Here is a 72,089-nt window from a genome sequence, read left to right on the forward strand (position 1 = left end):
GGTGTCAGATTCATAAACTAAATTTGGGCAGGGTGATTGAGCAAATGAAAGGGGATTTCCGTAGGTGGGACGTGCTCCCACTGTCATTGGCGGGGAGGGTACAGACTGTGAAGGTGACAGGCCTCCCGAGATTGCTGTTTGTGTTTCAGTGTCTCCCAATCTTCATCCCCAAGGCATTTGTTAGGAAGATGAACGCGGCGATCTCGGGTTTTATATAGGCCGGAAAAGCCCGAGGGTGAAGAAGGTTCTTCTTGAGCGGGGGCGCGGTGAGGAGGGCTTGGCTTCCGAACTTTATTAACTATTCCTGGACGACCAATATTTTGATGATTAGGAAATGGGTAGTGGGGGAGGGGTTGGTATCTGAGCAAGTGGAGGCGGCATCTTGCAAGGGCTTGAGTCTGAAGGCTCTGTTAACAGCATCTCTGCCGTTCTCGCCGGCTCGTTACTCCACAAGTCCAGTGGTAGTGGCAGCCCTGAGAGTTTGGGGGCAATGGAGGCAACACATGAGACTAGGAGGAGGCGTCGGTATGGTCACCGATCTGTGATAATCACAGGTTTGCTCCGGGGGGGGCTGGACGGGGGCATTTAGGAGGTGGCAGTGGGCAGGGATTGAGAGGTTTGGGGATCTCTTCATTAAGGAGGGTTTCCCAAGCCTGGAGGAGCTTGACGAGGTGTTTGAGTTACCAGGTGGGAACGGATTCCGGTACCTGCAGGTACTGGATTTTGGCCGGAGGCAATTTCCAAGCTTCCCTTGACTTCTTTTAAGGGGACTACAGGATAAGGTGATGTCTAAAACAGGGGTTGGGGAGGGGAGGGTGTCGGAAAAATAAAAGGAACTGATGGAGTGGGAAGGGGTCCCAATTGGGGAGGTGAAGAGGAAGAGTTGGGAGGGGAATTGGAAGTTGGGCTATGGGAGAAGGCCCTTGGGAGAGTCAATGCATCCTCGTTGTGTGACAGGCTCAGCCTGATCCAGCTCCAGGTGGTCCACAGGACTGTGGCCCGGATGAATAGGCTTTTTGAGGAGGTGGAGGACAGATGTGGGAGGTACGGGGTAAGTCCGGCGAATTATGTACATATGTTTTGGGCTCGTCCAAAGCTGAGGGGATTTTGGGCAGGGATTCTCAGAAGTCATGTCAGAGGTCCTGGAAGGGAGGGTGACTCCGAGTCCAGAGGTGGCAATATTTTGAGTGTCAGAAGATCCGGGAGCCCAGGGGGGAAGAGAGGCCGACGTTTTGGCCTTTGCCTCCCTGGTGGCCCGGAGATGGATTTTGCTGGGATGGAGGGACCCGGAACCGCCAAAGTCAGGGGTGTTGGTCAGTGACATGGCAAGGTTTCTTAGGCTAGGAAGATTAGGTTCGCCTTAAGGGGTTCATTACAGGGGTTCGATCGGAGGTGGCAGCCATTCATCGACTTCTTTAAAGAAAACTGACCGTCAACAGGAAGGGAGGGGGGGGGGAATGGCGGGGGGGTGGGGTGGAAAGGAGGCATGGAAGTGAAGAATAAGGGCAGGGAATCTAATATATGGGTAGCTAGGAGTTAGGGTGGGGGGAAGTTGGGTATGTTATTGTGAGGTTTTTGAGTGTGTTGGACCGCTCTGTTGTTTAGAATCTTAAAATTATAAATGCCTCAATAAAATATTTTTTTTAAAAAGAAAATGGGTTTCTGGTTTATGGGATCTTGTTATTAAATTGGAACAGTTAGGACTTCCGGTTGCGGTGATGCACTGCTAAGCCGCACATTTCGGCAGCTCCCGTTCTAACGGACTTTTGGGCTCTTATTGGGAGCCCCAACGGAATTTTTTTTCAACCTAACCCAGTGTGAGGTGACGAAGGAAGGAGTCCCCCCCGGGTGTGTATGGAAAGGAGCAGCGGTAGTGGCCAGATTGCGAAGGATCCTTTGGAGCAGCGGCAGAGAAGAGAAGGGAGAAGCAAGATGGCGGCGGATGGAGCCCAGATGGTATGGGACCCGGACCAGCAGGAGTTTCTCCGACGATGCGTGGAGGAGCTTAAGAAAGAGGTGCTGACGCCGATGCTACTGGCAATCGAGGGACTGAAGGAAATACAAAAGGTCCAGGCGATGGAGCTCCGTGGAGTGAAGGCAAAGGCAGCCGAGAATGAAGATGTTATACAGGGCCTGGTGGTAAAAACGGAGACACACGAGGCACTACACAAGAGGTGCATAGAAAGGCTGGAAGCCCTGGAGAACAGCTCGAGGAGGAAAAACCTATGGATTCTAGGTCTCCCCGAAGGAGCAGAGGGAGCTGATGTTGGGGCTTATGTGAGCACGATGCTCCACACGCTAATGGGAGCTGAGGCCCCAATGGGCCCCCTGGAAGTGGAGGGAGCGTACTAGGTCCTCGTGAGAAGACCAAAGGCAGGTGAAACACCAGAGCAATAGTGGTGAAGTTCCATCGCTACATGGACAGAGAGATGGTCCTGAGCTGGGCCAAGAAGGCACGGAGAAGCAAATGGGAGAATGCAGTGATACGGGTGTATCAGGACTGGAGTGCGGAGGTGGCGAGAAGGAGGGCGAGCTTTAACCGGGCCAAGGCGGTGCTCCATAGGAAGAAAATAAAAATTGGGATGCTGCAGCCGGCGCGATTGTGGGTCACGCATCAGGGCAAGCACCACTACTTCGAGACAGCAGATGAGGCATGGACATTCATCCAAGAAGAGAAACTGGACTAGATTTGAGAGTTTGATGTTTGGAGAGAAGCAGCAAGGTGGTGATACAGGAATGTAAAGTGGGGAAAGGGGAGGGCTATTGTACAGCAATGTTGGACGGGGAATTTCTCTCCCCCGATGGGGGACACACGAAGAAATGTGGGTGCCGGTGGAAAAAGGGACAGGGAAGGGGAATGAGGGAGCTGCGCCATGGGGGGCTGGGCCGAGAGGAAAGCGCGGGTATTTTCCCGCGCTATGGAAATTATAGCGGGAAAACGGGCGCAGGAAGGAAGGGAGCCCCACACGCAGGGAAGTCAAAGAGTGAACGGGGGAAGCCGAGGTCAGCCAGAGTTAGCTGACTTCCGGAAGCAATATGGGGGGAGTAACCAAGCTACAGGGGGATCTAGCGGAGGGGGGGGGGGGTGGGAGGAGGGGGGAGGAGAGGGGGGAGGATTAACTGGGTTGCTGCTGCTGAGGGCAAGGGGGACCTGGTAAGAGATGAGGTGACCGGGGCGGGAAGGCGCTGCCTGGGGGACGGACGGGTACGTGGGACCTGGATGGGGAGATGGCCTAAAAAAGGGGATGACGAGAGGGGGGGGGGGGGGGGGGGGGGGGTGAATGGCCCCCCAATCCGGCTGATAACGTGAGAGGCTTAAATGGGCCGATTAAGAGGGCACGGGTGTTTGCGCACTTAAAGAGACTGAAGGCGGACGTAGTCATGCTCCAGGAGACGCACCTGAAGGTGGCGGATCAGGTTAGATTAAGAAAAGGATGGGTGGGACAGGTATTCCACTCAGGGTTGGACGCGAAAAACAGAGGGGTGGCAATATTGGTGGGGAAACGTGTATCATTCGAGGCTAAGAATATAGTGGTGGACAGTGGGGGCAGATATGTGATGGCGAGTGGCAGACTGCAGGGAGAGGCGGTTGTGCTGGTGGATGTATATGCCCCGAACTGGGATGATGCGGGATTCATGAAGCGAATGCTGGGACGTATCCCGGACCTGGAGGTGGGAAGCTTGGTAATGGGGGGGGATTTTAACACAGTGCTGGAACCAGGGCTAGACCGGTCCAGATCCAGGACCGGGAGAAGGCCGGCAGTGGCCAAGGTGCTTAAGGGATTTATGGAACAAATGGGGGGAGTGGATCCGTGGAGATTCGCCAGGCCGATGGCTAAAGAGTTCTCAATTCTTCTCCCACGTCCATAAATGTATACTCCCGGATAGACTTTTTCGTTTTGGGAAGGGCACTGATCCCGAAAGTGGCAGGAACGGAGTACTCGGCCATAGCCGTTTCAGACCATGCCCCGCATTGGGTGGATTTGGAACTAGGAGTGGAAAGGGAGCAGCGCCCACTCTGGCGACTAGATATGGGACTACTGGCGGATGAGGGGGTCTGCGGAAGGGTGAGGGGGTGTATTGAGCGATACCTGGAGGTCAACGACGATGGGGAGGTTCAGGTGGTGGTAGTATGGGAAGCGCTGAAGGCGGTGGTTAGAGGAGAGTTGATCTCCATCAGAGCCCACAAGAGGGCAAAGAAAGAGAGAGATTAGTGGGGGAAATTTTGAGGGTGGATAAAAAATATGCGGAGGCCCCAGACGAAGGGCTATACAGAGAAAGACGAAGACTACAGACGGTGTTTGACCTGCTGACCACGGGAAAGGCAGAGGCACAGTGGAGAAAGGCACAGGGGATACAATATGAGTATGGGGAAAAGGCGAGCCGGCAGTTGGCCCACCAACTTCGGAAGAGGATGGCGGCGAGAGAGATCGGGGGAGTTAGGGACGAAACAGGAAATATGGAGCAGAGAGCAGGGAAAGTGAACGAGGTGTTCAAGACCTTTTATGAGAGGCTATATAAGTCCCAACCCCCGGGGGGAAAAGAAGGAATGTTACACTTTCTGGACCAGCTAAGGTTCCTGAAGGTGAAGGGGCAGGAGGTGGCAGGTCTGGGGGCGCCAATTGAGGTGGATGAGGTGATTAAAGGACTGGGGAACATGCAGGCAGGGAAGGCCCCAGGATCAGACTGGTTTCCGGTGGAATTCCACAGGAAGTATATAGATCTGTTGGCCCCGCTCTTGGCGAGAACCTTTAATGAGGCTAAGGAAAGGGGGATGCTACCCCCGAGAATGTCGGAGGCAACGATATCGCTAATCCTGAAACGAGATAAAGACCCGCTGCAATGCAGGTCATACAGGCCTATCTCACTCCTAAATGTAGATGCCAAACTGCTGGCAAAAGTGATGGCGACAAGGATAGAGGATTGCGTCCCAGGGGTGGTGCATGACAACCAGACAGGGTTTGTAAAGGGGAGACAACTGAATGTTAATGTACGATGGTTGCTGGGGGTGATGATGACGCCCCCACCGGAGGGGGAGGCAGAGATAGTGGTGGCGATGGATGCAGAGAAGGCATTCGATAGGGTGGAGTGGGACTATCTGTGGGAGGTGCTGAAGAGGTTTGGGTTCGGTGAGGGGTTTATTAGATCGTCAGACTCTTATATGGGGCCCCGGTGGCAAGCGTAGTCACAAACCGGCAAAGATCGGGATATTTTCGGCTACATAGGAGTACAAGACAAGGGTGTCCTCTGTCCCCGTTACTGTTCGTGTTGGCAATTGAACCACTGGCCATAGCGCTGAGGGATTCTAAGAAGTGGAGGGGGGTGCTTAGAGGGGGAGAGGAGCACCGAGTGTCGCTCTATGCAGATGATCTACTGCTATACGTTGCGGACCCGGTCAAGGGGATGCCAGAAGTAATGCAGATACTCCGGGAATTTGGAGAGTTCTCGGGATACAAACTAAATATGGGGAAGAGCGAGCTTTTTGTAATGCACCCCGGGGAACAGGGAAGGGGGATAGATGCTCTGTCGCTGAGGAGAGTGGAAAGGAACTTCCGATATCTGGGGATCCAGGTGGCCAGGAACTGGGGAACCCTGCATAGACTTAACCTGACGCGACTGGTGGAGCAGATGGAGGAGGACTTTAAGAGGTGGGATATTGTGCCGCTATCCCTGGCGGGCAGAGTGCAGGCAGTTAAAATGGTGGTCCTCCCGAGGTTCTTTTCGTGTTTCAGTGCCTCCCCATTCTGATCACAAAGGCTTTTTTAAAAAATAGACAGGAGCATTACGAGCTTTGTGTGGGCAGGAAAGACCCCGAGAGTAAAGAGGGGGTTCCTGCAGCGTAGTAGGGACAGAGGGGGACTGGCGCTGCCGAGTTTGAGCGACTACTACTGGGCCGCAAATGTGTCGATGGTCTGTAAGTGGATAACGGAGGAAGAGGGAGCAGCGTGGAAGAAGCTGGAGATGGCGTCCTGTAAGGGAACGAGTCTAAAAGCGCTGGTGACGGCGCCGCTGCCGTTCTCCCCGAAAAGGTACACCACAAACCCAGTGGTGGTGGCAACCTTGAGGACCTGGAGGCAGTGGAGGCGACACAGGGTTAAGGAGGGGCTATGGGCTGATGCCCTGAAGTAGGGTAAATTCCTCGTCCTCGTGTGCCAGGCTTAGCCTGATTCAATTTAAGGTTCTACCTTGAGCACATATGACGGGAGCAAGACTGAGCAGGTTTTTTGGGGTGGAGGACAGGTGTGGGAGGTGCTCGGGAAGCTCGGCGAACCACACACACATGTTCTGGTCGTGTCCGGCACTGCATGAGTTCTGGGGGGCCGTGGCAAGGGTAATTTCAAAGGTGGTGAAGGTCCGGGTCAAGCCAGGCTGGGGGTTAGCTATATTTGGGGTTGCGGAAGAGCCGGGAGAGCAGGAGGCGAAAGAGGCCGATATTTTGGCCTTTGCGTCCCTAGTAGCCCGGCGTAGGATTCTACTCATGTGGAAGAAAGCGAAACCCCCAGGCGTGGAGGCCTGGATAAACGACATGGCGGGGTTCATAAGATTGGAACGAATAAAATTTGCGTTGAGAGGATCGGCTCAGGGGTTCTCCAGGCGGTGGCACCCTTTCCTTGACTATCTCGCGGAACGACAATGAAAAGATAGAAATGACAGCAGCAGCAACCCAGGGGGGAGAGGGGTGGGGGGGGGGGGGGGGGAGAAGCACTATTTTTTGTTTTTGCTATTTGTTTTTTCCTTTTTTTTTAGTTGTTGTTGTTAGTTCACTATATTATTTAAATAATGTTATTTACCAGTTAATGTATAATCACTTGTTGAGTTGTAAAAACGGAAAAATGTTTGTTTGAAAAATTTTAATAAAATTTTAATTTTTTTTAAATTGGAACAGTTAAAGGGGGAAATTTATTAAACGTGATACATCGATTATTGCAGCTGTGTGGGGTATTTATGTTTGTAGTTGATAAAAATGCTTACTGTGTGTGTTTATAAAAACGTTAACTAAATTTGTAGAATAAAGCTTGTTTTTGATTAAAGGTGCTTAAGGCCTCTGTTGAATAACACTTGAAAGACAGGCCCTTGTGCTCATCTTAACCAAAATTGCTTACAGTTGTAGGTCAGGTGAACTCCATGATATACTTTAGAGTTTTCTGAAACCTCGTCCATAACACAGGGGTCTGTATGAGTATACATGGTTGCCCTTTGGAGTATCCTCTGCCTGCGCTATCTTTTAATGCATCATGGAGGGCACCTTGAGAGGTTTACCACGTGTCACTGTTTACTTAGATGATGTTTTGATTACGGGAACTTCGGAGCAGGAACATTTGGAAAATTTGGAGGTCACATGTGATGCATCCCCGTATGGTATCGGCTTCGTCCTGTCCCACAAGATGGAGAACAGAGCCGAGCGGACGATTGCTTTCGCCTCCCGTACATTGACTGCAGCGGAAAAGAAGTACACACAGAAGGAGGGCCTGGCGGTCGTCTTTGCGGTGAAACGCTTCCACCAGTATGTTTACGGTCGCCATGTTACCATCGTGACTAATCATAAGCCTCTGCTTGGACTTTTCTGAGGGGATAAGCCAATTCCACCCTTTGCTTCTGCATGGATCCAGCGCTTGGCACTGCTGATTGCTGCCTAAAAGTATTCTCTAGAGCATAAACCAGGGACCCAGGCAGCGAATGCCGATGCACTGAGCCGATTGCCTTTGTTGACCGGCCCCATGTCATCCCTGTAATGATATGAAGACAGACATGTAACCAAGGGGTTAATCACAACATCCAGCTGTGGCATAACCACTAGAGGGCATCACATGACCCACTATATAACCGCAGCTCACACAAGATCTTTCTCACTCCCAGCAGCAGTTACAGGAAGAACATCAGTGTAGCAGAGAGATCTCAGTTGAGCTTAGGTCAGTTTGTACAGCTAGTCATTCTCACTTTGTTGCCAGAGCAAGATCAGTAGAGTGTCGAACTCATTTATTAGTTTTGTCATTACTTAATAAATTCTTTCAGCTTACTTCGAAGACTTGAGTATTCTTCAACATCGTCTACAGGTAGTAACGACATATATTACTTAAACAACATAATATAATAATCCCCCCACGACAGGAGAGGTGGTTGCAAACCTATATTTTATGGACTCCTTGCCTGTCACGGCATCACAGATCCGTGAGTGGACCCAGACGGATCCAGTCCTGTCAAACGTTCGGCACATAGTCCTGTATGGTGGGCAGCATAGACAGCTCCCAGGCGAATTGGGCATTTTCCTCCAAGCTGTCAGAATTTAGCATGGAAGACAGTATCTTCTTGTGGAGGACGCGTGTGGTCGTCACAGAAAAAGGACAGGAGCTGATACTAAAGGACTTGCACAATGGGCATCCGGGTGTGACCAAAATGAAAATGTTGGCCCGGAGTTATGTCTGGTGGCCAGGCCTTGACACTGACATTGAGAATGTGGCCAAATCTGCTCCATTTGCCAGGAGCATCAGAGGTTTCCGCCATCCTCGCCCCTACATCACTGGGAACGGCCAGGACGGCCTTTGGCACGCTTGCATGCAGATTTCACCAGGCCTTTTCAAGGATCCATGTTCCTTTTATTAATTGATGCCCAATCTAAATGGCTAGAGGTGCAGAAGATGGTAGGCACAACGTCCTGCGCAATGATCGAGAAGATGCATTTGTCTTTCAGCACGCATGGCCTCCCCGAGGTGCTTGTTACGGACAATTGCACCCCTTTCACAGTGAGGAGTTTGCGAGATTCATGAAGATGAACGGCATACACCATATCCGCACCGCTCCTTACCACCCGGCTTCCAATGGGTTGGCGGAGTGCTCAGTAAAGACGTTCAAGCGCGGCTTAAAGAAACCGTCTTCCGCATCTGTGGACACTAGACTGGCTTGTTTTTTTGTTTTCGTATAGGACCACTCCACAGGACCGCGGAACTCCTGATGGGCCAAAGACTTTGCACCCGCCTTAGCATGGTTTTCCTGGACATTGGCGCAAAAGTACACCACACACCAGGGGCATGGCCTTTCTCGACATCGGCCGATTCAGCAGTTTGCACCTGATGACCCGGCATTCATTCGAAATTTTGCTGGTGGTGCCCAGTGGGTCCCTGGCGTTACCTTTCAATGAACGGGCTCGATTTCTTACCAGGTGCAGGCCCAGGGTCGTTTCCAGCGTAAACATTTAGACCACGTTCGGTCCAGATGGCTGCCTTTTCAACAGATTCTCCGTGCCCAGAGCTCACTTCTACAGCCGCAGAGCCCAGACACAGTGGAGATTCATCCTCACGATCTTCCTCTGGCACTGCACTCAAATCTGCATGCAAGCGCGCCAAAGGCCGTCCTGGCCATTCCCAGTGATGTAGGGTTGTTGCAGAACTGCGTGGAGATATGGATGCCAAGATGACGGAGGCTTTGGATTCCGACTGCGAGATGGAGGCACAGGATGTCTCCAAGGGAGAGTCCTCGATCCCACGGCCCGTGGAGGTACAAACGTTATGCCGTTCATCGCAGAAGCGCCGTTCGTCTTCCCGTTACACGCTGCCCGATCCAGCGCTTCGTGCAAATGATGTCCAGCCTGTGGCAAAACGAGTCCGAAGCCCTCCTTAGCCAAGGTCTTTGGTGGACTCCTCGGACTTTGGGGGTGGGGGAGGGATGTCATAACCTGCCAGATTATTATTGGCTGGGGACTAATGGCAATCACATAATCCTTAGTGAGTATGAGCTCCCCCAATGAGAAGGGCAGAGAAATCATTAGCAGAGACACCTGCATAAATAGAGCTGGCCAGTGTGCAACCAGCCAGAGGAGAGAGCAGTGGTGGAGCACTGCTGTTGTATATATGTAGTTGTAAATAAAGTTATTTATTTTTGATTCTACAAACTGATGCTGGATTATTCATGGCCCTCTTACAACCCCTCATTCTTCCAAACTCCAATGAACACAGGACTAATCAACCTCTCGTCATAAAATAAATCCCTCCATACCTAGGATCAACCCAGTGAATCTCCTGTGGACTGCCTTCAATGCCAGTATATCTTTCCTGAGATAAGGGGACTAAAGCTGTCCACAGCATTCCAGATATGGTTTAACACCTGGTATAATTTAATACCTTGTATAATTTTAGCAAGGTTTCCCTAATTTTATACTCCATTCCCTTTGAAATAAAGGCCAACATTCCATTTGCCTTTCCCATTACCTGCTGAACTTGCATGCCAACCTATTCTGATTATTGCACCAGAATACCCAAATCCTTCTGTGCTGCTTTCTCCATTTAAATAATATTCAGCTCCTCTATTCTTCTTACCAAAGTGCATAACTTCACATTTTCCTACATTATATTCCACCTGCTGAGTTTTTTTCCCACTTAGTTAACCTGTTCATATCCCTCTGTAGACTTTGCATCATCCTCACCACTTGCCTTCCCACACTTGCCTTCCCACCTATGTTTGTGTCATCTGCTAACTTGGCAATAGTACATTCCTTTCCTCGTCCAAGTCATGAATATATATTGTAAATAATTGTGACCCCAGCACTGATCCCTGTGACATTCCACTAGTTAGATGTTGCCATCCTGAAAATTCCCCTTTTATCCTTACTCTCTGTCCTCTATCTGTTTGCCAATCCTCTATCCATGTCAATACCTCCAAAACCATGGGCTCTTGTCTTATTAAGTAGAGGTAACTTATCGAACGCTTTTAAGAAATCGAAGTATATTACATCTAACACCTCAAAGAATTTAAAGACATTTATCAGGCCAGATTTCCCCTTCATGAAGCCATGCTGACTCTGCTTGATTCTATTATGTATTTCTTAAGGCTCTGCTATTGAATCTAGGAAGAACAAACAGAAAATAAGTAAAATGGGGGAGAAAAAAGGTGAAAAAGAAGTGATCAGCGTAGGTCTGGAATGGCGGACAAATGCATACGGACTCAAGTTACGTTATCATAGAATTTACAGTGCAGAAGGAGGCTCTTGGAAAGAGCACCCTACCCAAGGTCAACACCTCCACCCTATCCCCATAACCCAGTAACCCCACCCAACACTAAGGGCAATTTTGGACACTAAGGGCAATTTATCATGGCCAATCCACCTAACCTGCACATCTTTGGACTGTGGGAGGAAACCGGAGCACACGGAGGAAACCCACGCACACACGGGGAGGATGTGCAGACTCCGCACAGACAGTGACCCAAGCCGGAATCGAACCTGGGACCCTGGAGCTGTGAAGCAATTGTGCTGTCCACAATGCTACCGTGCTGCCCCTACATAGGTCTGGGTACATTGTAATTGTTAGAAAACATATACTAATAGTAAGAAGGGACTAGTGAATGGGGAAGTCTATTGTGCACAAATTGGCTGCTGCGTTTCCTGCATGACAATCGTGATCAAAACGTACATCTTTGATTGGACTTCCGGTGACAGGAATGACACAATAAAGGTGGCTCTTCTACCGGAAACTCAAATTTCGCACTTTCAGCCCAAAATACCTTACTAAAACCAGGAGAAAAAAACCCTCACCCTCCTCCAACACCATCAAGACATGCCAAGCGGCAGCGACTCCAGGGGCCATAAAGGCAACAAAAGCCTGGAGAGAAAGACTGGGTTCTCCAGTTTCCTCCCACAAGTCCCAAAAGACCTGCTTGTTAGGTGAATTGGACATTTTAAATTCTCCCTCAATATACCCGAACAGGTGCCGAAGTGTGGTGATGAGGGGATTTTCACAGTAACTTCATTGCATTGTTAATGTAAGCCTAATTGTGACACTAATAAAGATTAAAGTTCTTCTCGGAGTTAGAGGACAAATGCGAATGGTGCCTTGGAGGCCCGACGAATCATACCCACATGTTTTGGGACTGCCCCAGACTTGTCGGGTTCTGGACAACCTTCTTTGAGGCCCGGCGAACCATACCCACATGTTTTGGGACTGCCCCAGATGTGTCGGGTTCTGGACAACCTTCTTTGAGGCAATGTCCAAGGTTGTGGCGGTAAGAGTGGAGCTATGCCCAAAGGTGGTGGTCTTCAGGGTCTCAGAACCAGCTCTTTATGGGGAGGGGGTCCTTTGCCTCCCTAATTGCCCGCCGAAGAATCCTGTTCAGGTGGCGATTGGCAGCACCTCCCAAAGCGGCGATTGGCAGCACCTCCCAAAGCTGCAGACTGGCTGTCCAACTTGGCGGAATTCCTCTAACTGGAGAAGATAAAATTTGTATCCAGGTGTTGGAAGCGGGCTTCCACAGGACGTGGAAGTTGTTCACCAATTCGTTCCAAGACCTGTTTGTAGCCAGGAACCAGTAGAGAAAGAGGGGCGGGAGTCACAGACGAGTCACAGAACAGAAAGGAAAAAGGGGGGCGGGGGAAGGGGAGGTGCGGTAAGGCCCACAAAAAAGTACGCAAGAGACAAAGCCACAGGGGATGCGAAAAACATCGAGACCACACTGGTTAATGCATGTTGGGGCTACACTGGGGAGTACAGCCCAGGCAGATCGGCTAAAGGGGGACCAAGGCCCCAGAGGGAGGGTAGACAAGTGTATGTAAATATAGATAATGATATTTATTTGTTTTGCTGGTTTAGCACACTGGGCTAAATCGCTGGCTTTTCAAGCAGACCAAGCAGGCCAGCAGCATGGTTCAATTCCCGTACCAGCCTCCCTGAACAGGCACTGGAATGTGGCGACTAGGGGCTTTTCACAGTAACTTCATTGAAGCCTACTTGTGACAATAAGCGATTTTCATTTCATTTCATTTTTCTCTTTGGTTTTACTAGTGTAATTTAAATTTTTCCTTGGTTGTTTTTGCTATGTATTATGCATGGTTACGCAACTTGCAAATTAACTTACGAACTGAAATGTGAAACATAAAAACTGTGAAACTACTAAAAACATTTTTTTAAAAGAACATCTTTGACTGCAAAGCGCTTTGAGACGTCTGGTGGTCGTGAAAAGCACTATATAAATGCAAATCTTCCTTTGAATACATCGAAAAAAGGAGGGTGTCCAAAGTTAAACTCAGAGACCCACGGTGGGATAAAATGTTGTCCGGATTTGTCAATAGGTGTGGCAGACAAATGATAAGTCTTGGGTAGAATGCTCTTTCAGCAAGCCAGTGCACTGTGGTAAACCACTGTTGCACCCGTATTAGGTGATGTACGGTAGGACCTGTACTACAGGTTCGCTGGTAGTCCCTGTCTGTATAAATATGCGTGTCCTCCAGCCAGCAGCTGTGGGAGGCCACACATCTGATAGCAATAAAGCCTCAGTTGGATTCAACTATCATCTTTGTCCAATTAATCGTGCCTCAATTTATTGCTATCAGTTTCTAAGGATGGACCTCCGTATCAAACCAGATCGCCTGTAGCTGGATCCTCACTCAAGCGACGTCAGAAAGGACTTCCAGCACTGGCTAGCTTGCTTCGAAGCGTATATCAACGCGGCACCAACCCCTGTTCCGGAGGCTCAGAAGATTCAGATTTTATATTCCAGGTTGAGCTCCAAAGTCTTTCCGTTTATCCTGGACGCGCCAAACTACGCCGAAGCCATGACTCTACTCAAGGACAACTACGCACAGAAAACATACACGCTCTTCGCCAGGCACGCACTCGCCACTCGCTCTCAACTCCCTGGTGAGTCCACAGAAGACTTATGGCGGGACCTAATCCCACTAGTCCGGGTCTGTGACTGTCAGGCCGTTATGGCCACGGAACACGCAGACCTCCTTGTGCGGGACGCTTTTCTGACTGGAATCGGGTCAGATCTCATACGCCAGCAATTCCTAGAAGGGGCCACGCGCGACCTCGCAGAGACTAAAACGCTAGCGCTCTCCATGACGGTCGCCCTGCGCAATATCCAGTCCTACATCCCCAGCCGCGCGGCCCACCCCTCCTACGCTTCGTGGACCCCACAGACAGCCGCCGCAGCGGGGACTTTACCCACCCAATACGCCTGCGCTGCATGGTAGCCAGCGAACCCCGGGGGCCCCCGATGCTATTTTTGCGGCCAACAGAAGCACCCCCGCCAACGCTGCACAACCCGCGCTGCCCTTTGTAAAGTCTGAGGGAAGAAGGGCCACTTCGCCGCGGTGTGCCAGGTAGCTCAGTAGCCACTATCGCCCCCACCCCCATTCGTCACGGACAATGGGCGCCGCCATCCCCCCCTCAGACCACGTGCAGCCAGTGGGCGCCGCCATCTTCCCCTCCACGCAACACGTGCATTCCATGGGCGCCGCCATCTTGTTCCACCTCCGCAACGTGCGTTCCATGGTCGACGCCATTTTTTAACCCTCAAGATCCTCGGGCGCCACCATCTTGTCTACCCCTCAGCACATGGGGACCACCAGCATTCCAGGCCCGGGCTCACCAGCCGCCCCATTAGCCAATGACCAACCAAGACTCGCCTCTATGTCAATCGACCAGTCTCGTCCGCATAACCTGACCAACGCATCCACCAGCCTGAAAGTTGACGGACATGTAACCTCTTGCCTGCTGGACTCCGGGAGTACCGAAAGCTTCATACGGTAAGGCGCTGCTCCCTCACGATACACCCCGCCATCCAAAAAATCTCCCTGGCCTCCAGATCCCATTGCGTAGCGATCCGGGGGCACTGTACGGTCACGCTCATGGTCTAGGGCGTAGAATTCAGCGGCTTCCACCTCTACGTCCTCCCTAACCTCTGCGCTGCACTAATCCTCGGCCTGGACTTCCAGTGCAACCTCCAGAGCCTAACCCGGCGGGCCCTTACCACCCCTACTGTGTGCGGCCTCGCAACCCTAAAGGTCGACCCACCTTCCCTCTTTGCCAATCTAACTCCAGATTGCAAACCCGTCGCCACCAGGAGCAGACGGTACAGCACCCAGGCCAAGACCTTCATCAGGTCCGAAATCCAGCGGCTGCTTCGGGAAGGCATCATCGAGGCCAGAAACAGCCCCTGGAGAGCTCAAGTGGTAGTAGTTAAAACTGGGGAGAAACACCGAATGGTCGTGGACTACAGCAAGACCATCAACCGTTACACGCAGCTCGACGCGTACCCCCTCCCACGCATATCTGACATGGTTAACCAGATTGCGCAGTACCGGGTCTTCTGAAATCCGCCTACTACCAGCTCCCCATCCGTAAATCGGACGGTCCATACACCGCATTCGAGGCAGACGGCTGCCTTTACCACTTCCTTAGGGTCCCCTTCAGCGTCACAAACGGGGTCTCGGTCTTCCAAAGGGAGATGGACCGAATGGTCGACTGGTACGGGTTGCGGGCCACCTTTCCGTACCTAGATGTCACCATCTGCGACCATGATCAGCAAGACCACGACGCCAACCGTGCTAAATTTCCCCACACCGCTACTCTCCTAAACCTCACTTACAACGAGAATTGCGTGTTCAGCACGAACCGCTTAGCCATCCTCGGCTATGTGGTCCAGAACGGAGTTCTGGGTGCCGATCCCGACCGCATACGCCCCCTCAACGATCGTCATTGTCCAATTGATCGTGCCTCACACACTTTCATGGCCAAATGGCCTCCTGTGTATTCCAGTGCAGAAGCACACTCTGGGTGGCCAGAAAAGTTCAAGTTTGCTTCCCATTTCCCCTCCAATGTTTTTGAATATGTTGCTTTCCCTTCCGAATTTGAGTCCAGATTTTCTGGGCACTTGTTGTCGCGGGTGACAAGCCTCATAGCAACAAGGTGGTGATGAAAGAACGCAGTTGCCTCGAGGTTGGCTGCACTGGGGAGGATAAGGAGGAGGGAGAGGTGAAATAATAAGATGCAGCAGCCCCAATCACATGACCAGCGATGCCTCTTGGCTTGGGGCAGAGCGCGAGATACAGCAAGCGAGCGAGTGCGCACGCGCGGGTCCGCGGTGCCCGCTGGATAATTGCCGGCTCGCGCGGCCATGACTTAGCAAAGAAGCTGGAGTCCGCCCGATGACGCAGACGGGGAGGCGGGGCCACACTATGAACGTCTTTTGAGGGACAATCTTCTCCCCCAGTTATCACAAAGTATCCGACAAATACGTCTTCGGAAGCCGCGGTGTTTGGCCAATGGGCGGCGGGGAAGCGGAGTGGGCGGGAGCTTCTAACCTGGTTTGGTCGGTGCCGGTCGTGTTGTCTCCCCTCCCCCACTCTCTCTTTCTGTGTGGTTGGAAGCGCGTTTTTTATTTTTAAAATTGTGTTTTTTTAAAACCGAGGCCTGGAGTGGATCGGGAGCCGCTCCTGAAACATTATATTGGACGCCGTTCACTGACGATGAGGGTGAAAGTGGTGGCGGTCGATGGCGAGTTTCAGCCCGAATTGACCACCGCCGGCTGTCGGTTAACGGTGGTGAAGTTCACCATGAAAGGGTGAGTGACCGCGGCGGCGGCCCAGCCCAGCCCGGGGAGGGGAGGTTGTTACTTTCTGCGTCGGGCCCAGGCTTTGCGGCCTAAGATTGCTCGTGTTGTGTCTTGTAACTCGGGAGGGGGTGTCGGCTCCAACGGGCGGCGGTGCCTATTCTCCCCATCGACGTTTCCGGACCGCCGGCTGTTGCCTCTGATCTGGATCATGCTGCTGATCCTGTGCGGAGAGTGAGGGTGGGGAGGCTGGGCTGACAGTGTTAGTAAAGGAGACTGCCTCGGTGCTGAGGCTGTGCTAGGAAGGTGAACACCAGATCCATGCGAGTAACTAAGAAATTAAAAATAGTAGCCCAGCTGTTACTGGGCATCATTTATTGTTGCCAATCCATATGGGCAATTAAGATATTAGAATAGAAGTGACACTTTTTAGGAAGTATTACAGAATATCAAACCGTGGAGATAGGGAAGAGGGTAAGGCTTGTACTTCAGAGTAGTATGCCAGCGCTGGGCAATAATATTGAATTTCTTTAACAATCAATCTGAGAATGGACACTGGCAGCCTTCTGTCTTGAGCTGTGCTGGTCAAATATGTTAAGTATTGCCTGGTGTGGTTCAGGTGCCCAACTCTGGCATGGCAATGTTTGCTGCTTTTCTTGCAAAGAACTGATTTGCTGGCCTTCGTTTGGTCTGAGCCTTTATCTCGGCCAGCTGAGCTTTTCGTTTCTGTTCGCTCCTAGAATCATATCATTCCTACAGTGTAGAAGGAGGCCATTTGCCCCATCCAGTGTGCTCCGACCCTCTGAAAGAGCATTCTACTGAAGCGCACTTCCCTGCCCTATCTGCATCTTTGGACTGCGGGAAGAAACCGGAGCACCCGGAGGAAACCCACGCAGATATGGGGAGAGCATGCAAACTCCACACAGACAGTATCCTAAGACCGGAATCAAACCTGGGTCCTTGGCCATATAAAACCGCAGTTTTCATATAATCCCTACAATGCAGAAGGAGGCCATTTGGCCAATTGAGTCCACACCGACCCTCTGAAAGTGCACTCCACCTAGGCATTCTCCCCGCCCTATCCTTGTAACCCCAGCTAACCGTTGGACACTAAAGGACAATTTAGAATGGCCAATCCACCTTGCCTGCACATCTTTAGACCGTGGGAGAAAACCGGAGCACCCTGAGGAAACCCTGTAGGGCAGCATGGCAGTATTGTGATTAGCACAATTGCTTCACAGCTCCAGTGTCCCAGGTTCGATTCGGGCTTGGGTCACTGTCTGCGCGGAGTCTGCACATCCTCCCCGTGTGTGCGTGGGTTTCCTCCGGGTGCTCTGGTTTCCTCCCACAGTCCAAAGATGTGCAGGTTAGGTGGATTGGCCATGATAAATTGCCCTTAGTGTCCAAAATTGCCCTTAGTGTTGGGTGGGGTTATGGGGATAGGGTGGAGGTGTGGAACTTGGGTAGGGTGCTCTTTCCAAGAGCTGGTGCAGACTCGATGGGCCGAATGGCCTCCTTCTGCACTGCAAATTCTATGAAACCCCCGCAGACATGGGGAATGTGAGATCTCCATACAGCCAGTGACCCGAGGCTGGAATTGAACCAGGATCCCTGGGGCTGTGAGGCAACAGTGTTAACCACTGTGCTACCGAGTGGAAGTACCTCATAGAAGTACTGGTACAGTATAGGCTGGAGCAAGGGTTCACCATCTGGGTGAAACTACTGTACAGCTCCTTGCAGTCAGCCACCAGAGGAGGGGTATGAGGATCAGTTAGGTAAGGATCAATTAATCATGTGATTAATACTGGGAGTGCTTTTGTCTGGGACTGCTTCCTGCATTGGTTTTGAATCCAGCAAGAAGGAAAATTCATGATTCAGTTCTGGGAAATGAAGAGGAAAAAATAATGGGAGAGTAGAATAATTAGGAATAGTGACAAGAGGATAGTTAAGTGTGAGAATGGGAGAAGGTTCTATGATTCTCTGATAATGTTAAGAGATAAAAGTGCTGGACAGGAAAAAGAAACATAGTGAACATAGGATATTCAAAAACACTTTACAGTCAATTAGGTAATCTAGTCGTATGTAATGTAGGAAAAGGCAAAAAGCTTTGCATGATTAAAGGAGATCTGGCCAAAATTAACTGAACAGAAAAAATAGTAAAAGTTAACAAATAAGCAATGAGAAGTTAGAGGTTAGTGCACAGAGTAATTATGTCTATGTAGTGAAAAAGGTCTTTGTCAAAGTCTATGGACAAATAATTATTTTACGCTTAAGGGAGGCGTGTAACAATTTTAGGGCTAACAAATGAAGAAAGTTATGAATATAGGAAGTACTGTTGGGATTTGAAAAGAAACATCTTGTATTTACTACAAAGTACTCATTTGGCATTTCTGCTAGATAGTGTTTACAAAAGGCATGAATTCCTGAAATTTGTGCAAAATAACCTTTTTTGGTCATTGCATCTATTGTAACAAATGCTTCATTGTAACAAAGAAAGAAGTAGTGTTTCTCTAGTTCTAGAGAATGAAGTGGGCAAGTAGAGAATTTTGGAGAACAGTGATCATGGTGTCTTCAGGCTTAGAAAAGTGATTTAAAACAAAAAAGGACATGGAAAAAGGGTGTAAAATTACTTAATTGGAGGAAGGTGACCATCAGTGAGTTGAAAGGGACATGGTCCAGATGGATTGGAATCAAAAACCATAGAATTTACAGTGAAGGAGGCCATTTGGCCCATTAAGTCTGCACCGAACCTTGGAAAGAACACCCTCCATAAGCAAACCCCTCCACCCTATCCCTGTAACCCAGTAACTCCACCTAACTGTTTTTGGACACTAAGGCCAATTTAGCATAGCCAATCCACCTAACCTGCACATTTTTGGACAAAACAGTAATTGAACAATGAGAGACCTTCAAAAAGGAAATGGTCCAAGTCCAGAGTAGCCCTTGGAATGGAAAATCCTCAGGCTTGTGTGCACAAATCTTTAAAGATGACAGGGCAATTCAAGTACAGAGTTTTTATTGACAGAAGTAAAGTACAAAAGGAAAGAAGCTATGTTAAACCTTCTGCGCACCGTCCTTTTGCAAGGATGCCAAGGCCTGGGGAGTGTGCAGGATAAATGTACTAGGATAGTATCGGGGATGAGGGATGACCGTACAGTTACTCTGAGACATTGGAGAATCTGTGGTTGTACTTAAAGCGGAGATTTGAAGTGTTCACAATCATGAAGGGTTTGACTGATAATATTTAAGAATTAACTCTTTCCAGTGGCTGAAGGATCATTAACCAGGTGGCTCAGATTTAAGGTGATTGGCAAAAGAACCAGAGATGATATTTAGATTTATCGTCATGTGCACAGTGAAAAGTGACACGAGAAGCCTTTCTTTTGAGTTAGTGTGATTCTGAAGGGGTGGCAGAAGCAGATTCAGTCAAGGGCTATTGATGGAGCTTTCCACTCAATCGTGGAGAGAAAGTTCACTTGTACGGGAAATTAAAATTTAGCATGGCCAATCCACCTACACTGCACATCTTTGGGTAGTGGGGGTGAAACCCGCGCAAACATGGGGAGAATGTGCAAACTCCGCATGGACAGTGACCCAGAGCCGGGATCGAACCTGAGACCTCGGTGCCATGAGACAGCAGTGCTAACCAGTGCGCCGCCGTGCTGCCTGAAAATCAAAGTTAAAGGAGAAGATGAATCCAGGTTAATGATGAGGTCGAGTGTTACCAGAAAACAAAAGGAAGGAACAGAATGTGTGAAAGTAATATTGCACCAAGGAAGCAGACAAGAGGAGGGAGGCTTGATAATAGAAGACACTTAAAGGCTTTGTGTCTGAATGCACAATGCATTCAGAACAAAATTAATCCGTTACCAGTGCAAATATACAAATGGGTATGATTGGTGGTGGTTATTGAGACAATGGTTACAAGGAGATCAGGTCCAGGAATTGAACATCCAAGGGTATTCAGTATTTCGGAAGGATAGACAGAAAAGTAATGGTGGTGGTATTTCGGAAGGATAGACAGAAAAGTAAAGGTGGTGGTATAACTTTGCTGGTAAAGGAAGGGATCAGTGCTGTAGTGAGAAGTGATATAGGCACTGGCGATCAAGACGTGGAATCAGTCTGGGTGGAAATCTGAATAGCAAAGGAAAGAAGTCCCTGGTGGGAGTAATGTATCGATCTCCAAACAGTAGTGGCACAGTGTAAGGCAGAAAATATTTGAGGTTTCTAAGAAAAGTACGACAGTAATCATGTGTGATTTATTAATATGCATATAGACTGGATTAATTAAATTGGCAAGGGTAGCCTGTCGATAGTTTATTGAATGTATTAGAGATTGTTTCTTGGGAGAAATATGTTGTGGAACCAACCAGGGAGCAGGCTATTCTGGACTTGGTATTGTGCAATGAGGAGGGGTTAGTTAATGACATCTTTTGTTAAAGACCCTCTGGGGAAGAGTGATCATAGCAGGATAGAATTTCAAATTCAGTTTGAGCAGCTTCTGGGTTGGATTGGATTTAGACTTATTGTCTCGTGTACTGAGGTACAGTGAAGAGTATTGTTCTGCATACAGTCCAGACAAATCGTTCCGTACATTAAAAACATAGGACATACGATAGATACATAAGGTAAATACATAAACATTGGGTGAAGCATACAGAGTGTAGTACTTAGTACTCCTTTCTGCTCGGTATGACTCAACTCAACCAGTGGAGGGTTTTTCCTCTGATTCCCACTGACTCCAGTTTTGCTAGGTGTTCTTTATGCCACTCATGTTGAATTGCAACCCGAGTGTGAAGGGCAGTCACTCTCCCTCTGAAGTCCAGTTCTTTTGTCCATGTTTGTACCAAGGCTGACATGGTCAGGAGTTGAGTGGCACTGGCGGAACCCAAACTGAGCGTCAGTGAGCAGGTTACTGCTAAGCAAGTGCTGCTTGATAATACTGTTTATGACCCCTTCCATTGCTTCACTGACTATAGAGAGTAGACTGATGAGGCGGTAATTGGCTGGGTTGGATTTGTCTTGCTTTTTTTGTGTACAGGATGTACCTGGGCAAATTTCTACATTGCTGGGTCGATGCCAGTATTTCAGCTGTACTGGAACAACTTGACTGGTAGCACAGCACATTCTGGAGCATAAGTCTCCAGTACTGTTGGCGGAATATAGTCAGGGTCAATGGTCTATGCAGTATCCAGTGCCTTTCGCTGTTCCTTGGTATGTGGAGTGAATCAAATTGACTGTAGACTGGCATTTGTAATGCTGGGGATTTCGGGAGGAGGTCACCTGGTACTTCTGGCTGAAGATTGTAGCAAATTCTTTAGTCTTATATTTTGCAGAGGTGCTGGGCTTCTTCTTCTTTGAGGATGGGGATATTTATGCAGCCCTCTGCTCCAATGAGTTATTTTAATTGACCATCACTATTCATGACTGGATGTGGAAGATTGAAGAGCTTAGATCTGATCTGTAGGCTGTGGAATGTGTCTATCACTTGCTACTTATGCTGTTTTGTACACATGTAGTCTTGATTTGTTGCTTCACCAGATTGATATCTCATTTTTTGGTTTGCATGTTGCTGCTCCTGGTATGCCCTCCTGCACTCTTACTGACCTAGGGTTGATTCCTGGTTTCATGGGAATGGTAAAGTGGGATATATGCCTGGCCATGAAGTTACAGATTACTGTTGAGTACAGCTCTGCTGGTGCGGTTGGCCCACAGCGGCTCATGGTCTTGAGTTGTGAGATCTGTTCAAAATATATCCCATTTAGCATGGTGGTAGAGCCACACATGATGTGAAGACAATGACTGTGTGATGGTCACTCCTACTGACATTGTCATAGACAGATGCATCTGTGGTCGGCAGGTTGGTGAGGGTGAGGTCACCATTGTTTTGTTAGTTCCCTCACCACCTGCTGCAAATCCAGTCTATGTCCTGAAGGACTCGGCCAGATGGTACTGCTGAGCCACTGTTGGTGATGGATGTTGAAGTCCCTCATCCAGAGTATATTCTATACATCCTTAGTGCTTCCTCCAAGTGGTGTACTACATGGGGGAGTGCTGATTCATCTGTGAAGGGAGGTGGTCCATGGTAATTGGGAGGTTTCCTTGCCCATGTTTAACCTGATGCCACAGCATTTTCAGGTGTCAATGCCAAGGCCCAATGTATATCCTGGCTATTCCATTGTGCTGCCACCTCTGTTGCGTTGTAATTCTGGTGGACAGAACATACCCAGGGTTGGTGGTGGTTAGGACTTGCCTGTAAGGTATGATTCCATGAGTGTATCATGTCAGGCTGATTCTGAGCCAGTCTATGAGAACGCCCTCCCAATTTTGGCACAAGCCCTGGATTCACAGGGCTGAGTTGTCATTTCTGGGGCGTAAGTCTATATTGGGAGGGTCCATCTGGTTTCATTCTTTTGAGAGTAGTTAGAACTTTGATAAAACTGAGTGGCTTTCTAGGCCATTTCAGAGAGTATTTGAGTCATATGTAGACCAGGTAAGGACGGCAGATTTCCTTCCATAAAGGGCCTTAATGAGCCAGATGCAGTTTTATGACAATGTCACTTCATGACGATCATTCAACTTTTAATTCCTGATGTTTAAAAATTGCGTTCAAATTCCACCATCGTGGCAAAATTTGAACCCAAGTTCCAGTCCAGCGACAATACCACGATGCCACCATCTCCCTGCTTGCTGGACTGCTTGTCGAACATCCTATATTGGATTAATAGAAATTACTCCCATTGTCTTCTGTCTCTGCTGCAAAGTCTGGACATGACTATTTGCAACCCTAGTGTCATATTTAACTCTGATAAGCTTGCTATCACATGTCTGTGCCTTTTCTGTAACATCATCTGGCTTCATTCCTGCATCATCTCATCCGGTGCTGAAAATCTCATTAGTCATTTATTGCCACTCGACTTTCCAGTGCACATATGGTGGAGTTTTTGGAGGGATTGGAATGCCCTATGGTGGGGGAGGAGGATAGGGAGGGGTTGGAGGAGCCACTGGAGATTGAGGAGGTTCGGGCGGCCATAGGGAAAATGCAGATGGGCAAGGCACTGGGCCAGATGGATTCCTGTTAGAATTTTATAAAAAGTTTGCCGACCGACTGGTTCTGCTGTTGGTGGAGATGTTTGAGGATGCGGTGACAAGGGAAGTGCTCCCAGAGACTATAAAGCTGGCTTCTGTTGAAGAAAGATAAGGACCCGGTGGCGAGCAGGTCGTAGTGGCCGATATCTCTATCTCTACTAAATTTGGATGCCATGATTCTTGCTCAGGTGCTGGTGCTCAGTTTAGAGGAGTGTCTTCTGCAGGTGGTTGGGGAGGACCAGACAGGTTTTGTAAAGGGTTGTCCTCGAACATGCAGCATTTGTTGAACATGGTGCTCTCCCTGTTGGGAAGGGGGGAGCAGGAGGTTATTGTGGTGTTGGATGTAGGAAAGGCTTTTGATTGGTTGGAGTGGAGTTACCTGCTTGCGGTGTTGGAATGGGCCCAAGTTTGTGTCGTGGGGTAAGTTGCTTTATAGGGAGCACAAGGCGACTGTCCATACGAACGATCAGAATTCTGGATACTTCCAGTTGCATCGGAAAATGAGAGAGGTGCCCTGTGTCCCCTCTCCTATTTGCGTTGCTGATACAGCTTTTGGCAATCGCGTGGTGGGGTAGAAGGGTGGCAAGTGGAGCATAGGGTTTATCTAAATGCCGATGACAGCCTTTTGTACATCTGAGACCCACATTGGAGGATATAATGGGGCTGTTGACTCAATTTAGGACTTTCTCGGGATACGAACTGAACTTGGAGAAAAGCTTTTCTGCTTCTCTGCCGAGTTGGGGTGTGGATTTGGTGCTCTGCGTGGCGTCCTCCCATTTTGGGTATCTCTGGGTGCAGGTGGCTTGAGATTGGGCACAGCTCCGTAAATTGAACTTTATAAACCTGGTGGGCTTTGTCAAGGCAGATTTACAGAAGTGGGGTAGCCTCTCTCTGTTGTTGGCTGGCCGCGTTCAATTGATAGAGATGAATATTTTACCACGGTTTCTATTTTTATTTCAATGCCTGTTGGTGTTTTTGCTGAAGGCATGTTTTCAGGTGGTGGAGTGGTTGATTACGTCGTTTAGCTGGGCGGGCAAGGTAGCCACAATTCGGAGAACGGTGCTTCAGTGGTGTCGGCAGTCGAGTGGTTTGTCAGTGCCAAATTTAATTTTGTACTACTGGGCGGCAAATGCTGAGAAGGTGCTGAGTTGGTACGGGGACCAAGAGGAAATTTGGGTTGAGGTGAGTTCATGTAAGGGATTGCGGGCGCTGGTGACGGTGCCATTCCTGTTATCCCCAGCGAAATACTCGGGCAGTCTGGTGGTGATATCGACTTTGAAGATTTGGAGGCAATTTCAGCACAGTCGAAGCTGGCACCAATCTGTGCAAATCACTTGTTTGAACTGGCTGGATTAGATGCAAGGTTCTGGGGCTGGGAGGACAAGGGAGTGGTAGGAATGAGGGATTTGTTTCTGCAAGGGTGGTTTGCGAATTTGGAGGTGCTGATGGAGAAGTATGGGATCCCATGGACCGAGACTTTCCAGTATATACAGTTGCAGGATTTTGCCAGGAAGATCTTTCCAACGTTCCTGGTGATGCCACCCTCCTCACTGTTGAGAGTGCAGTCAGTAAGGGTAACATAGCGGTGCAGTAGTTAGCACTGCTGCCTCATGGTGCCAAGGTCCCACGTTCGATCCCGACTCTGGGTCACTGTTCGAGTGGAGTTTGCACATTCTGCCCGTTTTTGTGTGGGTTTCACCCTCACAACTTAAAGATGTGCAGGGTTAGGTGGATTGGCCATGCTAAATTGCCCCATAATTGGGAAAAATGAATTGGGTACTCTAAATTTATAAATAAATAAATTAAAAAGCATGCTGTCAGTGGTGGATTTGGAGAACCTTGGGGATTTACAGGAGGATTCTGGAGGAAGATATGGTGCCGTTGGAGGGGTTTCAGGCTTAGTGGGAGGAGGAGTTTGGGATGGCGCTGGAGGAGAAGGTGTGAAGTGTTGCGCAGGGTGACTTTGTGAGTGAGATTAGGGTTGATTCAATTAAAGGTGTTGCACAGGGCGCATTTAACAAGGTCGAGGATGAGCCGGCTATTTGAGGGAGTGGATGACCAGTGTAGGATGGGCTCGGCCAATCATATTCACATGTTCTGCTCTTGCCCTGTGCTGGGAAGGCTTTGGGGCTCGCTCTTTACCATGCCAGCAATCTTGCAAATTGATTCGGAGCCCAATCCCCCTCGGGCCATATTTGGGGTGTCGGAGCTGCAGATGGGCGGATGCTTTAGCCTTCGCCTTGCTGATTGATCGCAGGTGGGTCCTATTGGGTGGAGGTCCGCTTCTCCGCCTTGTGCCTCAGTATGGCTGGGGCATGTAATTGAATTCCTGCTTCTTGAAAAGGTTAATTTCACCTTGAGAGGGGCAATGGAAGGGTTCTGCCAAAGATGGCGCCCATTCATTCTATATTTCAAGGAATGGTCACCGACAGCTGCCGGGGGGGGGGGGGGGGAGTTGTTTTGTACTAGTTCTGTGTGGGGTGGGTTTTCTTTGTTATGTACTAAATGTTAAAAACTTAATAAAACTAGTGCAAAAAATATAAGTCTTTCCAATGCATGCCTAGCCAGCCACCCATATTCTACCTCTGTAAACATGAGATTATCCAAAATGCTGCTGTCGTGTCCATGCCTGCAAGTCACCGTCAACCTCCCCTCGCTGGTTTACATTGAGTTCCTGTTTGAACAAGGTCTCGATTTTAACATTCTGACCTTTATTTTCAAACCCTTCTACGGCCTCGCCATGAGTGCAGCTTAAACAACACTTAAGCTTGACACAACCCAGGGCAAAGCGACTAGCTTAATGGTCATCCCTTCCACAAACATTCACTCCCTCCACCACCTAAGCATAGTAGCACCAACGTGTACCACATGCAAGATGTTTTGATGGGGATGCTGTGGAGTAGTGGTATTGTCACTAATTAACCAGAGACCCAGAGTGATGCTCTAGTAACCCAGGTTCAAATCTTGAAATTTGAATTCAATAAAAATCTGGAATTTAAAGTCTAGTGATGACCATGAAGCCATTGTCGATCGTTATTAAATTCCCATTCGGTTCACTAATGCCCAAAAGAAATCTGCCATCCTACCTGGTCTAGCTGACATGTGACTCCAGACCCTCAGCAATGTGGTTGAATCTTAACTTCCCCCTCAAAGGCAATTAGGGATGGGCACTAAATGCTGGCACAGCCAGCGATACACATGTTCCATGAACGAATAAAAAAACACTCACCAAGGCACCTTCCAAACCCATGATCAGTACCATCTGGAAGGACCAAGGAAGCAGCTATATGTTCTATGTTCTATAACACTACCTGTAAGTTCTAATCCAATCTGCTCACCATCCTGACTTGCAAGCATGCTGTCAGTCCTTCACTGTTGCTGGATCAAAATATTTTTTCAAATTCGTTCATGAGATGTTGGCATCGCAGGTTGTGCCAGCATTTATTGCCCATCGCTAACTGCTTAAGAGTCTACCACAATGCAATGGGGCCTGGAGTCACATGTAGGCAGACTAGGTAAGGATGGTACAATGGTTTCATGGTCATCATTAGACTTTTAGTTCCAGATTTTTATTCCTGGAATCGGCTTAGGTGGCATTTCAGATTGTGGGACATGTCGGTATTGGCGCCAATCTGGGGAAATCACAGATTTGCACTGTCGGTGAGAGGCGCAAGTTATCGGAGCTGGAGGAGGGAGGGGGTCATGTGGGGGAGTTGTTTTGGAGGTAAAACGAGTTGGGTTATAAACATAAAAATGACAAACTGTCAATATTATTGTGAGTGTTTTATGATTGTGGAAACTTTTGTATTGTTTGGAATATAATTTATTTTATGAAAGGATGGGAAATGAATACGAGCAAAGTCGGTGAAGTCCACATCCCTTGTATGAATAAAAATTAACTTCTGCAGCTCCACGACACTCCCAAGCGACCTGCTGTTCTCTAATTCTGGCTTCTTGTCTGTCCCTGATTTTTATCACTCTACCTTAAAGGCTGTGCCTTCAGCTGGTAAGGCTTGATCAACTCCCTAAACCTCCACCTTTGTTTCCTCTGAAACACTGCTTGGGAAAAATATTCAAAAGCTTTGGCTGTCTGCTCTAATTTCTCTTTGCATGTCTTGATTACCAATTTTGATCTATGAAGCACCTTGATCATTTTATTATGTTAAAGATGAGAGATAAGTACAGTTGTTGGTTTCTCCTCTCATTTTAAATAATGGATTGACGTGCAATTTTCCCACCTGAGGGATAGGTTCAAGAATCAAGACTTCTAAAAAAGTATAGTCCAGGCATCTGAAAAGTTCTCGCCTCCTTTGTTTGAAGTGCTGGAATGGAGAACTATCTGATCCAAGGAATTTCTCACTGTCAGAATTTTCTTCATTATTAGTCTTTTGCTTTGAATAATTTTGGTGCAGCCCTGTCCTGATCAATATTAGTTTTCTTTGGATGTCTGGTTCTACTGTGACTAATGACAGAATGTAGTGCTTCAGCCATTTTCTTAATTTCATCGATAATGTCACCATTAACCATTTGCCCCAGACTGCGCTCTTTTTTACGACTATGATTGTAAAATATTTTATCTTGATTTGCTATCCAATGGAAGCTTCCCTTCCTACTTCCTAATTGTAGATCCCATAGAAAAATTCCTACAGTGCAAAAGGAGCCACTTAGCCCATCAAATCTGCACCAACTCTCTGAAAGAGCACCCTACTCACCCTATCCCTATAACCTACATACGTTTGGACACTTATGGGGCAATTTAGCAGGGTCAATCCACCAAAACTGCACATCTTTGGACTGCGGGAGGAAACCTGAGCACCTGGAGAAATCCCACATGAACATTGGGAGAATGTGCAAAGTTCACACAGACGGTTACCCAAGACCAGAATCGAACATGGGACCCTGGTACTGTGGGGCAACAGGGCTAATTATCTGTTGCTATCTGTTTTGTCCCTACTTGTTCTTTGTGTTTTTTCCATGTTTTATGAAGTGTACATTTATCTATGCTTTTTTTAGGTTTACGTTTTCTCCTACTACTTTAGTAGTCTGTGCATGCTTTGCTTTGGGAGGTAGTTTTGGCCTCGAGGTCAGCCTCACCTAAATTTAAAAATCTTAGCTTTTGAGCATTTCTCCTTTTCAGTTATGACATTCAACTCATGGTCTTGTTAATAAATATAATAATAATCGTTATTATTGTCACAAGTAGGCTTACATTAACACTGCAATGAAGTTACTGTGAAAATCGGCTAGTCGCCACACTCCGGTGCATATTCGAATACACAGACAGAGAATTCAGAATGTCCAATTCACCTAACAAGCACGTCTTTCTGGACAATTTAGCATGGCCAATCCACCTAACCTCTACATCTTTAGACTGTGGGATGCTTAACATTTGTGATTTTCCAATCCACTGGAACCTTTCCACAATCTAGGAATTTTGGAAGATTACTACAAATGCACCTACCATCTCTGCAGCAATTTATTTTAAGACCCGGAGATGCAGGCCATCCAGGGACTTTTCAGCCCTTCGTTCCATTACTTTACCTAGTACTTTTTCTCTAGTGATAGTAATTATTTGAAGTTCCTCCTTCACTCGTCCCTTCTGAGGGTTATTTGTGTTTGTTACTGTGAAGATGGATACTAAGTACTTGTTCGAAGTCTATCATTTGTGTTCAAGAATGTGACTCACCAGCTCCACCTCAAGGACAGTTTGTGATAGGCAGTAGATGCTAGCCTTGCCAGCAGTGCTCACATCCTGTGAAGGATTTATTTTTCAAAAGAAAGAGAATTTGTTGGTGTAGGGTAAAATGCATTGGCAGAAGCAGTTTTGAGCATGTTTATTTGCTACTTGTTACAAATATGCAAATGAAGTAAAGCTCTTGCCAGAATGGCCGATGTGATCTTGAACATACTGAATCATAAATTGAAGTGGGTCATCTCAATCCTATGTAATAGATTCACATTTAGAATAATGTATTTTGTGATTTTTTTTTTCGTCAATGGTATGATGCTTTGAAGAGAGAACAAGAGAGCAACGGTTCTAAAACTTGGCGTAATGAGGCAAATAAATAACACTTTCATTGGAGAAAAGCAGATCATGGATGTACATGATTCAGATCTTTTAAAGAATGAGACATATGTGATGCTATGAGTTAAGACACACAAAGCATTGCATCCTGTCCAGTACACCCTTAATTCATGGTTGTCAAGAAATGTGACATTAAAATAATAGTGCTTTCACTGGTTATTTTTCACTCGAGTGAACATTTTTGAATCACTGGTCAAAAAATGTTTCTCTCTAATAATGGTTGAGTAATGAACTTGTTGTGATTTGTTTTCAAAGATGTGGACCGTGTGTGAGAATCGCTTCAGCTTTCAGTGCATTGAGTTCCAAATACCCACATGCTGTCTTTCTGGAAGTTGATGTGCATCAGTGTCAGGTGAGTAGATTGAAAATTCCCATAATTAGTTCATAAATTAAAAATAAAGTTTATCATCTGGAGTAAACCAGGTATTTTTATGTCTTCTGTTGTTTCAACTAATGTGCGGCTCCCAAGCGGCTCTCCCTTGCTTTCTTTCCCATATCATCGCTGTGTTGAACTACGGATTGATCAGATTATAATTTTCCCCAAGACCTCTCGGTTACAGACCCAATATTGCTCTTTCTGCAGTAGATTAGTTAGCGCTATGTATTTGGCATGATTTTGTTTTTTTTAAACTTGCATAACATGTGATCTCACTAGATTGCTGCTGCACATTTAGGCCAATAAAGATTCACAATGTGCCTGGATGAGTGCAGCTCTGACAACAAAAGAAGCTCGACACCATCCAGGACAAAGCAGCCCGCTTGATTGCCCCCCCTTCCACAAAAATTCAAACCCTCCACCACCGACAAACAGTGGCAGCCCTGTGCACCATCTGCAAGATGCACTGCAGTAACTCACCAAGGTTCCTTAGACAACACCTTCCAAACCCATGACCACTAACATCTAGAAGGACAAGACAGCAGATACCTGGGAACCCCACCACCTGGAGGTTCCCCTCCAAGTCGGTACGGGAAAACAGTAGTTAGCACTGTTTCTTCACAGCTCCAGGGTCCCAGGTTCGATTCCCGGCTTGGGTCACTGTCTGTGCAGAGTCTGCAGGTTCTCCCCGTGTTTGCATGTGTTTCCTCGGGGTGCTCTAGTTTCCTCCCACATTTCAAAGATGTGCAGGTTAGGTGGATTGGCCATGCTAAATTGCCCTTGGTGTCCAAAAAAGGTGAGGAGGGGTTATTGGGATATGGGGGTAGGGTGGATGTGAGGGCTTAAGTAGGGTGCTCTTTCCAAGGGCCGGTGCAGACGCGATCACTTGGTTGCATGGTGTACCGAAAACAACCTCTCTAAATGTCGGAAAGACTAAGGAACTAATCATCGTCTTCGGGGAGTGCAGCACGCATGTAGTGTCATTGGAGGCAGTTCAGAAGCGGTTCATTAGATCTATTCCAGAGATGGGCTGGATTCTCCACCCTGCCGTGCCACGTTTCAGATTCACCCCCACGCCGGTGGGGTGCTCCGTTACGCCGGTCGGTCAATGGAGTTTCTCATTGTGGGGCAGACTCAGTCCGTCGGGAAACCTCCGGGCTGCTGGCAAAACGGAGCATCCTGCCGGCGGAGAATCCATCCCAAGGGGTTTGTCATATGAAGAGAGATTGAGCAGTGTAGGTTTAAACTCTAGAGTTTAGAAGAATGAGGGCAGATCAAATTGAGATGTGTAAGATGATGAAAGGTGTGGATAAAGTAGACGTGGAATGAATTCTTCCTCTTGTGGGGCATTCTAGAATGAGAAGTCATAGTCTCAGGATAAGGGGTTGCAAATTTGAAACCGAGGTGAGGAGGAACTACTTCTCCCAAAGGGTCATGAATCTGTGGAATTTGCTACCCTAGAGTGCGGTATATGCTGGGACAGAGTAAATTTAAGAAGGAGTCAGACTGATTTTAAATTAGTAATGGATTGAAAGGTGACTGTGAACGGGCAGGACAGTGGAGATGAGGCCAATATGAGATCAGCCATGATCGTATTGAACAGTGAAACAAGCTCGAGAGGCTAAATTGCCTATTCCTGCTCCTAGTTTTTATGTTCTCAAAGAACTATTCTGTCTAATTCCACTTTCCAGCTCTTGGTCTGTAGCCCTATAGGTAACAGCACCTCAAACACAAATCTGGTGTTCTTGATTACTATGGGGATTTCTTGATAAGGGGATCAGAGGTTATGAGGAGAACGGGGATGAGGAACCTATCAACCATGATTGAATGGTGGAGCAGAGACTGTGGGCTGAATGGCCTAATTCTGCTCCTATATCTTGTGGTCTTACGATTCACTTCCCTCCAAGTAAAACAAAGTCTCCTCATCTTGATCCTAAATGGATTCTCCCTTACTTTGGAAATTGTCTCCTGGGTTTGGACTCCAGCCAGGGAAACACTGGGGCTGGTTTAGCACACTGGGCTAAATCGCTGGCTTTTCAAGCAGGCCAGCAGCACGGTTCAATTCCCGTACCAGCCTCCCCGAACAGGCGCTGGAATGTGGCGATTAGGGGCTTTTCATAGTAACTTCGTTGATGCCTACTTGTGACAATAAGCGATTTTCATTTTCATTTCACATCTTGTCTACATATACCCTGTCTATTTCTTCTAAGCATTTTGTACGTTTCAGTGAGATCACCTCTCTTCTTCGAAACTCTGGTGAACCTTTTGTTGCACTCCGTCTATAGCAGTACTATCCTTCATAAGGTAGGGGGGGCCAAAACTGTATAGAACATAGAACAATACAGCGCAGTACAGGCCCTTCGGCCCACGATGTTGCACCGAAACAAAAGCCATCTAACCTACACCATACCATTATCATCCATATGTTTATCCAATAAACTTTTAAATGCCCTCAATGTTGGCGAGTTCACTACTGTAGCAGGTAGGGCATTCCACGGCCTCACTACTCTTTGCGTAAAGAACCTACCTCTGACCTCTGTCCTATAACTATTACCCCTCAGTTTAAGGCTATGTCCCCTCGTGCTAGCCATTTCCATCCGCGGGAGAAGGCTCTCACTGTCCACCCTATCTAACCCTCTGATCATTTTGTATGCCTCTATTAAGTCTCCTCTTAACCTCCTTCTCTCTAACGAAAACAACCTCAAGTCCATCAGCCTTTCCTCATAAGATTTTCCCTCCATACCAGGCAACATCCTGGTAAATCTCCTCTGCACCCGTTCCAAAGCCTCCACGTCCTTCCTATAATGCGGTGACCAGAACTGTACGCAATACTCCAAATGCGGCCGTACCAGAGTTCTGTACAGCTGCAACATGACCTCCTGACTCCGGAACTCAATCCCTCTACCAATAAAGGCCAACACTCCATAGGCCTTCTTCACCACCCTATCAACCTGGGTGGCAACTTTCAGGGATCTATGTACATGGACACCTAGATCCCTCTGCTCATCCACACTTTCAAGAACTTTTCCATTAGCCAAATATTCCACATTCCTGTTATTCCTTCCAAAGTGAATCACCTCACACTTCTCTACATTAAACTCCATTTGCCACCTCTCAGCCCAGCACTGCAGCTTATCTATATCCCTCTGTAACCTGCTACTTCCTTCCACACTATCGACAACACCACCGACTTTAGTATCGTCTGCAAATTTACTTACCCACCCTTCTGCGCCTTCCTCTAGGTCATTGATAAAAATGACAAACAGCAACGGCCCCAGAACAGATCCTTGTGGTACTCCACTTGTGACTGTACTCCATTCTGAACATTTCCCATCAACCACCACCCTCTGTCTTCTTTCAGCTAGTTGAACCTGTACTCGTTTCTTCAGGTACAGTTTAACCAAGGTTCTATACAATGAAACACAACCTCACTGCTCCTGTACCCCATTCCACTTGCAATAAAGGCAAACATACCATTAGCCTTTTTGATTGTGTGCCTCACCTGCATGTTAACTTTCAATGACTTATTGGTGAGGATTGTACATCTACACTTTCTAAACTCTTACCATTTAGGAAATACCCTGCACATTGGTTCCTCCTACTAAAGTGGATAACCTCACATTTTTCCACGTTGTTTCAATGAAACGTGGTTTACAACGGAATGGTGGGCACCAAACAGTACAGGGAAGTGGCCAGATTAATTATGTGACAGAAAGTGCAATCAATGTAGTTTTGGGGTGAGTTTTTTAATATGAATTTGAAGTAGCCAATCATTTTTTTCCCCCCAATTAAGGGACAATTTTACGGCCAATTCACCTACCCTGTATATCTTTGGGTTGTGGGGGTGAGACCCACGCAGACATGGGGAGAATGTGCAGACTCCACATGGACAGTGGGCCGGGATCGAACCTGGGTCCTCGCTGCTGTGAGGCAGCAGTGCACATGAGGTGACCTTTGAAGGTGCCAGAGAAAACAGTCGGGCAGCAATTAATAGAGTGCAGGGGGTTTGATTAGTTTAAAATAGTCTTAAATATTGGAGGGAAAGGGGCAGAGGGGGGGTCAAGTCACATGCAGCAGAGTGTGTGCTGAACATCAACCTGGAGAAGACAATGGAGGGACCGGTAAGTTGAGAATTTCTAATGTGATGCCCCTTGTGATCTGCAAGAGTGTGATTGCACTTGAATTTTTATGAAGTGGGATACAAGCTGTGAAGTTACAATTGAGATACAGTTAAAGTGAAACTTCAAACTGATAAGAAAATTCTTGGGGAAATCAACCTTTGGAGAATTTCAGCTATGATAACGGTGATTTGGAGATGCAGGGAACCATTTTTCAACAGGTGGGCAAGTCCGTTACAGGATTTGAAACTCAGTTGAGGATTGAGCACGATGTGCGTAATTAAAAGCTCTTTCGTTCATCACCACACCCCACCACTTTGCGCCTCTCCACTTCAGCATTGGCCAGTATCTATCCGAAAATTGGAGTTTTGCTTGCAGTCACAAGAAATTGAAGTTGGAATTAGTTTTATGTTATAAAAAAGTGTTCTTAATAAACTTGTTACTGTTTCAGCAAACAGCAACAGCAAATAACATCACAGCAACACCATCATTTTTGTTCTTCCGAAATAAAGTGAGAATTGATCACCTTCATGGAGCAGATGCCAATGGATTGGAAGAGAAAATTAAACAACATCTGGAAAATGATCCTGGAATTGAAGATCTGGACATTCCCAGAGGCTATGTATGTAAAAATTATTGTGGGACCTGTAAAAACATTTTTTGGTGAAATTGAGCTTCCATGTTATTCTATTTGACTTTTTTTGGGGGATGCTCCTCTTCTTCTGGCTTAAGTGGGTCGGTGCAGACTCGATGGGCCGAATGGCCTCCTTCTGCACTGTATGTTCTATGTTCCTGTCTTGTGAAAAGGGCTAGGATTAGTTCAGTTGCTCTTTCCGCATTCTTCCAACTTGGCCAAATCAGGGGATTTCCTTTTAACCAGCTATTAGAATCTGCAATGCACTACCTGAATGGATGAAAGCAGATTGAAATTGTAACTTTCAAAAAGTAATTCGAAAACTTTAGAAAATAAATCCATACTGCTATGTGTTATGGGCCAGGGTTTAGAGAACCCCAAAGTGTATCATGGAGTTCACCGGACCCACAACTTTTAATAGATTGTGGTATGGAGAGCACACGGCCCACTCTACAGGTGTGGTACAGCAGAAATGGAAAAGTATTTTTCAAAGCAGAACAATGGTTATTCTATGAACTCAAGTTAACCTGTTTAAAACATGTAGTGAACATATTAGCAACCATCAATTCAAATACAACCCCCAAAGAATACAACACTAAGTAATGCTTAATAACTTCCCAAACAACATCCAGAAAATAGAAGAAACACCTTTCAACAGAAGCACAAGGTTAAAGTCACTACTGTTTTTAGAATTAAATCACCAGGATCGATTTACAGTCTTTAGATTACAGAGAGAAACTCGTACACCTTCTGGTTGTGACTGCAGCTATCCAGATCTGAAAACAAAACTAAAACGCACCCTGCAGCCTGCTCAAAAACGAAAGTAAAAAGCTGATAGGACAGTCCAGCTCCACCCATCCTCTGACATCAGTGCAGTAATATGAGCAGCCAAACATTTCTTAAAGTGACATTCTCATGACGTATGGAACAAGAGCACAAGACGGGGTAATTAACTCTTTCTGGCGATATGGCTGGAGCGGCTTCCTTTTGTGCTGTATGATTCTAAAATTCTATTCTATTCTACCCTCCTGCCAGGGAGCCTGATTTGAAGATTTACGAGCAGGCAAGAGCATGGTAGTTCTCATCTATTTGAAACTAAAATAGACTGTCTTACCAGCTGCTTCATTCTCACTTAATTGATCAGACTTAACAGAATTGAATTAAGGAAATTAAGAAAATTCATGAAAGTATACAGTGGTACCTCCCCCAAGGATATTGGTATTGGGGTTGCGAGCACTGGAGTACCAGTTTAGATTATGTCTGACACAAACGTGATGGCCCAAATGCCAAATTTCTATGCTGCATCATGCTATAATTTTACATGCTCGGTCTTCAAAGTGAGACTTGAACCCATATCCTTTCGACTCAGATGTGGGAGTACTATCACTGAGTCAAGACCGAGACCTCAAGGTGAATTTCCATCACTTGGTCAGTGTGTTAAGGGGTGGCAAACCTAATGAAATTCTTGGAACTTCCATTTCCATTCTTGGCACACAGCGCAAAGCTAGTGAGCATATTGATATTCTGCTTTAATTTATACTACGCTGCACAGTAACTTGATTGGGGACAAAAATTTATTGCTGAGCAGCATAAAGCCAGAATTAGCTTTTAGGAACTGTCCTGATTACCTAATAAGTAAAGAATTGATGGCTGGCCAGAAGGGTCCAGAAGAAAATCATTAAGTGTTACTGCCTCTGGGTAGGGAAGCAAAATGGTAATGGGTCACATTCCAAGTTCTACCCAGTGGTTGATTACACATGGCTGTGATGTCTTTTACAGTTCACTAGTCTGCTGATATTCACTTAAACTTGTGAGAGACAGCCACGGGGTGAAAGTAATTGACAGGTTAGTGGGAAGATGGGGCAGCTTGTACTCTTGGAAAGATGGGATAATTCCTCATACAGAAAAGGATGAAAATTTGGTGGGAGGTGGGGGGAAAGTAAAAATAGTGCAAGAGTGCCTTTAATTGATGAAATGATTGGAGGTTTCAAGTCTTGAATGTAGTGGTTAAAGATTGAACAAATAGCATATAGTGCAACATTTAGAACATAAAGTGGAATAAAATTGATACGGTGTTAAATTTAAGCGCACAGTTAGATATTTTTTGAAACCAGATTAATTTTTTTGTATTCCTCATTACAGAGTAGAGACGTGGACTTCAAACACAGTGCCTGGAATTAATATATATTTGGTCAAATCCGTAATTCCAGATGTTTTTTAATTAAAAATGATGCATCAATAATGCATCAAATATTTTTATCATAGGGCAGCACGGCGGGGCAGTGATTAGCACTGCTGCCTCAGGGTGCCAAGGACCTGGGTTCGATCTCGGCCCCGGGTCACTGCGTGTGGAGTTTGCACATTCTCCCGTGTCTCACCCCCACAACAAAGAAAGATGTGCAAGGTAGGTGGATTGGCTACGCTAAACTGCTCCTTAATTGGAAAAAAATAATTGGGTACTCTAAATTGTGAAAATATATATTTTTTCATCTCTCAATTTGTCAATAAAATGTTACAATTGTTGCATTTTTCTCACATTTCAGCCAGTTTCATATTAAAATGAAGGCTACATTGCATCTGCATGCCTAGTCTCTCTTCACCTGAACGGTGCGATACGGCAGGAGGTCAGCAAGGAGCATTTGAAAGCAGACGATGCTGGAAATACTCAGCAGGTCTGATGGTCTCTGGAGAGAGAGAAACAGTTCATGTTTGAGGTCTGCGACTACCCATCAGAACTCGCCTTCTGACCAAAGGTCACAGCTGAAACATTGACTGTTTCTCTTTCCACAGATGCAGCCAGATGTACTGAATGTTTCCAGTATTTTCTGTCTTCCGTTCAGATTTCCAGCATCTGCAGTATTTTGCTTCAGCAACTAGGAGTTTCTACTTGTTTTTTTCGTTTTTATTCTTACAGATGGATTTGACGCCATTTATAAATAAGACTGGGTGTGAATGTCTTAATGAAAGTGATGAAAATGGATTTGACAATTGTCTACAAAAAGATCCAACATATTTGGAATCCGATTGTGATGAACAGGTAAAGGCTTTCAATTTTTTTTTACAGTAAAATGTTAACTTGAGTAAGGCTTTGTGAGGATTGTACTTTCTGCAATGGTTTAACATAATTTTACATCAAGTAACTTAATTTTGATTCCCCTCATGCTCTATCTAACATCAAGAACAAAATAACTTGCCTGAAAATGTTATTTCTTTCAATGAAAAGATAATTGGTTTCACTGCAATGAAAGATTCCGCACAGACAGTGCCCCAAGCCGGAATCGAACCTGGGACCCTGGAGCTGTGAAGCAATTGTGCTATCCACAATGCTACCGTGCTGCCCTTAAGAACAAATAAATCTACACTATATCATTTTACCGTAATCCATGTACCTATCCAATAGCTGCTTGAAGGTCCCTAATGTTTCCGACACAACTACTTCCACGGGCAGTGCATTCCATGCCCCCACTACTCTCTGGGTAAAGAACCTACCTCTGATATCCCTCCTATATCTTCCACCTTAAATTTATGTCCCCTTGTAATGGTTTTTTCCACCCGGGGGAAAAAGTCTCTGACTGTCTACTCCTATCTATTCCCCTGATCATCTTATAAACCTCTATCAAGTCGCCCCTCATCCTTCTCCGCTCTAATGAGAAAACGCCTAGCACCCTCAACCTTTCCTCGTAAGACCTACTCTCCATTCCAGGCAACATCCTGGTAAATCTTCTTTGCACCTTTTCCAAAGCTTCCACATCCTTCCTAAAATGAGGCGACCAGAACTGTACACAGTACTCCAAATGTGGCCTTACCAAAGTTTTGTACAGCTGCATCATCACCTCACGGCTCTTAAATTCAATCCCTCTGTTAATGAACGCGAGCACACCACAGGCCTTCCTCACAGCTCTATCCACTTTCAGGGGGCCGACTGGCCTCCTTCTGCACTGTAAATTCAATGATAATCTATGATTAATCTAGGACAAAGGTTCGGCACAACATCGTGGGCCGAAGGGCCTGTTCTGTGCTGTATTTTCTATGTTCTATGTATTGATGTATGGAAAGTTTTCAGTAGACAACAGTAAGTCTGATGTTGAAATTCAGTCACTAATGCAGAGAGAAAGTAGTACTTTTCAGATAAGTGTCATTAGGTGCACTAAGGTTGGAAAAGTGTTTGGTCTTGCTCTTGCCAATAAATAAAGTCAGCAGCTTGATGAGCTTATGAGCTTGATTCTGACCGACAGTCCTCTTGGGGAAGAAGTTCCAATGTGTTGGGGGAGGGGTTGCGCGCGTGGGGGAGTGTGTCAACCACATTACTATGTAACCGGAGTCTCGTCTCTTCAGCCGATTTAAAGGACAGTAGTGAACCAGGTGGGTTTTGTGTCAATCATTAATGATAGGGTTGTGAAGAAGGCCTATGGAGTGTTGGCCTTTATTGGTAGAGGGATTGAGTTCCAGAGTCGGGAGGTCATGTTGCAGCTGTACAGAACTCTGGTACGGCCGCATTTGGAGTATTGCGTACAGTTCTGGTCACCGCATTATAGGAAGGACGTGGAGGCTTTGGAGCGGGTGCAGAGGAGATTTACCAGGATGTTGCCTGGTATGGAGGGAAAATCTTATGAGGAAAGGCTGATGGACTTGAGGTTGTTTTCGTTGGAGAGAAGAAGGTTAAGAGGAGACTTAATAGAGGCATACAATATGATCAGGGGGTTGGATAGGGTGGACAGTGAGAGCCTTCTCCCGCGGATGGATATGGCTGGCACGAGGGGACATAACTTTAAACTGAGGGGTAATAGATATAGGACAGAGGTCAGAGGTAGGTTCTTTACGCAAAGAGTAGTGAGGCCGTGGAATGCCCTACCTGCTACAGTAGTGAACTCGCCAACATTGAGGGCATTTAAAAGTTTATTGGATAAACATATGGATGATAATGGCATAGTGTAGGTTAGATGGCTTTTGTTTCGGTGCAACATAGTGGGCCGAAGGGCCTGTACTGCGCTGTATTGTTCTATGTTCTATATATCTGCTTTCAATTCCAAATTGAATTAATTGTATTTAAATTCCACCAACTGCCCTGGTGGGATTTGAACCCATGTCTCCAGTGTTTAGCCTGCGTTTTCGGATTGCTAGTCGATTGCTACTGAGGCTGAGAGTCTTGGGTTGCAGGAAGATATAGACAGGATGTCAAATGGGCAGATAAGTGGCAGATTGAATTTAATCTTGAAAAGTGTGAGGTCATACACTCTGGAAGGAAAAATGTGACCAGGAAATGTTCAATGACTAGCGCTGGGAAGTCCTGAGCAACAAAGAGACCTTGGCGTGTTTGTAAATAGATCTCTGCAGACAGGCAGGTTAATAGGGTGGTGAAAAAGGCATATGGTACACAAATCATGTCATTGATTACAAAAGCAAAGCAGTCACGTTGGAGTTATATAGAACATTGGTGAAGCCACAGCTGGAGTACTGTGTGCCATTCTGGTCGCCACATTATCGAAAAGATGTGATTGCACTGGAGCTGGTGCAGAGGCATTTCACCAGGATGTTGCCTGGGATGGAACATAGTTTTTAAGATAGACTTGGGTTGTTTTCGCTGGAGCAGAGGAGACTGAGGGGTGACCTGATCGAGGTGTACACGATTGAGGGGCATGGACAGGGTGGATAGGGAACAGCTGTTCTCCTTCGTTGAAGGGTTGGTTATGAGGGGGACACAAGTTCAAGGTGAGGGGGCAGGAGGTTCAGGTGGAATTTGAGGAAAAGCTTTTTTACCCAGAGGGTGGTTACGGTCTGGAACGCACTGCCTGGGAGGGTGGTAGAGGCGGGTTACCACACATCCTTTAAAAAGTACCTGGATGAGCACTTGACACGTTATAACATTCAAGGCTATGGGCCAAGTGCTGCCAAATGGGATTAGGACTGGCAGATCAGGTGCCTTTCATGCGGCAGTGCAGACTCAATGGGCCGAAGGGCCTTTTCTTCATGCTATTTTTCTGTGATTCTGTCTCCCAGTTGCTAATGCTGTACCACAGTGATGAGTGTTTGAGGCAAACTGTGTACAGCAGCAGATAAACATGAGGGATAAGAGAGTGGAATAATTCTGTTAACTGGGTGAGAAATAATAAAGTGGGAGGAGGTGCAAGTGGAGCTTAAACACCAGAACAGACATGTTGGAGGAAATGGCATATTTCTGTGTTAAAAATTCTAAGTAGCTTAGATTTTGAAACATGGATTCTCTTTTTTAAAGGGCACCCAATACAAAAAAATTAAAAATAGGACACCTTAGTAGAGGGGTCAGTAACCAGGGATTAAAGATGAGGGACAATCGTCAATATTCCTTTTCTTAACTTTATTGCTTCTTGCCTGTCGTCTTCCCCTACTGGGAACTTTGTATTTTTTCACTTGTCCCTGTCTTCTCTTTTTTTTATTCTTTTCCAACGTCTCCCTGTCTCCCTCACTTCTCCAGGCTTTTGCACCCCTTTGCGTTTTAGCTTTTTCCACACCCGCATGGGGTCATTGTCTTCAGCTCTGTGGTCGGCATCTCCAACTCCCAAAGAAACTGGAATCTCCTATGCATGCGTCAGCCAGGAAAGGGCTGCACATGCGCCGTTTGGAATGTTTTATGTTGGTAATCTGAACTGTGCATGCGCCAGCTGGGAAAGGGCCACGCATGAGCAGTTCTAATTTTACATGCATGTGCAGCCCATTCCCAGCAGGATGGGAGATTCATGTGACTTGTAGATGCCGACCACTGAGCTGAGAACGTGATTAGATTTACTTTATTTTCATTATGTTTCATCATTTTGAATCTTATTTTGCAGCAGACTTTCAGAGCTTTCACCGCACACTAGTGTGCCATGGCACACTGGTTGGGAATCTCTGCTCTAACTAATAGTAGCCTGGTAGTAAAGAAATTGAGTATTGCTGAAAAAATTTATTTTGTCGAAGCTTCTTTCCTTGCACTCATCAGGACAGGATAATCGCAAGAATACATGTGTCAGTAGAGTCAACAACTTCACACTGAGAAGAGGGTGCTGGTTGGTCAGCAAGTACACTCTGGCAGAGGTGTTGCCATGAGGTATGCACCAATTGATGGTGACTCACAGTCAACTGCCAAGCATTGTTTTGAAATTTAAACCAAGAAGCTTGATGCCTGTGAAATGAATCCGCAAATGACTCTCTCTTATTTTGCTCAGCTGAAGCAAGTGCAATGTGTGTACATGTTCTTTCTGCCTGTGAGGAACAGGGCCCTGTGTGTTAATATATGTAGTTTCCATTACACACGTGCCACACACAGCTCGACTGATTCTCTTAAATTGGTTGTCAGTCTAATTTTTAGCACACTGATGATTATTTCACAAATGTTGTCCAGTCGCGGAATCGCATCTCATATTGGACGCTAATTTGTGTTTTGCAAGCTGGTTGGGTATGATCTGTACTTTGTCTGTTGAGAACAATGGAAGGGACATATTGATATGATTTGTTAATTATTAATTTGTAACTCTTGATATTTAAGGGATTCATTTTGTTTTGAACAGCTTCTTGTGACGATATCATTTAACCAGCCAGTCAAGCTTTATTCAATGAGGCTTCAAGCCCCTGACAATGGTAAGTTTGATTATTCCAATTCTTCAGATTTTATTAATATTTGCTTTGCTCTTAATTGATTTGTAATTATTACAGTAATGGTAAGGTAAGGCATGGCATTAAAAAGAACATTAGAGATGCATGATATATATATCAACGATTTGGGACAAAAATGTAATATTTCCAAATTTGCTGGCGATACAAAACTTAGTGGAATTGTGAGTGGTGAGGAGGGAGTAAAAAGACTCCAGGCGATTTGGACAAGAGTGAGTGGGTATGAAAAATGAAAATCGCTTATTGTCACGAGTAGGCTTCAATGAAGTTACTGTGAAAAGCCCCTAGTTGCCACATTCCGGCGCCTGTTCGGGGAGGCTGGTACGGGAATTGAACAGTGCTGCTGGCCTGCCTTGGTCTGCTTTAAAAGCTAGCGATTTAGCCCAGTGAGCTAAACCAGCCCCTAAATAAATATATTGCAGATGCAGTATGACATGGATAAGTGCGAAGTTATTCTTTTCAGTAGGAAAAACAGAATAGCAGTGTACTGTTTAAATGATCGATTGGGAGATGTTGATGTTCAAAGGTACCAGAATGTCCCTGTACAATAGACATTGAAAGCAAGCATGCATGCATAAAGTAACTAAGAAGGCAAATGGTATGTTGGCCTTCTTTGCAAGAGGATTTGAGGTACAGGAATAAAGATGTCTCACTGCAGCTGTACAGAGTCTTGGTGCGACCACATCTCGAGTATTGTATGCAGTTTTATAATAATAATCACTTATTGTCACAAGTAGGCTTCAATGCAGTTACTGTGAAAAGTCCCTAGTCATCACCTTTCTGGCGCCTGTTCGGGAGGCCGGTACGGGAATTGAACCTGCGCTGCTGGCATTGTTCTGCATTACAAGCCAGCTGTGCTAAACCAGCCCTAAGAAAATATACCTAAGAAAATATATACTTGCCATAGAGGAAGCGCAGAGAAAGTCTTATCAGATTTAACCTGGAATGGCAGGTTTGTCATAGGAGGAGTGATTAGGTCAACTTGGCCAGTATTCACTGGAGTTTAGAAGAATTGATGGGGATCTTATTGAACAGGGCTGGACAGGGTCACAGTCTCCGAATACAGGGTAGGTCAATTAGGACTGAGATGAGGAGAAATGTCTTCATTCAGTGGTGATCCTGCAAACTTCTCCACCACATAAGGCTGTGGAGGTCACTATTTAAAAAATAAATAGATTTCTCGATGCTAAAGGCTTCAAGGGGTATGGGGAGAGAGTGGGAGTTTGGCATTGCGATAGAGCGTCAGCCATGATTACATTGAATGGCAGAGCAGGCTCGATGGGCTGAATGGTCTACTCCTATTTTCTGTTTCAGTGAAACTGAACTTGGTTATCCTGAAACTTCACTCAATAGCCTTGTTTTGATTTTGTTCCCTCACATTCTGCTTTGATGCGTCTAGTTCTGAGTTTGATTTCATAGTTTATTCCCCCATATACATTCAAATTGTTTATTTTGGAGAGTTTTCTGTCAAATGGAAGAAATAATGCACTAAGAGAGGCATTAACTAATCTATTGCGAATTTCTCAGAGTAATATGGATTGCATTACTGAATTTGTCAAAAGTCTGTGTTCAGTCATTTTTAACTATAAAATGTTCATTTTTTGATGAGTGTTCATTTTCTGTTGTTGAACTTTGCAATATCAATTTGATCAAAATTCCAATAGCAGAGGTTCAGACCGATGGCAGTGAGCCATGTTTTTGGAATGTGGGGGAATTGCATAGACAAAAAACAACATTGCATTTTGAGAACAAATTTTTATATGTTTCGCTATTGCCCAACCGTGATTGGCAGAAGGCTTGCTGGCCTGCCTTGACATAAAAACAGATTCTAGTCTTCCTTTCCCCATAACTCATCTTTGCCTTGCCAACATGAAGCTGGTAAGGGAAAAATACTGTGAACTTGCTTTGTCATTTTACAATGCAAAATGTTATTCACCCACATGGTTGGCCTTAAAGAAAAGAACTTGAGGTAAATTTCAGTGCTATGTAAGTGATTACACTCCATCTTCATTATCTACCACAATGCTGCAACATACAAGGCCCTATGAAATACATTGCATTTTTAAAGCAAATCCACTTATTTTGGCCTGGTAACTAATTTGAAACCTCAGCATACCTAGCCTTTTAACATAAAATTGCAAAAATACATATGCTAATGTAACTTTGAATTTGTGGGAAGTATCCTGTATTACCTACTTTGTTTTGGTGAGGAAAGATGGGCAATCGATTTATTAAGAGTGCGATTACTACTGAACTGTTTGGTATGAGGGATTGGAACATGAGACAATGAAAAACTGTTGTCTCAAAAACGAATACCTTTCAATAGATGGAGTTAACCAGTCCTGAAATCAATAGATCAGAATGAAGCTAGATCACATCAGTCAAAAGCAGTGGTAGATATTCAGGCACTAACCAGGAGGAAGAGTGAGGTTCATCTACATTTCACCCTTGACTGTAATGGAGCCAAGAGGAAGCAAGGTGGAAATGTTTCCAAACATTTACACTGTAATAGATGCCAATGTCCATCCACTTAAATTTACTATTTGACATTGAGGCAGATTGTACTGGTCGCTTCAATGCTGAAGGCTTGTATACCATAACTAATGACCCCGACGAAGGTTTTTGAGTGAAGATAAATACTGGAACCTACCTGACTGTGGAATGTTGCCCAGGCTTGTCACTCTGATAACAACAATTCGGTCAGTCTGTTCATCAATCTTCAGAGAGATGAATGAAGTCATTAACAGTTCTATCAATCAACAACTGCTCATGACTAACCTCACTTGATGTTCAGTTCAAATTCCGCCAGAAGCACTGCACTGGACCATGTCACAGGCGTGGATGCAAGTGCAGAATGCTGTAAAATCAGAGTAGCTGGCCTGAGCATTGAAATAGGATTCAAATGCTGCAGTGCTTGTGATGCTGAAAGCTTCAGTAAAATCAAGCTCTTGCATCAGTGAGTAAAAATGGTCATACCAAATGCATAGGATGGTGTTTTAAGTTTAAAAATTTTTTTTTCCAATTAAGGGGCAATTTAGCTAGGCCATTCCACTTACCCTGCACATCTTTGGGTTGTGGGGTTGAGACCAACGGAGAATGTGCAGACTCCACATGGACAGTGACCTGGGGCTGGGATAGAACCCGGGTCCTCGGCACTGTGAGGCAGCAGTGCTAACTATTGTTCCACCGTGCCGCCCAGGATGGTGTGTATTGGAGGTCAGTCATTGAACCCCAAGACATTGATCCAGGAGTTGCTCAGGGAAGTATCCCTGGCTCAATCAGCTTAATTAATGATGTGTTTGCACCATCAGCATGCTGAGGATTACTATTACCAGATTGGTCCAATCATATAAGTGCACCTGATTTTGACCTATGACAAATGGTAGCTTTTTGCTTAGCTAAAAATAATGTTAAACATAACCAGGACCTCTGCTTTCTGATGAATGATGTTCCTTTGAAAGTTTCATAAACCATTTTCAGCCAGCACTATTGACTTTGAAGATCTGCCAATTAAATTAACACCAAAACTGCTTTGGATGAACTGGGTTGCTCTGTAGCATGCTTACATTGCAGTTGTATGGTTTGCACTCCTTGCATATCAAAAAGTATGATACGAACGATTAAGAAGTAGAGTTGGTGAACGCTGCTTTTGTGAATCAATGACGCACCTGATCTTAATTTCTTGCATCCCATTTGCAACAAAGCTCTTGTGGCTACTCAAGGTGGGAAACTGCTATGAAGATTGAATTTATCTATCAATTAAGAAAGATTTTAAAAAGCTGGCATGAGGCAATAAATGCTACCATTTTAAACATGTGAAGCTATCAAATTATACAACCAGCTACGGACAATAATAACTCCTCTCCACAACTGAAAAATGTAAAAGGTTTTACCTAACTGCTTGCATTCCCCAAGGAACAAGTCGCTTTGGATGAAGTTTGTGACCAGGCACTATCGATTGAGTCAAATTTGAGATAACCAGAATGGTGGTAAATTCTTGTGATGTGATGTGTGGTTTATTGTTCAGGCATCAAGTGGTCATCATGTGTACCCTTCACTTTTCTGATTCAATTTCATGTAAATTAATGATTGCTGATCTAATTAGGACTTTGCTGCCATAGACAAGGCCCTTTATTGACATGAAGCCAGGAGCAAAGCTGATGTGACAGTTTTTTACCGAATGATAAAGTTGCCAAGGAATCCCATGTGCTGCTTTTTGTACCCAACAAGATTTTAAAAGAGCTCCATTGGAGGAATTTGGGTACATTCTTGAACAAAAACATAACTTTAAGGTGACTTGCAATAAAATCTTTATTCCACTAATTTGAACAAAGATTTTCATGAAACTGAGCAGCCCGGCAGCCTGATGTGTACTAATTTAATTGAGGGCTGTATAACAGTACAACACAACTGAATAACTGAAAGAAGTGAACCAACCCAAACCCTGGAGTTGACACTCGAGGACCTCAGAAGAAGGAATCGTGCCACTGCGCTATGTCAAATTTCAGAATGTTAATAGTGTAACAGTGAGTGTCATGTTTGAATAACAGAATTGGTTAGTCAGCAATATTTTATTACACTGGTCCAGGTGATGCTGTGGATTTCACTGTACTACCATTTACAGGCTTTTAAGGGTGGTTCGCAAAATGAACATCTAGCATTCTCATTCTTCATGTCAACCTCTTTAGCCTGTTCTGAATAAATATCGGACTCATTGCGCTGTTGGGAAAGACTTGGTTCAGTTGTTTAGGAATTTAGCTTTCATTGATGATGGCTAGTCAACCATCCTACAATTTCACTGTATGGTTTAATAATAATTCTTCCATTCACAGGCCGAGGTCCTAAGTTTGTAAAAATATTCACCAATCTGCCACGCTCTTTTGATTTTGATGACGCTGAAAGAAGTGAACCAACCCAAACCCTGGAGTTGACACTAGAGGACCTCAAAGAAGAAGGAATCGTGCCACTGCGCTATGTCAAATTTCAGAATGTTAATAGTGTAACAGTGAGTGTCATGTTTGAAATTTGTTTCAGAAAGTACATGCAATATTTGTGCTCAAATTGTTGACACTGAATTCATTTTACTTTGTGTTGGAGCCATAATCCGATCAAATCCTGCAATGACAATTTTTAAAAAATAAAAATATATATATATATAATTATTAAAGTTTTTTAACACAATTTTTCTCCCTTACAAACAATAACCCCCCCCCCCTCGTAACAAAAAAATGAGATATCGCGCAGAGCAAGATATATATACATGGCAAAATGATATATTTGCACAGCTTTGTACACTGGCCCTCACCCGTACGTGCCAATTTCCCCAACCCTTCATGTTATCTCTTGCTCATCCACCCTCTCAGGCAGGTCCCCCCCCAAGGTTGCTGCTGACCGACCTTCCTCTGATGCTCCACGAGATAGTCTAGGAACGGTTGCCGCCGCCTGTAGAACCCCTGCGCAGACCTGCTCAAGGCGAACTTGATCCTCTCCAACTTTATGAACCCAGCCATATCATTTATCCGGGCCTCCAGGCTGGGGGGCTTCGCCTCCTTCCACATTAGCAAGATCCTTCGCCGGGCTACTAGGGACGCAAAGGCCAGAATGCCGGCCTCTTTCGCCTCCTGCACTCCCGGTTCGTCCACTACTCCAAATATTGCTAGCCCCCAGCTTGGCTTGACCCGGACTTTCACCACCTGAGATATTGCTCCCGCCACTCCTCTCCAGAACCCCTCCAGTGCAGGGCATGACCAAAACATATGGACATGGTTCGCCAGGCTCCCTAAGCACCTTCCACATCTATCCTCCACCCCAAAGAACCTACTCAACCTCGCCCCCGTCACGTGCGCTCTGTGGACCACCGGACCACCTTAAATTGTATCAGGCTGAGCCTGGCACACGAGGAGGAGGAATTAACCCTACCTAGGGCATCAGCCCACCGACCTTCCTCGATCTCCTCTCCCAGCTCCTCCTCCCATTTACCCTTCAACTCTTCTACCAGCGCTTCCTCCTCTTATTTCAACTCCTGGTGTATTTCCGACACCTTGCCCTCCCCGACCCATACACCCGAGATCACCCTATCTTGAACTTCTTGTGCCGGGAGCAACGGGAATTCCCTCACCTGTCGCCTCACAAAAGCCCTCACCTGCATATATCTAAAGGTATTTCCCGGGGGTCTGCAATTAACTGTACAATCATTTCCAAACACCACAGATTTAAGGATTGAGGAAGGTGAATTAATCCAATTGGGTACAAAGAAATAAAACTGGATTGAAAGGAAATGTTTTTTTATTTTAAAAAAAGAAACTTGACTTTTTAAAATCTCTCGCCTATTTGCTGTCTGAAGGAAAGTTTATTTTTTTAATATTCTGACCTGGGGAGGTTGGTTGGCGGTCATTAAGAATTGTCAGGTTAAAAGAGTGCTTGTGCTATTAATGACTGAACTTAGTTTTGTGTTTAATGCGTAAAGCAAGCAATTATTTTGAAATACTATGTGATACTACTTATAGAATGAGGTTTTGGGTTCTTATTGGTTTGGAAAAAATTGCAATTTTGGGTTCTTAGACTGCTATGAGTACATGCCGTCTTTCCTTCTGGAATGGTGGATCTGGGTGGAACTAAAGAAAACCGCGTTGCAAGCTGAAGATCAGCAGGTCTTGCATAAATCTGCATTGGTGCTCATGCAAAGTGAGTAAGCAATTACTTCTGGAACCACAGTAATGTCAGAGGTAAAGTATAAGTGTGATTGGGCATTGCAACAGGTGAACCTGGTTGTGTGCTTTAGTTAATCCTCCTACCATTCATTTTTTGTTTCCAGCTTTTTATCAAATCAAACCACGGTGATGAGGACACCACAAGAATTAATTACCTTGCATTTATTGGAACCCCTGTGCAAACCACAAACATGTTGGACTTCAGACGAGTAAGTTTTACCAATAAATACTTGAAATTTAATGTCTTGAAGTCACTGAACTAGTGGGTGCACCTGGCACTTTCCATGTACCTAGTTATTGCATCCAGCTGATCAAACTGAATAGCTAAGACAGGAGGCTACACTGTATATATATATATCCCAGACTGCGTGAGGAGAAAGGCAGCAATTCAAAGTCAATGGCCATTGAAAGCTGTACCTCTAAAATCTTTGGAATTTTTTGAGTAAAGGGCTGGTGGATGGTAATTGTACGGAAATATGTTTCTTGGTTACTAGCTAATGTGACAAAGACTAATGAACTCTTGTCTTCACTGCCTTGGATATTCTTGGGTCAGGCCTGATTATTAGATCCAACTGGGGGGATCCAGAAATCATTAAAATTAGCTAGTGACCATTGCAACCTTTGGTGTAATTCATAAACATGGCCCATTTTGCTATTGCATAATTCTGCTGTTTCACAATTGTTCGAATTGTTTGTTCAAGCCATGCTCTAATAACTTGCAGAATTGGCTACCTTGATGACAACATTGTTGGGTTACTCTTGTGCATCTAAAACATTGGGTTGAATGTTGAGGTATGTCATGGCTACAGAAGATGCAGTCATGAGAAATCAAATAGGGAAATGTGAAGGGACAAAGTGCAACTTGCTCAAAAAAAAAAAAAAAATAATGGTGACAAAAACAATAGCTGTGGATTTTTACATCAAACCTATCATGGTGGCATGGTAGGTGGCTTTGAGTCCCCACTGATTTGACAACTTAACACATGACGGATTAATTATGTTTAGCTGCTGTAGCAGTGGAGTATTATAATTGGCTTTTAACCCTGGGGTAGTGGGTGGTGGAAGAAACTGGATGAAGTTCTGGCTGCTATCAAAAGACATTTGGAGATATGTAGTTGCTAATGTTGAGTAATATTAAGATTGTGCAACGGTTCTCCCCTCTTTTTTGATTTAAAATTATAATTTCAATAAACTGCGGCATGCCAGATTGTGCCAATTAATCCTGGGAGGGGGAATTCTAGGTAAATTGAAGTGGCAGATTAATATTCGAAGTTTAACATTTGAAGTGTTGAATGGTAGAATTTATCATAAAATAAATGCACTCTAAATTTATTTTCCTAGATTGCTGGAAAGAAAGGAGAAAGCCACTAACCGAGTGAAGGAAAGACTGGGAATGCTGACTGTGTTGAGAAGACCACATTTGGCCAATACTGTGTTTTCTGGATTCTTGCAATATCATCAATACCATGACTCTTGATTTGGTTCACTAAAATCTCTTGCTTCCAGACTTCCAAGCAAATCATTGTTAAGTTCAAAATATTTTGTGGATTATTCTTGATTGTGATGAACTGGTTTAATTCTTTTCTGCAAAATGAGAATTAGTCATTCTGGAAGTCACCTTGGAATGCACCTGAAAGTTAAAGTTGTGCACTTAACCTTGCTGTAACTAGCGAACATAAATGTGGTGGTACTTTCCAGATCTTCGTGTCACATGGATTCCAGTGGTAAGCTGGTAGTTGTTTCCTCAAATTTGAGATATAAACATGACTGCAGTTGCTGTCTGTTGACTAATACGAATAGTGTTGGATAATTAAAATAACGTTTACCTAATTGTGCCAACTGATTGTGATTTTTTAAAAAAATAATTTACTGCGGACACATTAAAGATGCACTTGGATATTGATTTTTCGTGGTTAAATTAAACTTTATACACTTTCTGTTACGGCTTGGTCTAGTCCAAACTTTACCCGGGTAATCGTATCAAGCTTCTTCTCTACTTTGACTATGAAGATTTTTGAAAGATCAATGCAGAGTGTCACAAGCCTTTAATACTTGAAGAATGGTTACCTTGCAGCAGGAATGTTCAAGATGTCTTGTGCATTTTCATGGTCACTGCACCTAAGAAACATAAACTTCCATAGACACAAATAGAATACTGTACCCTTTTAGGTTCTATGCCAGAAGGGATTAAAAATATTTGTACGGCCACTCTCACGACCTCAGGATGTCGTGAAATGCTTTGTGGGCAGACACATGGCAGATGCAATTTAATACTAAGTATAAAGTAGTGTGCTCGACGTAAAACACCAGGGTGAGACAACGTTATCTAAATTGTATTTTTTGAGGGGTTGCAAAAAGAGGCTCAATCTGCTTCGTCGCAAATGTTTGAAGTTTTCAGAAAAAGTTGATGAGGTAAGTAAGAAAATGCATTGGACACTTGACTTTGCCTATAAAGGCAGAGGACAAGAACAAGGAAGTCCTGCTGGATTCTAACAAACTACAACTACAGTATATAGTACAATTCTGGACAGCATGTTTTAAGGAGAATGTCAGATGTTTCAAGGGAGGTTTGCCAAGGGTGAGTTCTTCAATTATGTAGAGAGGTTGGCAAAGCTGGGACTGTTCTTAGGGTAGTGATGTTTAAGAGGAGACCTAATGGAATACTTAAATATTGGGGGATTTTGGGTAGGAGTAGGGAGAAGCTGTTTCCTCTGACAACTGGATCGGTAATCCGACGTCTCTGATTCAAAGTAATTGGCAAAAAGATAGCAGCTGGAAGGAGGTGGAGAGAGTGTGGAAATTGTTTTTTCTTGCAAGGTTAATATCTGGATTGCACTACTTGATTGGTGCAAACTGATTTCTAAATAACATTGAAAGACAAGTCGAGGTGTACTTGACTAATTTGTATGATTATAAAGAACAGATTAACTTGCATTTATATCTTGTCTTTCAAAGGACATTCCAAAGCATGTTACACTTTATTTTGAAGTGGAGTCACATTTATAATGTGGGAAACATGGCAGCTAGTTTTTCACAGCATACTCCCACAAATAACAATGTGATTGTGGCCAGGTAATCTGTTCTTGTGATTTTATTTTTATTCCTTTATGGGATGTGGGCATCGTTGGTTAGGCCAGCATTTATTGCCCATCCTTGGGGCCCATCGACTACAGAGAGTAGTAGTGGAAGGGAGTTTCTCAAAATGGAGAACTGTGACCAGTGGTGTTCCACAGGGATCTGTGCTGGGACCACTGTTGTTTGTGATATACATAAATGATCTGGAGGAAGGTATAGGTGGTCTGATTAGCAAGTTTGCTGATGACACTAAGATTGGTGGAGTAGCAGATAGTGAAGGGGACTGTCAGAGAATACAGCAGAATATAGATAGATTGGAGAGTTGAGCAGAGAAATGGCAGATGGAGTTCAATCCGGGCAAATGCGAGGTGATGCATTTTGGAAGATCCAATTCAAGAGCAAACTATACGGTAAATGAAAAAGCACTGGGGAAAATTGATGTACAGAGAGAGCTGGGTGTTCAGGTCCATTGTACCCTGAAGGTGGCTGCGCAGGTCGATAGTGGTCAAGAAGGCATACGGCATGCTTTCCTTCATCGGAAGGGTTATTGAGTACAAGAGTTGGCATGCCATGTTACAGTTATATAAGACTTTGGTTCGGCCACATTTGGAATACTGCGTACAGTTCTGGTCGCCACATTACCAAAAGGATGTGGATGCTTTGGAGAAGGTGAAGAAGAGGTCAGCTTTCAGTGCAGTCAGCGTATCCAATACCTCCTGATCAAATTTAAATCCATCCAGTATCTGAGCTGCCTCTAGAACCATGATCGTTTGCGACTTAGCCAAAACTCTATCCTTCTTGTGTAAATCATCTTTTTGATCCCTAATCAGCCCCATGCTTTTTACCACCCTTTTACTATTGACATGCCTGTAGAATACTGTTGAATTACCATTCAGATTAGCTGCCAGTCTCAGTCTCTTATGGAACACTGTCTTAGCTTGCATTTGAGAGGAGATTGGTGGGTGGGGAGATCACTGGGTCCTGGCACGGAGACCGAGAATTAAAGTCCTGTAACATTGGGTGTTGTCTAGGCATGGCAGCTTTGTTGGTAGGAAGCCCTGAAAAGCTACACAAATTCCCATTGATGTATTTCATGTTTTGTCCATCAGCTGCCTCCCATATCCATCTACAGCCCATTCTCTGCTTCAAAGGTACTTCATTGGCTGTAGAGTGCGTTTACTATCCGATGATCGTGAAAGCACCATATAAATGCAAGCCGTTTAAAACATTTAAAAAAATTTATTCTCCTTTTTAACATTTTCATCATACTTACAACAAATAATTAACAATAACAAGAATACAATGGTAATCCTCAGGCTAACAATCCCCTCAAACAGCTCCTAACATTTTGATTACAAAACACAATGAAAAAGAATCATAAATTTATACGTTTCCCCCCATCCCCCCCTAATGTTCGATGTCATCCAATTCATGAAAATGCATAAGAACTAGGAGCAGGAATAGGCCACCTTGCCCTTCGAGTCTGCTCCACCATTCAATGATGTGGAGATGCTGGCGTTGGACCATTCAATGAGATCATGGCTGATCTTTTGTGGATTCAGCTCCACTTTCTAGCCCGAGCCAAAGCCGACCTCCACCCCACAGAATCCATCTTCAGACAATCAGCGAGGCGAAGGCTAAGACATCTGCTTCCGCACCCGCTTCCAACCCCGGCCGATCTGACACTCCAAATGTGGCTTGTAGGGGACCTGATACGAGTTTCGTGCACCACCTTTGAGATTATCCTAAAGACCTCCTTCCATTACCCTTCCAGCTTTGGGCAGGACCCCCCCCCCCCCCCCCCCCCAACAACGTTCACAAACATCCTCCACCTCCTCAAAAAGTCGACTCATCCTCGTCCTTGTGAGGTGCACTCTATACACCGCCTTCAACTGTATCAGCCCTAACCTTGTGCATGAAATTGATGCATTCACCCTCTGAAGCACCTCACACCACAACCCCTCCCCCATGCCCCTCCAACTCTTCCTCCCACTTTACCTTAATCCCATCCAGTGATACCTTATCTTCTCCCAGAATAACCCTATAAAATCGCCGACACCCCCCCCCTTTCTCCAATCGACCCGCGTCAATGTATCTTCCAATAGTGTGGGGGCCGTGCAATCGAAAAGCTCTACCTCCTTCCTGGCAAAAGTTTGGACCTGCATATACCTAAACATCTCCCCCTGCTGCCCACAACCTAAAGTTCTGGTGCAACTGCCTCCACATCTTTCGCGTCTCCACTAGCACAGGACTACTCCCTGAGTATTTACGTGGGGCCATCGGGAGCGGTGCAGTTGCCAACCCTGACCCTCTGCATAGAATCTCCTCCACTCTAATCCACTGGGAGTCGCCCCCCCCCCCCCCCCCCCCCCCCCACACTCACCCAGCCGCGCACCTCCGCATTCGCCGCCCAGTAATAATACAATAAATTTGGGAGACCCAACCCCCCTAACTGATGTTCTCTCTGCAACAACACCTTCTTAATCCTAGCCACTTTATAACCCCCCCCCCCCCCCAAATAAAGGTAATCATCTTTTCTACTTCCTTCAAAATGCCTTTGATAAAAAGACCGGCAGGCACTGAAAAGTGAACTGAAACCACGGCAATACATTCATCTTAATTACCTGCACCCGACCTGCCAGTGATTGAGGAAGCCAATTCCAGCTTGCCAAAACCGCTTTCACCCTCCCCAACAAACTAGTGATGTTATATCTATGGAGCTCCCCCCCTCCCCCCGGCAATCTCGTGCTACCTGCACCCCCAGGTATCTAAAGTGGGTTACCTCTTTACGGAATGGCAGCCCCCCCACCCCCGGCTGGGACACCACAAAATATTTGCTTTTGTCCAAATTTAGTTTATACCCCGAGAAAGACCCACTTGAAACAGCTTCAGTATACCACCCATCGATGCACTGGGTTCCAACACATACAATAGCAATTCATGTGCATACAAAAAAGATGCCCCATGCTCCACCTCCTCCCGCACTATCCCCCTCCACACCCCCAAACTTCTCAACGCGATAGCCAAAGGCTCGATCACAAGCACAAACAACATAGGGGACATAGGACAACCCTGCTTGGTCCCCCGATGTAGAGAAAAATATTCAGAATTCATGTTATTCGTGCGGACACTCGCCCTCGGCTCCCTGTAAAGTAATTTTACCCAATCCCAAACCGCTCCTAAACCGCCATCAAATACCTCCACTCTATCTGATCGTACGCCTTCTCGGCGTCCAGCGCCACTACTACCTCTGTCTCCTTCCCCTCCGCCAGTGCCATAGCTACATTCAGAACACTCCTAATGTTTGAAAAAAGCTGCCTACCTCTTACAAACCCCGTCTGATCTTCCCCTATCACCTTTGGGAGGCACTCCTCCAACCTACCCACCAACACCTTCGTCAACACCTTTGCATCTACATTCAAGAGTGATATGGGCCTATGCTCTGGACCCAGCCCCGCAGTTTCGACTGCCTCGTGTTCTAGGCCCAGCCCCGCCGCTCCGGTTGCTTCAAACTCTGACCTCAGTTTCACTGGTCCAGCTGCTTCACACTCAGCTGTCCTGCTACTCCAGCTGCTTTACACTCTGCCCACCATCCCACCGTTTCGGCTGCCTCGCCTCCCTTATTCGGGTCCGCTGTCTCAACTGCCTCGTGCGTGTCAGACTCTGCTCTCGCCGCTCCAACGGCCCCGCATTCCAAGCTCGATGCCTCCTCTCCGGCTGCCCTGCACCCCCGTGGGGTTTATCACCAGCGTTAATGTAAGCCTACTTGTGACAATAATAATAAAGAAGATTAATAGCTTAACTTTTAAATAGTTCAGAAGAGGCATGTTAATTAAATTTTTCATGGCAAATAATTCGGCAATATTTTTTAAACAATCAACAAAGTAATGATTATCACAAGTGCTGATTTCAAGGTTGCTTTGGTATCTAGATGTTGCTTGTTGATAAATTTAAACCAACACCAGACTTGCTTGAAATTAGTTTTAGCAATTCAATCTCCAGTTTTCAGGATGTGGTGTGCCATCCTGCATTCCCTGTCATGTACAATTTTCAGGCTGAGACATTCTGTAAAAGTGCATTGAATTACATAGAATGCACAGCACGGAACAGGTAATTCAAGCCAACTGATCCACACTGGTAAAGATTTACACAAGCCTCCTTCCACCCTACTTCTTTTATCGCACCATCATTTAAAATTTAAAATAAAAATTTAGAGTACCCAATTAATTTTTTCCAAATAAGGGGCAATTTTGCGTGGCCAATCCACCTACCTTGCACATCTTTGGGTCGTGGAGGAGAAAACCCACGCAAACACGGGGAGAATGTGCAAACTCCACACGGACGGTAACCCAGAGCCGGGATCGAACGTGGGACCTCGGCACCGTGAGACTGCAGTGTGAACCACTGCGCCACCATGCTGCCCTACCGCACCATCATAAACCTACTTCTTTCTAAGCTTCCTTCAAATTGTCTTAACTGCTTGTGGTAGAAAATTCCACATTCTCGCCGTTCTGAGAAAGAAGTTTCTCGTGAATTTCTGATTGGATTTCTTAGTCACCAGTATTTACGACCCCTAATTTTGGCCACCCCACAAGTGAAACATTCACATCTGCCTTATTGTGAACCCTTTCCAAATTATTGAGACTTCGATGTAAAGGTTTTGCAAATCATTGGTTAAATTAAAGAGATTTTTAAAATTGGTTGAAAACCTTTTGTACACTAAATTATTTTAACAAGGCTTATCAGAAACAGATGCAAGTGGATAATCTATTTGACTCCAGTGAAATCAATAGTTGACAAACAAAGATTTTTAAAGTGCATGTTTAGCACAGGGCTAAATAGCTGGCTTTTAAAGCAGGCCAAGCAGTGCGGGTTCAATTCCCGTACCAGCCTCCCCGAGCAGGCGTCGGAATGTGGCGACTAGGGCCTTTTCACAGTAACTTCATTTGAAGCCTACTTGTGACAATAACCGATTTTCATTTCATTTCATTTTCATCATTGCAGGAAGTAAATTCAAATTACTTTTGCAGGGATCAGTGCTGACACAATGGTCTAAATGATCACCTTCTGTGCTATAAAATGATTTACTTCAACTGTTACTTGACCATTGGCAGTGTGGGTGGGGGGGTGGGGCAAACCCCATCTCAGCTTTTGACTGCTGTTGAGCACATCCCTGAGATTTGGAAAGGGATTACTATTAGATGGAAGCAGGTAGCTCATGCAAAAACATTTAGTCGTTAACTTTATGGATATCAGACAGATTTTTAAAAAATATGCACACAGTGGAAAATGCAGAGATATTCCATTTTAATACCTGGCAGACTCATTCTGAAAAAAATGTATTGGGTTAAAAAGTTCAATAAATAAACAACATGGCAATCCTCTGGGGCAAAATAGTCACTTTTTTTATTTGTGTGGCTGCTGAATTCTGCATGAATTCATCGCTGATGAACTTAGCAAGGTTTGAAGAAAAAAATGAGACTGTGCTCACTTTTTGTTATCATGATGAAGTTAAGTGGCTTATTTCAGAGCTAAATATTACAAATAATTTATTTGTCTGTTCCGTTGACATTACACCACATTTTACTCACTTACTGTTTTGCCAAAATTATTAAAATGTGACCGCTCACTAATTATATCAATAACCATGATTTTTTTTTCAATGGTCATGAATTCCTTTTTTAAATTGTCCTGAATTTCATTTTATTGAACTTAGAAATATATATATATTTTTAAAAATATATTTAGTAAGATTTTTAACACAATTTCTCACCCTTCCAAACAAAACCCCACCCCCCCATAACAAAAAGAAAGAAAGCGCACATAGCAAGACATGAACATGGTAAAACGATATGTTACAGAGCTTTGTACATTGGATTCCTCCCGTACATGTCAGTTTTCCAGATCCTTCATGTATTTTCTTGCTCAAATAACCCCCAGACAGACCCCCCTTCCCCCTCCCTCCCCCCCCCCAACGCAAGACATCCCCCCCCCCCCCCCCGGGTTGCTGCTGCTGCTGACCGACCTTCATCTAACGCTCCGCGAGATAGTCTAGGAACGGTTGCCACCGCCTGTAGAACCCCTGCGCAGACCCTCTCGAACTTAGAAATATTAAATGTTGAGGAAAATATTTAATACCATCTCAGTTTAAATGTCCAAAAGCGACTTATACTTTGTGCCAGTGGCTTATGTTGACTTCTCAACACCCAGATAAAATTACAGCCTTATTAGTCACTCCACTCATCCATAGTTCCACGCCTGTACACTTACTGATTACTCTCATTCCTCCCTTGTTTCTTTGTTAAAACTGCTGGTTAGACTAAGAGGCAGCCCAAGGACAAGAAATCCCCTTATTGTGACATTATGAAGTTCCATTCCAGTGACGTTATAAGAACATAAGAACTAGGAGCAGGAGTAGGCCATCTGGCCCCTCGAGCCTGCTCCACCATTCAATGAGATCATGGCTGATCTTTTGTGGACTCAGCTCCACTTTCCGGCCCGAACACCATAACCCTTAATCCCTTTATTCTTCAAAAAACTATCTATCTTTATCTTAAAAACATTTAATGAAGGAGCCTCTACTGCTTCACTGGGCAAGGAATTCCATAGATTCACAACCCTTTGGGTGAAGAAGTTCCTCCTAAACTCAGTCCTAAATCTACTTCCCCTTATTTTGAGGCTATGCCCCCTAGTTCTGCTTTCACCCGCCAGTGGAAACAACCTGCCCGCATCTATCCTATCTATTCCCTTCATAATCTTATATGTTTCTATAAGATCCCCCCTCATCCTTCTAAATTCCAACGAGTACAGTCCCAGTCTACTCAACCTCTCCTCGTAATCCAACCCCTTCAGCTCTGGGATTAACCTAGTGAATCTCCTCTGCACACCCTCCAGTGCCAGTACGTCCTTTCTCAAGTAAGGAGACCAAAACTGAACACAATACTCCAGGTGTGGCCTCACTAATACCTTATACAATTGCAGCAGAACCTCCCTAGTCTTAAACTCCATCCCTCTAGCAATGAAGGACAACATTCCATTTGCCTTCTTAATCACCTGTTGCACCTGTAAACCAACTTTTTGCGACTCATGCACTAGCACACCCAGGTCTCTCTGCACAGCAGCATGTTTTAATATTTTATCATTTAAATAATAATCCCTTTTGCTGTTATTCCTACCAAAATGGATAACCTCGCATTTGTCAACATTGTATTCCATCTGCCAGACCCTAGCCCATTCACTTAGCTTATCCAAATCCCTCTGCAGACTTCCACCTTTACCACTTATCTTAGTGTCTTCTGCAAACTTGGACACATTGCCCTTGGTCCCCAACTCCAAATCATCTATGTAAATTGTGAACAGTTGTGGGCCCAACACTGATCCCTGAGGGACACCACTAGCTACTGATTGCCAACCAGAGAAACACCCATTAATCCCCACTCTTTGCTTTCTATTAATTAACCAATCCTCTATCCATGCTACTACTTTCCCCTTAATGCCATGCATCTTTATCTTATGCAACAGTGTGTGTTGCACCTTGTCAAAGTCTTTCTGGAAATACAGATATACCACACCCATTGGCTCCCCGTTATCTACCGCACTGTTAATGTCCTCAAAAAATTCCACTAAATGAGTTAGGCACGACCTGCCCTTTATGAACCCATGCTGCGTCTGCCCAATGGGACAATTTCCATCCAGATGCCTCGCTATTTCTTCCTTGATGATAGATTCCAGCATCTTCACTACTACCGAAGATAAGCTCACTGGCCTATAATTACCCACTTTCTGCCTACCTCCTTTTTTAAACAGTGGTGTCACATTTGCTAATTTCCAATCCGCCGGGACCACCCCAGAGTCTAGTGAATTTTGGTAAATTATCACTAGTGCATTTGCAATTTCCCTAGCCATCTCTTTTAGCACTCTGGGATGCATTCCATCAGGTCCAGGAGACTTGTCTACCTTTAGCCCCATTAGCTTGCCCATCACTACCTCCTTGGTGATAACAATCCTCTCAAGGTCCTCATCTGTCATAGCCTCATTTCCATCAGTCACTGGCATGTTATTTGTGTCTTCCACTGTGAAGACCGACCCAAAAAACCTGTTCAGTTCCTCAGCCATCTCCTCATCTCCCATTATTAAATCTCCCTTCTCATCCTCTAAAGGACCAATATTTACCTTAGCCACTCTTTTTTGTTTTATGTATTTGTAGAAACTTTTACTATCTGTTTTCATATTCTGAGCAAGTTTACTCTCATAATCTATCTTACTATTCTTTATAGCTTTTTTAGTAGCTTTATGTTCCCCACTAAAGATTTCCCAGTCCTCTAGTCTCCCACTGATCTTTGCTACTTTGTATGTTTTTTCCTTCAATTTGATACTCTCCCTTATTTCCTTAGATATCCACGGTCGATTTTCCCTCTTTTTACCGTCCTTCCTTTTTGTTGGTATAAACCTTTGCTGAGCACTGTGAAAAATCACTTGGAAGGTTCTCCACTGTTCCTAAACTGTTTCACTATAAAGTCTTTGCTCCCAGTCTACCTTAGCTAGTTCTTCTCTCATCCCATTGTAATCTCCTTTGTTTAAGCACAAAACACTAGTGCTTGATTTTGCCTTCTCACCCTCCATCTGTATTTTAAATTCCACCATATTGTGATCGCTCCTTCCGTTATGAATAGAGATTGCTGTCCATAACCTGCTGTCCCCATTCACAATGTTGTTGCAGAATGAATTTGAAGTCACTGCCGGGAAAATTGCACACAAACCCTGTTCACTAGCTGCTGTTGACCAACACATTTAAATCACGCAAAACATGAATACAATGGATCAGTGGGAGACACCAGTAGGTGCACAGTAAGTCTTTGATCCCAACACATTTTTGTCAAGATCATAATACTGCGCCACTTATCCCCTTCCCACCTGCACTTCAGACGAGGCAGAAGAGTTCATCAACTGCATTGGACAGTATCTGATTTTGAAGATACTCATGCTAAACAAAGTTAGATAACAGACAAAAAGAATGTCATTGAACAAGATAAAATACATGAGTTTTGAGAAGAAATGCCATGAACTGATGGTAGATAAAATAGAAAATGTTAGCAATGCTCTCAACAGGCAAAGGAACATCTATGGAGAGAGAAACAGTGAACGTTTCGGGACCCGTGTTCGTTTCCCGGCTTAGGTCACTGTCTGTGCAGAGTCTACACGTTCTCCCCATGTCTGTGTGGGTTTCCTCCAGATACTCCAGTTTCCTCCCTCAAGTCCCAAAAGATTTGTGAGAGGAATGTACAAGATTACATTGCTCAATCACACCTTTGACAATAGTAAATAAAGATATGAATTGTTTATTTCTTGATTAATCCTATCCAACAAGGACAGGTGTCACAGCAACACATGAAGCGGCAGAACCAGTCAGCAAATACAAAGCAACTGGCAGTTTTGTTCTTTAAATTGCTACATTGCAATGTAATCATTTAGTTCAGCATGGTGTCTGATATTGCTAACATTACTCAATGGATTCCGCAAGCTGTAGCCTTAACTGTACACTCATTGACAGAGAGTGAAATGCATTGCTCCTTTTAGGAACTTTCCTGCAATCTGTTTTCTAGTTGAACAATTAAACTATATTCAATGAATTCCTCAATGCAAATGCACAGGAACACCACCACCTACAAGTCCTCCTCCAAGTCACACACCATCCTGACTCGGAACTACATGGCCATTTCATCACTGCCGCTGGGTCAGAATACTGAAACTCGCTCCGTAACACCATCACCTTCTCAAGGGCAATCAGCGAGTTGCAGGACACCCACATTTAAAAGAATTTTTTAAAAAGTAGAACAGTGTGCTCTGAATTATCCAAACTGACCATGAAACTGAATAGGATTTTGAAGATGGCGAGTCACCTTGGGAGTCAGCGGGTAATACACAACCGCTGACTCTCGCTCGAACTCCCACTGCCACTGAACACTCACTCGAGCAATGATTGGCAGTGGGCGGGGTTTCCATCCGTCCTTGGAAGAAAGTCCTGCCCATGAGAGCTGTCGGCCAACGTAACTGGCCAATAGTTCTCCAACCTGGCCAGGCACAACGCTGCAATGGCCAGACGCAGAAATGCAGCACTCTGCGTGGAACTAAATCCTGGAACCATTGGAAAGCCTTGAGTGGGTTGGCGGGTGGGGTGATCGCAGTTTTGAGGAGTAGGCCGGGGTTGGGGAGGGAGTCTCGGATCTCCAAAGTCCCTGAGGGGATGGTGCCCCAGCTCTGAGGGAGTCTAAAGAATGAGTCGCCCACCCCCTTCCCACCCAACCTAAAATTGGACCTGGGTGGTAAAAGGCCCTTAAGTGGCCTTTAATAATAATAATAATAATAATAATAATAATAATCTTTATTGTCACAAGTAAGTTTACATTAACACTGCAATGAAGTTACTGTGAAAAGCCCCTAGTCGTCACGTTCTGGCGCCTGTTCATAGATGAACGGGTGGGTTTCCGGCCTTAGACCCCACCCAGATGTGAAATTACATTTGGGTTTGGGGTTCCCGGGGGAAGGGAGCTTCCTGGGGGGAACCTGCATCCGTTCAATTTTACGCAACCCTTCGCCTCAGTACCCACCTGGGAGAGGGTAAAATTCTACCCTATGTGATTTCCATTGATTTTAGCAGCCGAACATGGTGAAAACTATTGTAGAACAAAACTGTTCATTTTAGCACTATCAAAATAGTACATCTGTTTCTATGCTGACAGGTTTACTTAAATTACAAAAATATGAATTATAAATTGGGGGGCATACATTACTTTTTACAACCCTTTAGATTGTATTTGTAATTGTTCGAATGATCCAGCAGATGTCAGCATGCACTCTTTGAATGCAGACCATAAAACTGGAGCAGCTGTCACAGTCACATGGCCCCTCAATCCTCAGCATCTTCAGTGCAGAACAGAGTTGGCAATCGCTTTGGAAGCTGGTTTTACTGATGGACAAGGTCATTTTTACTGACAAAATATATGCTGTACAGATGGCAAACAAACAACATAAATATGAACATACAACAAATCATGATAATTTCCAGGAACCGTAAAGACCGTGAGGCTGAGGGAGCCTATTCTTTTCCTCAGAAGCCAGCTACTTTACCTACCCACACCACCCCATTACATCACTCAAACCCTCAACTCTTCAGAAATGCATCTGGATGTCTTTTCAACCCATTTACGCTTTTCACTGCAATTAATTTTATTGGAAATTTACTTGATAACACCTTCCAGTGTCAATAAATGTTAAAATCCCCCAAATAACATTGCTTCCTTTCCAACACTGAACAAGCAAACTTTGCAGATGGAAAATTTTATTTTAATTAACAAGTCAGTAAATATGATTGGCAAGGTTAGCAGAAAAAACAATGGGCTTATTCATAATTAGGAATTAATATATTTCAGTCAACATATAAAAGCCTTAACTGCAGTTTCTTCGGCATTAGCTATCCAGCTGGAAAAAATAATTTAAAAGTGAAATAATAAAGTCGCTGTGTGAAAAGGCAATGAGATTTGCAATGCGTATTATGGTTTATGCTGGAAACTGCCATACATGAAATCTAGACAGATAAATGCATGTCTTTTTACAAAAAAACATCCAAACTCTTAAGAGTGTCAGGATCTGCAGTAGAATAAACCTGTGGTTTACATTCTCCAATATTATTTTACTGTTTATTTGTTACAAATTGCCATGACCATCTGCTCACCTGTGCAGTGCGTTTAGTATGGCAATCCATTCATCGTCTGCGTTTCAGTATAATCATCACATTTTCTAAAAGGGTTAGTATAGGATGTATATTGCACAAAATAACAGATGGTCAAGGATGGATTACTGAGATGTATGTGATCCCTTGCTGGTTCTAGGTTTATATGTGCATGAGTGGCACACAGATGCTGCCAAGCTAACCCTGAATTTCACTGAGATTCATTCACTGCCATCCATTTTTATTCTTATAAAATGAATACCCGCTCATGCTGTAACTATGAAATAGGTACGTTTATTTACAGAAATGTGGACTTATCTTTCTTTTTCAGTATACAGCCAGTGAGATCAGAAGGCTTGCTGGATTTAAGTTGTAGTACTTTACCAGAAATTGTACGTAAGGTACAAAAGCAACGCAGCAATTAGAATCCAGTTATAATAATTAACACTGAAATGCTCACAGGGATATGCAAAAATGGTTAGTGATGCTAAATTTTGGACTTTAAACGATCGGAGATGGATATTTGTTTTGGCCCATTTTCAGGCCTGAACTAGGCAGTGCGCTGAGAGATACACTGGATGCTGAAGTCCAAGACACACATAGAAATTGGGCCTGTGGCCTAGTCAGCCAAATGGCAGTTTATTGCAGACGCCAAATCATGCAGCCGGAGGCAACTCACCAGTTTCACAGGGACAAAGTTGGGATGGCTATCTCCTTGGCAATGGCTCTCAGGTAGATCCTGGAAGAGGGCGGCGATTGAGAGAGGCAGGAAGTTGAACAGCAAGGAGAGAAAAGAGGATTGGGAAAGAGGGATGGGGTAATCAGAAGGGACTCTAAAAATAGTTGGTATGGATAGAAAGTCAGATGAGAGGGAACCAAGGTACTAACAGCACTGTTCTTCGGGACTGTAATGAAGCCAAGTTGTTTGGGTCATGAAACGTAACCAGTCTGGTTGACACATCTGACGTTCCAGAGTCAAGTGACAATGCCATGAGGCTACCTCCAGAGGCAGTCATCTCAGGTAAGTTCAATAAGACTTCTCACTGACAACACTCTGATGAAGACTGTTATCTTTATACATGAAACATGTCATATAGACGTGGATAAAAATAGTTTTTTGAATCCTACAAAAGGAAAATAGAAGACACTGAGTAAGGTGCAAATTTACAAAAAAAGCTGCTGAAAAAAAGCAAATAAAAAGGTTGCAAGGCAGCATATGACAAAGCACAGAAAGATGCACAGAAAAGTACAAATCTACAAATAAAAAGCTGCTTAAAAAAGGCCAAAAGAAAAGTGCCCAGCAGCTGCAAATAAACTTCATGGCTGTAAATAAAAAAGATGAAGGAAACACTGACAGAGGCGACAAGTAAATTACTGAGTGAGTATAAATGACTGCAGTAAATTTTCCAATCCACCTCCAATCCAATTTTAAAATGATGCAAAGCAAAACTGGCAGTTTTCCACTTACAATGGCAAAACTATGAGAGTACAACAGACTTAGTTAACATGCCTGAACCGATAAGATGATCCACAGTCCTCGCTTAGCTGGAGAGGGATTGCTACAAAATGTATATCACCCTAAATCTAGTAGATGAGCAAAGAAAACAAATGGGAGAGATTTTGAAAGCCTTGAATGCACATTTTGAACCATGATTGAATGTTGCATATGAATGTTATATATTCAACACTAGAGTTCAGAGTGAAAATAACAGCATTGAATGGTACATCTCTGTAGTAATGCAGCTAGCAGAATAATATGAATTTGGACAGATAAAGTTTGTTCTGATTAAAGATAGATTAGTCTAAGGCATGAGAGACCTCTACTACAAGATGAGAAACTGACGCTAAAGAAAGTGATAGACATGTGTTGAAATGTGGAAGTAGTGAAATATCAACTAGAATGTATGTATGGTAGAGCAGACCAGTGGATACATTATACTGAGAGACAGTCCAAGCTGAAAGTATAGAGCAATTGACTTTACAAGGATAATCCTAGAAGGAGAGTATCGAGTGAATAAAAATTGCCAAATAGACACTGATGTATCAAGCAACATAATGACCTTCACTAATCTGTGTTAAATAGCTCAACATTGCGATCTGAAAATGATGCCCTCGAAAGTGAGATTTAGGCTATATGATAGCACAAGTCCAAGAGGACAATTTAGTCTGACAGCCCATCAATGAAATGACAAGAAGGAAGATCTCAAGTTCCAGATCATAGTTTGGATGCAACAGTCACTCATCTCAGATAGAAAAAGTCTAAATCTTTGGCTGGTAATCCTGAATGTGCCAACAGAGAAAGGGCAACGAAGTACCCCACAGAAAGGGTAGAAAAGAGAACAGAGCAAGGGAAACAAAATACCCCAGAGAGAGGGGTACAATATTCAAGTAAACCACAAGGTAGTTGCCGATAACGTCAGTGCAGTAAAATGAACAAGCTGAAGGTAAATGTTCTACATCGGTGCTGGAATGAGAACAGAACTAACATCAGTTCCAGAGGTCCACGAGTCCCCAGTGATCACAATGAAACAACAACGGTCACCAAGACAGCAAGGGCCACGGGAACAATCCTCTCCCGACAAGGAACATCTCCTAGATATACTGCCAATGTCAATGTGCACATGGAACACTGAATGACTGATTAGTAAAACAGACAGTTGTTAATGCATGAGAACAGTGGATGACTAGTGGAAAGTTTTAATAACTCACAGTCTTATACTTGAAACAAAGGTGGTACTCTCCCTGCTCCATATTCAGGTAAATGTTTCTTTAGAAATTACCAATTGGTGGTGGCCTCAAATGGTACTTTAATTTCTGTTGGTTAGGCCACATATAGAGATGGTTATCCTGAATGCAGCTGGCATCAGGGCAGCCCACCTTTGGGAAGTATACTCTTTGGAATGTATGAGTCTACATGAGTTAGAGGTTCAAAGGGATCTCAAAGTGTACATTTCTGACAGTGGACAGAGTACAGCTTGGGCACAGACTGTGAAGTTGGGAGTTTGGTGAGTGAGAGAGTTCGGTGAAGAGGGGAAGGAAGTGCTCCTTTCTTTTTCTACCTTTTTCAGCCTCCGGGAGGATGTGAGTTTTCTTCCTTTGTCTCCAAGATAGGAGAATGTAACTCGACTTGTGAGCCGATTGGTCCACTATAAGAGACTGCGTAAATAGCTGCAGAATAGAAAACCATAAAAGTTTGAAAAACATTTAACTACCTACAGCAAAACAGGAGAAGCAGCTGATTGGTGGTGGTGACCTGTAAGTCTATCCTTCTAGCCACTATTTTAAAAGTAAGGTTAGGGTATGACAAAATATGCCTCTGGTGGTATTTGGGAAGTTGTGGACACTTCATGTGGCATAGAAAAACACATCTGCAGGAAATATCACCAGCTGCAGCAACGTAAGCTCTGAATTTCAGACCATGAGCGGTGCTGGGAGTCACTGTGGTGCATCCATGAGGCTGAGGCCTACGTGGATGGTACATTTAGGGAGATGGTCACTCTGCCGTTTAGGAACATGCAGGCAGAGAGGGAATGGGTGACCACCAGAATATCTATGAAGATCAGGCCAGGAATCCTCTGAGTCTATCTCGCTCACGAATCGGTTTTCCATTTTGGACGCTGGTGAGGGTATTGGTTTCTCAGAGCTGTGCAGGACTAGGCAAGTACAGGGCAACACAGATAATGCAGCTGCATGAGCAGGTAGAACGGGACTGGAAGAAAAATATTGGTTCGGGGAATAGACAGGCATTTCTGTGGCTGTAGATGTGACTCCAGGAGGGTGTATTTGCCTCCCTGGAGCCAGGGTCAAGGATGTCACAGAGTGTCTTCAGGAAATTCTTAAGGGCAGGCTGAACAACCAAAGGTCATGGTTCACATTGGTGCAAACAACATAGGTAGAAAGTGGGATGAGGTCCTGAAAGAAATTTTGAGGGAGCTAGGAAAGACATTAACAAACAAGACCACAGGCGCCGGAATATGGTGACTAGGACTTTTTCACAGTAACTTCATTTGAAGCCTTCTTGTGACAATAAGCGATTTTCATTTTCATTTCATTTTCAAGGTTGCAATCTCTGGATTACTCCCAGTGCCATGTGCTAGTAAGCATAGAATTAGGAGGGAAGAACTGAATAATGTGTGGCATCATTATCCACCTCCTGAGGGGGTATCCCGTGACCCCGAGGAGCTATCCCTCCAGCCACTGCTCTCTCTCGTAGATGGCCAGGATTTGAGAACACCCGAGAATGTAGCTATCGTGGTCTCTCCCTGGGAAATGGGCACGCACCTGCATTGTTGTCAAGGATCTGCACATTGAGGGAATGGAATTCTTTGCTTTTCTTGAAGGACGCTCCATTCCGCCATGGGAAACGCAGAGTCATGTGCGTGCAGTAAATCAGTTGCAGCATTTTGGGCAGCCAGCCATGCGGGTGAAGCCCATGGCTCTAGCGTCCTGACTAGCCTAGTCCTGGTCGCAGTTTATGTAGTTATGCACCCTTGCTAAAAGGCCACCACCGTTATGCACTTATGAAAATGAAAATTGCTTATTGTCACAAGTAGGCTTCAAATGAAGTTACTGTGAAAAGCCCCTTGTCGCCACATTCCGGCGCCTGTTCGGGGAGGCTGGTACGGGAATTGAACCGTGCTGCTGGCCTGCCTTGGTCTGCTTTCAAAGCCAGCGACTTAGCCCTGTGCTGTGTGGAGCACTGGGAAATGCCGCAGAGGGCCGCCGTGCAGCCCTGAAATAAGCTGCTGGCATAACCGTTAAGCACAGCTGTGACCTTCAGAGCCACTGGCAATGAGTGACCTCCCAGCCCATGTGGCGCCAGCACCTGCCTGACCTGGCACAGGTGGTCCACTGTCCCCCGGGACAGACGCAGCCGTATCCAATACTGGTTCTCCATCATCTGGAGATATGTTGTTCTCCTCCAGTACACCCATGCCTGGTAGTGTCTCCTCCGAGCCACCTCAACGTGTGGCCCTGCCCCAGTAACTCAGCGGGTCCTGCCACTTTCTCCTCTGCAAGGTGCTGGTCCTGTCCATGTGTAGCTGCATTTTGATGTCCTCTCTCCTGTTCAACTGGAATCAGAAGCCAACTCCACTGGGCCCATCATCCACCCACTCTGAAAACTGAAAAGGAGGAAACAAATCTGTGAGCAATGAGGAGTCCTGTCAATGTCCTGACCCATTGCCCTCTCAAGACATGAGACATCCACCCATGCACATTCCCCTTTGGAAACATCTTTGCAATAAGCTACACTCCCCTACTCTCACACACAATGGCCATGTCCCCAAAAGAGTCTCTCCCAACTCTGCCTGTTTGATGAATATTCACCTTGGAAAGTCTTAGTGGCCCTCAGAGCCCCTCAAGGATGAGGACTGAGGGCACTTGTGTACTTTGACTTGGCCCGTGTGCTGACCTCCCGGAGGGCTGAAACACTGCCACAACACTTCTCATTTCAGGGCTGCCTGTTGAGCTCTGTTAGCTTTGCCCCTTGTATTTGGGGCTAAACCTGTGTCACTTCTCTGTTATTGAGAGGTGAGTGCAAGCCATGGAATTTAATGCTTAGGGAGCTCAGCTCCCAAAGGGTTAACTAGTGGGTGCCAATCAGTGACAGAATCATGCATTACAATGCTGACTTGATGGGCATAATTGACTTGTCAAGGAAGGATCAGGGATGTTATTAGGGAAGTGGCTTCCTCCTGTGACAGACAAGGCTCATCTGATTAATCTCCAGATTCCAATTTCCACTCAGCTTGATCCTTAACTTTAACCTTCATTCCCCAAACTGTCATGGGTTGCTGATCAGTCGAACCTTCCATGCTGAACAGTCAGTCAACCCATGATAAAATGCCTGAGAGCCTGGACTCCAGGACCATTGGCAGTTGCCTTCCACACCCCTCATGCCCGACAGCTGCACCTTACAGCCTGAGGATAGAAATGGGGAGGAGTAACTATGGCTGGCTTCTTCGTCCCCATCTTGCCCTCATAGAGCTAATCACCACCCCTTGTTAGAGACGCCCACACTGTCCATACAGCCTGCCGTTTCACTGGACCTCAAAGTTGCCCCCTGTGCTGACCCTGTGAATTTACCCGCTTCCAGCTGCCACTCCGAAATGGCTGTCCCTCCAAGGAAACATTACTTCAACATCTTGTTCTTCAGAGGGATACGGCGCGAGGAAGTTTTGGCCAAGGGTGGTATCAGGAAAGGTACAGGCTTGGAGGGCCCAATATTACTACCCCAATATTAACTGCGATAGTTGCAGTGTGAAAGAAATGGAGGAAACAGAATTATTGTGGTGCATTCAGGGAACATTTTTGTCCATTATGAAGCAAGTCCAACAGGAGAAGGCACGGTTCTGGATTTAGTTTAGGTAAAGAAACTGGGCAAGTGGAAGGAGTGGCATTTAAGAATTTGTGGGTAATCCACAAGTCTAAAAAGTGGGAACTCGTCTTGCTTCTGACGGAGTGGATTTTGTATGACAATTCTCAAAGATTGTTTGGAGGAGACTGCATTCCAAATTGAGGGTACCAAAACTCCAGAAACGATAAATTATTTGCTTCAGAGGCTTCCAAATCTAAGACATGGATGTGGATGATCAATTGATACAAAAGGAAGCAAGATTGAAATGGTGAAGGGATTGAATGGTTGATCTATGTGTGGGACGTTAATTGTTCCTTCTATGTGTAACTGACTTGGAAATGCAATCTCTGTCCAAGAAAATTACATTCAAACATGATACCAAACTAACAGGACAGTAGATAGAGGGGGGGGGGGGGTGCAGCATGGACCCTACAAAGAAAGTGTGATAGTTTTGTAACTGGGCTGCACTGTGGCAAATAATATTCAACACAAAGTACTGCATCATGGAAATAAACGTAGGAAGAACTTAGAACTCCGACAGTGCAGAAGGAGGCCATTTGGCCCATCGAATCTGCACTGACCCTCTAAAGGAGCACCCAGCTAGGCCCCATCTCCGCCCTATCCATGTGAAGTTTGCACATTATTCCTGTGTCTGCGTTGTGTAAAGTAGGTGGATTGGCCATGCTAAATTGCCCCTCAATTTGAAATAAAAATAATTTAGTACTCTAAATTTAAAAAAAATATATGAATAACTAAACACACTGTTTTATCCTCTTGTTCCCAAAATATATACTTACGTTTCCTGAACTCACTGAGACACCCTATTTTAGTAACTCTATAGGTCAAATCCAGTTTATAGTTACCACACAATACTGCTTAGGTGACCAAATTTGGGAAAACATCTCTTACTGGTTCAGCAAAGGCACAAAACAATGTCTTTTAGAGGAAAATATCTGCAAGCTGCCGTGGCTCTAAATATTAGCTGGAACAGGCCTCCATGACTTGAATCACAGATGGAACTGGCCTGTTAGATGGAAAAGTAGCCTTCTTCCCCAATGGGGGTGCTAGCAGTTTTACCGTTAAATCTTTTTGATATTCCCCTCTTGTGGATTCTGCTGTCTACCTCATTCACAGCCCTTGCCTTTAGATGTTATCATTTGTATAGCCCCACTGACCTCTCATAAGCAATCCTTCTAATATGATCATTCACACCTCAATGTCACTAAACTCCTGCTAATCTTGTTACTTTTCTTTATATTATTTTCAGCTCAAATTCACTGTTAGTCTTGTTAACTTCCCACATTCCTGACACAATCTTCATATTATTTCCTTTTGAGTAACAGCTTTTAATTAAATTATAAGAATTTGGAGTCATTGTATCACCCATGCTGACTTTAAATAATCCTTCATTTTCATTAAAAAATGCAAAGACTCATTCTAAATATTTTAAGGCACAAAGAAAGAAAAAGGCTCATTTTTGGGCATAAGGGTTACAATTTGTGATCAGGCAATTCGCATGCTTTGTATTGCCTCCTCATTTCCATAAATCTCAGTGTGACCTATACAGTCAGCTGGCCACAAGCAAAACCTGAAACCTAACAGCTAGCTTCCAACACATAAAGGGAATCTGTCCCTCTCAAAGGGAATGTGTACTGATTCACAGTAGGTTGTTGTAGACTGTCACTATTATAAAGGAGAGAATGGAAAATAACCATAAGGGCAGGCATGCGTTCTTCACAAATGAAGTGCTGGATGCCTTACTTCTGTAAGTTCACGGGAAGAGAGACACCAATTTTCTGTGGGGAGCCAACAGACTCTCAAGGATAGCCCTCTGAAAAGAGTTGTAACAGGTTGTTGTCAGGGAAGTCAATGGTCCAGCAAGTTGTTTGATGACCTATGTGAGCAGTCAAGGTCAGCAATGGCATCTTCACATGGCAACACCTAAGAATCATACCACCAACCTCTCGCACGTC

The 72,089-nt window shown here is 45.0% G+C and overlaps 1 protein-coding gene across 1 annotated transcript; it reads left to right on the top strand.

Annotated features, from left to right (window-relative positions):
- The first annotated feature begins 16,053 nt into the window (after window positions 1-16,053).
- Window positions 16,054-50,785, top strand: txnl1 (thioredoxin-like 1). The gene is made up of 8 exons (XM_072497367.1): window positions 16,054-16,329; window positions 29,747-29,843; window positions 34,437-34,607; window positions 37,534-37,656; window positions 42,143-42,212; window positions 47,078-47,250; window positions 49,060-49,164; window positions 50,297-50,785. Exons 1-8 carry the CDS (start codon window positions 16,235-16,237, stop codon window positions 50,324-50,326), a joined length of 864 nt encoding a protein of 287 aa, XP_072353468.1. The 5' UTR covers window positions 16,054-16,234; the 3' UTR covers window positions 50,327-50,785.
- The last annotated feature ends 21,304 nt before the right edge of the window (window positions 50,786-72,089 follow it).

This window comes from Scyliorhinus torazame, chromosome 3 (assembly GCF_047496885.1).
Source record: "Scyliorhinus torazame isolate Kashiwa2021f chromosome 3, sScyTor2.1, whole genome shotgun sequence".
Taxonomy (NCBI): domain Eukaryota; kingdom Metazoa; phylum Chordata; class Chondrichthyes; order Carcharhiniformes; family Scyliorhinidae; genus Scyliorhinus; species Scyliorhinus torazame.

What these genes read in the sequence shown, in the direction of transcription:
- txnl1 (XM_072497367.1), top strand. Translation starts at nt 16,235, where the DNA reads ATGAGGGTGAAAGTGGTGGCGGTCGATGGCGAGTTTCAGCCCGAATTG. An exon ending in GTGAAGTTCACCATGAAAGG is followed by an intron (nt 16,330 to 29,746) that starts GTGAGTGACCGC and finishes TTGTTTTCAAAG; the next exon opens with ATGTGGACCGTGTGTGAGAA. An exon ending in AATCCGATTGTGATGAACAG is followed by an intron (nt 37,657 to 42,142) that starts GTAAAGGCTTTC and finishes TGTTTTGAACAG; the next exon opens with CTTCTTGTGACGATATCATT.